This window comes from Salvia hispanica, chromosome 1 (genome assembly GCF_029641045.1).
Source record: "Salvia hispanica isolate PSC_SH4W2 chromosome 1, Shi_PSC_v1, whole genome shotgun sequence".
In the NCBI taxonomy this organism is placed as follows: domain Eukaryota; kingdom Viridiplantae; phylum Streptophyta; class Magnoliopsida; order Lamiales; family Lamiaceae; genus Salvia; species Salvia hispanica.
The window spans coordinates 16,102,600-16,173,662 of NC_142692.1; the positions used below are offsets into that span (position 1 = coordinate 16,102,600).

The window sequence follows — 71,063 nt, forward strand, 5'->3', positions numbered from 1 at the left end:
AACCTTTTGAGTTCTACTTCTTTTGTCCGAATTTCTTCTGTCCTTTACCCGTAACAGATAATCCCGATGGCAGATCTTCTGTGGCTGAACTCGTTGCCTGTTGACGATCCTCTCTGATGTGGAGAGCAGATCGAACATCCTCCAACGAAAGAGTTTCCTTGCCAGTCATAAAAGTCTCAACAAAATTTTCGTAAGATTCAGGCAGAGACACAAGCAAAATTAAAGCAGCATTCTCGTCTTCTACTTTAACTTCAACATTACGCAAATCTAGCAAAATTTTATTCAAATTTTCCAGATGATTCCGAAGGGGCGTACCTTCATGCATGCGTAACCGAAACAAACGTTGCTTCAAGAGCAACTTGTTGGTTAGAGACTTCGTCATGTATAGACTCTCCAACTTCGCCCAAAGAGCAGCAGCCGTCTCCTGATCCGCAACTTCGATGATAACATCGTCAGACAGGCTCAATATGATGGTCGAGTGGGCCTTTTCGTCTAGGGTTGTCCACTCCTTATCATCCTCCGTAGCCTTTTTTTTTTTTAGCGGCTCCCACAAACCCCTTCTGCTTCAGCAGAGATCGCATCTTGATCTGCCATAAACCAAAACTATTTCTCCCGGTGAATTTGTCAACCTTCACATTCAGAGCAGACATCTCGATTTACCAGACAAAACCCTCGCAGCGGAATTCAAAACCCTAGTTCGAAAACCAAGACTTTGATACCAGTTTGTTATGACAAATAGGGCAATTGTGAATCGAGAAACAAAAGAACGTAAATAGACACAGAATTTACGTGGTTCACTAACGTTTTGTTGGCTACGTCCACGGGCAAAAACGGAGAACAAATTGTATTATGACTACAGTTTTCAGATACAGATTATGTGCTCTACTCCCATATATATAGGCACACATTAGACAGAGGGAGATATTCTTAAGAGGATACTAACATGATAAGTGGACTAAGGGAGATATTCTTAAGAGGATGTTCCCGAGACTGTTCTCGATCTCTACGCAACAACATGGCCTCATTGGAGATATGGGCACTTGGGAGAATGGTCAGTGGGTGTGGAAGTTTACTTGGAGAAGAAACTTGTTTGTCTGGGAGGAACTTTTGATCGAAAGTCTCTACTTAGCTGTGGGTCATATGTCCGTGAATGAGAACGAACGCGAAAAAAGAGTTTGGAAGTTTGACAAATCCAAGGTCTTTTATGTTTCTAATTTTTGTTTACAGGTTGCTCGTATGATGGGAAATGACAACAATCAGTGTCTCCATGGAAGGTTGGCGTGGAGAAAAGTCGAACCACGTGCGCAACTCTTGGTGTGGTTTATCTTTCAGGGGCGACTCAATACAAAAGACAGATTTTTCCGTTTTGGGTTCCCTGGAGTTGAAGATAATCTTTGTGCTTTTTGCAAAGAGGAACCACAGACCATCGATCATGTCATTTTTGGATGTAGGTGCTCAAGTAGCCTTTGGTATTTTGGTTGCAGTTGTTGGAATCTTTCCATATGCCTGCCCAAAGACCCAATTTCGTGCTTTCATAGCTGGATGGACGCACCTTTCTTCAAGTTCGACAGAAAGCTTTGGACCTCTCTCTTCTATGTGACAGCATGGTCCATTTGGTGGCTTAGGAACAAAGTTATCTTTGAGAAGGTGGTCCCGAATTTGGAAATGGAAAAAATGTTACTACTTTGGAGACTAGGGTCGTTGATCAAAGGGTGGTGTCCAATTTTTCCCTTCCTACCAGAGCAAATGTACGAGGAGTAGGTCAAGATTAGAAGATGGTCGGGCTACAAGCTTAGGACCAAGAATGCAATAAAATATCATTGGGGAGGTGACCTTCTTCTTTCACTCGACTTGTTGTTTTGTGCTTTGTTGTGCGGTCATGCTTGTGGTTAGCGTTTGTGTACTTCTTTTGAGGTATGTGTGCCTTTGTTTGGTTGGTTGTTAGTTTAGCTTTGGCTTTAGACTTCTGGTACTCTGGACTGTGTTGTTTTTTGTTTGCCTGCCCACTGTTTCTCGGTTGAGCCTTTTGATTATCAAAAAAAAAAAAATCATACTCTTGATTCCCCAAATCTCAATTTCAATATTGAAGAAGACTACTACATTTTGCTTCTTGCTTTTTTTAATTTACCAAGTTTTCTATGATAGGGTAAAAATATCCCAGCTATTGACCGTCAATATCGGGTTACATAGTACTAAAATTCTGTATATATCGGTATAACATACCGCAAAGGAAGTATAGGAGTATCAGTATTTGAATTGAATATATTGAAAATTCGGTAATACCAAATCACCGTATATATTGAAAATTCCAATAAAATAAAGATATGGTTTTTACTTATATTGAATATTCGTATGATATATAGTATGACATTTTCTGTACGATATACCACATTAACACCCTTTAAAAGTCTCATTTCAGTTTTACTATTTATGAAAAGTGAATCTCACATTCTACTAATTTGCCCCACTTACATTTTATTATAAAATCAAGGGAGTTTGGTGCCTAAAATCTTCAACTTTCTAAAAAATATGCTATTTCGCATATACTATAAAAGTGGGACAAGAAACCATAAACTTTGGCGCCGGTTGTTTTTTCCCTTGACAGGTCAGAACACTGATCCATCCTACTGGATTACCTGACATTTTTAATTCTAGTTGTCACTACTTCTCTTTACATGGCGTATGATGTGTAAAACCCTATAGTTAAAATTAAAATATTTAAGAAACAAAATAGTATATGAATCGTTCCCTCAAATATGAAGAATACTATGCAGACCATTTCCATTTTCTCGATTCAAAGTATTATAACCTAGGAAGCTTCAAACTACTATGATTTGTCAGCCAAATTCTTAAACATATCGAAAAATCTAGGAAAGAAAACAATGTCGTGAGGTTTTAAATTTCTGGTGTGCAGACGCAGACTTTACCATGTCCACGTAGATGTAACTTGCCAGAAAATTTTAAAATCGGGTCGGGTGAGAAATAAACGCGCTTCGCCAAAGTTTGTGGTTTTGCGTACCAATTTTATAGTTTATGGAAAATATAGTACTCGCTTTGTCCCATAATAGATGTCACACTTTCTTTTTCAGTTTGTCCCATAATAGATGTCACACTTTCTTTTTCAGTTTGTCCCACAAAAGATGTCACATTTCCGTTTTTAGAAAAAAATCTCTCATATTAATAAAAATATATTATTTCCTCTCTTCACCTAACACACAAAACAATATCATCTAAAATCCCGTGTCAATTCTCAAGTGTGCCTTCTATTATAGGACGGAGGGAGTAGATTTTTGAAAAAGTTAAAGGTTTTTGGGACCAAAATCTCTACAATTAATGTATAATAGTAAGCCTAAGTTTCATTAACCTTTTCTACAATTTCTGTTTATAAAGTAAAAACAATTTTTTAAACTTATATCAGTCAAAAATAAAATTTCTAATATGAACCTAGTGCCTAAAGGTACAATTGTAAACAATAATAAGTCAATGACTGCCCGCAAAATACAAAAACAAAAATTATTGGTGGAGTACAATTAGAGATGCCCAAGGTTTTCGGTTCGGGTGGTTAACCGTGGAACCGAAACCGTGAGATTTAAATCGAATTGAAACCGTCACTTTTAGAACCGTGGTTCGGTTCAGCTTCCAAAATTCCAGAACCGAAACCGTGTCGGAACCACCGATTTTGGGCGATTCCAGACCGGAACCACGAAAAACCGTGAAACCGAGCCGAAACCGCCAAAAACCGCCGGAAACCGCCGGTTTGGAACCGTGAAAAACCCATCTTGAATGAGACGAAAGGAGTATTATTTTATAATCACTCAAATTGTAAATTACTCCGTCCCTTCCGCCATATTAAGGTATTTTTTTGGGTACAAAAAATTTAAGAAAAATATATTTATTAGATTAAATAAAATGATTTAACTACAATGAAATTTTGCATAATAATAAAATGTCTCAATATGGTGGAACGAAGGGAATATCATACTCCCTCCGTCCCAAGGAACATGACCCCTTTTTTGGGCGGCACGGGATTTTATGCAGTTATATTTTGTGTGTTAAGATGAGAGAGTAAAGTAAGAGAGAGGGAATAAAGTAGAGATAAAGGTGTTTTTATTTTAAGTAATGGGTCATCTCAGTTGGGACAAACTAAAAAGGAAAGTGAGTCATCTTCAATGAGACGGAGGGAGTATTATATTTTTTGATACAAATTAAATTTCAGTTGGGCTGCTAATTTTTCTCTCCGTAGTCTTTTGAACCAAAATTAATTAAATTTTGAAGAGAAAATTGAGAAAAAATACCTGAAATTGATTTACATTCTAATGAATAAAAATATATTACTTATTCCAATTTGAGAGTTCAATTTAAGTAGTAAATGTGTTATGGTTGTTGTTTCGAGTTCATTAATAAAATTAGTCTTTATGTTGGGCCAAAGTGATTATGGGCGCTAAATATTTTTCTTGTGTTAGGCCTCTCACACTTTTTGACTTGAGGAGGTACAGTCTTGTTTCCATTTCAATAATGTATTATACGTATATTATGTAAAACTAATGTAACACTTTGTGATGTACAAATTTTTTATTTATTTTAAATTAATATAAATTTATAATTAATATTTATCATGCAAAACAAAAATAAATATATGGAGTCGTATATAACAACAATTTGATATAGAACAAAATGATAATAAATTTAGTAAAAAATTGGCTATAATCCGACAAATTGGCTATCAAATTTCTTATATTTACAATCCAAAATAATGAATTAAAATTCTATTCCAAAACCTTCACTTGCTCCAATTATACTCCTAAGCTTCGCCACTGGGTGCATTGGTGTATTTCTTAAGTTACATATATTATAAATATTGTTGAGAGAATGTAACCCACGAAATATTCTATATTAATCGGCCTTTTGTAAATGCTTTGCCCATTACTAGTTTAACTCGAATGATGCAGCAGTAAATGTCGGTGACGCTGAAAAAGGGCGGTAATCGTTTTGTGTCAAAATGACTTGAAATTCGCACGACGCATGTAATGATGAATGATAAATTTGGTTTCCTAAATTTCCTAACTTTAATTTCCTAAATTTCATTTTATTTCCTTTTAAATTCATATGCTTTCCTAAGCGCTTATAAATAGTGTGTCTCATTGTTTTTACTTCAATTTTTTATTTATAATAATATTTTCGTTTTCAAGAAACTAGGGTTTTTTTTTTACCTCTCAATTCATTCATTTTCATTCACGTTTTTGCATCGTCAAGTTAAACTGAAACACATTAGTATTTAATTTCAAAAAATATGTAATAACAATAAATATAAAATTGTGGTTCTTAATCCACATTTTTAATTTAAAGAAATAAAAATCTGGATCTCGTTAAGTGAAGGAATGATGGATCGTGATTGTGGGGTATTGTTTTTTGAATAAGGAATGAAGTAAAAAGTAACGTAGGTTAACTAGCTAGTAAATAATGTAGTGAAAGAATGAATTGAAGGGAAGAACTGTGATTTACCTAAATGATTACTGAAGAGCCCAAACTCAAGGTTTTTGAATGTGTGAAATTTTTGTTTGAGGGAGAGAGTGTGAAACTTTAAATTCATGCAATCATGTTATACTTTGTGGGACATTATCTACTTATCCTTCAACATAATAATTGATATTTCCCATGATTGATTATTGAAAATTTATACAATTTCATAATTAGAGGATAAATTGGATTAAGATATAAGATAGTAATATGTCATTATAACATTTAAAGATTTTTATTTTAAAAATACAATGAATGTAATAATATGACAGGTTAGCAAACTAAAATATGTAGATAGAGAATCCTCGATAATTATTAAATACATACAATATGCGATATAATATCAACATTGTCGAGAGAACAGAAAAGAGAAACAACACAAATATACTGAAAACACACATGTGCGCGCAAGTGCACACATCCCCACCCCTTTACATGGGGAGAAACACACATCTCACAACAAAAGGGCTTATTAACTTGTGAAGAAGCAAATCACAACTCCATAATGGAGTGGGCAATGGGAGAGAGTAGTTCAAGCGTTGGTACTGAAGTGATGAGACTCGATGTCTTTGGTGAGTTCGATGAAGTAGGCAAGCAATGAAATGGGATGCTCCACATCTTCATTAAGCATCTCATACTCCAAAGTCCATGTCACCAAATCAATGTCATTCATTGTCTCAACATGGTTTGTAATAACAAATTCTTTGTATAGCTCCATAATGTCTCCTTCAAGCATCTTGAACTGAATCAATTTTTTCTCTTCATCGATCGATTGGATCACTTGTTTTGCTCTCTTCCGCTTCCCATCTATACATAACAAATTAAATTTGTAACATAACATTGTAAAGAGTTCTATTTAGACTGCACATGTAATAAAAATCACTACAATGAAAAATATGAAGCTTAAACAAATTACATACTCTAATCATGAAATAGTAAACCCTAACTATCATTTATTAACTTGAAATTGAAGGAGAACTAGGTAGACACCAGAAAAGGAGGACTCACATTCTTCTAACTTTTTTTTACTTATTTTCTATAACATTTCTTAAAATTTGTGCTGAGTCAATACATGACAAATTTTAAAGGACGGGAGAGCAGTATAACTTATTACTATGTGGTACGTAGTGTGACATGAGTACTTACCATGGGTGTACGTCCAGCATATAATGGAACCAGCATGCCCAAATTGACCCTCATGAAGATCACAACCATGGACTTTTTCAGGGGTAGCTTTGGAAAAATGCTCTGGATTGTGCCTCATAATTTCATGGAACACATCTCCACCAGCTTTGAATTCTATTGCTGCAATCAACTTCCCATGTAAACCCATTTTCAATATTTAATCAACTAATTTAACAAAGAGAAAGAGAGAAGGGTGCAGAGACCTCTTTGTAGTCTTCATGTTTATATAGGCGAAGCCCATCCTCCTATTTCATGATTCACGACACTATAGTTTTATTTTCTTTGTTTCTTTTCTATAATTATTATCATTCTTAGGATCATGAATGTCCATATTCTGTCTGGGTGAATTATTGAATTGCACAGTGCGGATCATTATATTTTTTAATTTAATTCAGTAATACATTTCATAACGGCCCTACACAATATCATGTCTAATATTTAATTTGATATGGTAGATTAGAAAATAGATATATGGAAAACTCGAGATAAGCTTGGGTAGATGGTAGGTATATGTCAACTCTTTATGTTACTATTTTTAGTACATATTGATTGAATTTGATCAATAATGTAGTGTAATAGTTTATAATATCTTAGTAGTTAATATGTCAATATAGTTTACTTATTAAGAGATGTAATTGAAAAAGAGCGTGTAGAGAAGATTAGAACTATTTCTTATTGTTAGTATTCTTAGCACACTGACAAATCTTGGTAGTAAAGATCTAGAGAGATTTACCATTTGAGGAATGAATGCGTGCACCTGAATCCCGCAGCGGGATTCAGGTGGGCGGGCAGGTCCCAATTTGTAGAATTTTCTAGGAAGAGGTCACACACGCTAAAACAATCTCTTCTTATAAGGATATAAAATTGAAGATACAAGTACTTGCGTTGATTATTCGTGAAAAACGATCAAAATTTAGGGCCCGGGGAAAGCATTGAAGATATATTTGTTGTAGGACAGATTATTTTGTGTACCTTAATTTTACTTAGGATACTGACAATGATCATTGTTTTTGAAGTATATGTAGTGCAATTAGAAACATAAATTAACTTATTAATTAAATAAAACAATGTTAACAGTTGTTTTTTTTGGAATTAGTGTAAATTATTAGCTTAGGGTTATAAGTGATTGACTATTTTACTCTTTCGTTGATAAAAGAAACTGTAAAAATTATTATATTATAAGAGATTGACTATTTTACCCTTTTATTGATATTTTATTTATTATTGAAATACGTGTGTTTTAATCTCATTCATCCATTTTAAGATTTAATGGCATGTGATTGATCTTAGTCGTAGATTGGATAATGTATGCATTTTAATATGATTCTACTAGCTTAATATAAAATATTAAATCATCTCTGCACGTAAGTACTTAATGACTACTTCTTCCATCATCACATGCGTATGCACCAACATGAGTGATTATATCTCATCTTTAATTGCTGAATTATTGTTATAAACTAACACAAAACACTAAACTTAGTCTTCTCAAGAAATAAAAAGTACAAATTACTTAATACTTTCTCCTCCTACATCAGTCATTAACATATCAAATATATGTGCAAAACGTTCGAAACCCACAAATATATACCTTTATAGATGCCAAATATTCTCACTTCTAAGTCCCATAAGTTCTCATAGAGTCAAATAATAATACATGCATAGATACATGTACCAATTAAAATTCATTGCATCTTCGTTGCAAATATTTAGAAATTAGACTAAGATCAAGTTATACAGAACTCGAGGGCAAATCTAAAACACAGGCTGTATACAAAATTGCAATAAATACTTGTTGATGATTTGTGCAGGTTGACAATTAAAGCAGCAAATGTGTAATAATTTTTCTAATTTTGTATTGGATATTGAGATCATGAAATTTACAAATACGTTAATGATCTTAATTTCCAATCACGTGTCCTGTCGCGGATTGATGTTTTATATTTATCGGTATAAAGGAAGAAGCAGCGTCACCGCCGTGCCTTTTGGTCAGCACAACTATGCTTCAAAACCAAAATTATGTCCACATCGATCTTCTAATTTTATGTTCACATTCGAAAAACCTTCTTAACTAGTTTTAGTTTAGTGTTTTGTGATAACATGAGACTTATATAGTGATTTCGGTTGTTTATGAGCACCAATATGGAATAGTTATACTTATATACTTTATCCGTCCACGAAAAATAGATAAAATTGTGAACGGCACGGGTTATAATGTATAATTGATAAAGTAAAAGAGATGGAGAGAAAAAACAGTGGAATGAGTGTTAGTGGATTGTGGGTCCACATTTAGAATGATGTGTAAGGTTAGTATTGGTTGAAAACTTTCTTTTTTGAACTTTGTCTATTTTTTGTGAACGGACTAAAATGGCAAAACTTGTCTATTTTTTGTCGACGGTGGGAGTATTTCGTTTCAACTTTCAATTACTAACATCCTTTCTCAAACCCTTCAAGGTGAATCTTAGAGGGGTTGGACTTTTTTCCTTTTCTTATATGCTGGACCAGTGGCCCAATGTGTTTTTTGTTGGTTGGACTACTGGCCCAATTTCTTTTCCGATACCACTGGCCCAAATTTTAAGCCAGATATATTGCTGGGTCAGTCTTCTTTTTTGGATTTTAGCCTAGATAAGTTGTTAGGTCAGTTAAATTTGGTCCATAATTAACTATTGCTCTGATACCATAATAGAAATTCATGGTTCCATTTAAAAATTAATTGATGATGGTTAGAGAGACCCATGAAACTTATATAGTCGGAGTCCCAGATCTCGCGATTTGTCTAGGTAATGTAAATACTAGGGCTTAATGTTATTGGGCCCCTTTGCGTGCCGCACAAATCACGAGGCAAATTGATTGAAACTATAGTCGGTGTTGTTCTTATCTAATTGATAAAAACATCTTTTACTTTTTGAGTGGCAAGGGAGGATCTGCAGAGATATGAGAAGGTTAAAACAAAATACATTCATCGTGTAATAGATTTGTCAAGCAAGAGTGACTACGAATTTTTATGAGCATGGCCAATCCAATAAATTATGTTGTCGGCATCCATGTATTGCTTTAACTTTTAAACCAAACCGAAGTCTACTTTTACCCTATTTTCTTGATTTGGTTTAAGCCTTGATCCAAATTAGGGTTTGGATGAATGTTGACTTGCATCATGCAAGTGAAGCGCTCCTTGAATGATTATACACTAAAAATGCTAGCTTTTTGCACAACTGATTTGGTTTCACTAATATATAGTGGTGAGATTTCTGTAGACAACCTTTGTTAGTGTTGTGATATAATGTGGCCCATCTCTTTTATTTGTGAGGCCAGTCACTGAGCACAATTCCTTTAATACCCTTACCTATTTATCTGCTCCAACCCGTCCCGCCCTGAGTGTCCATCTTCTTAACACTCTCTTTGCCGGTCTCCTCCAATCATCTTTGATCGGAATTTTCGTGTGTTTTCCATTGCCTCCAATTTCCTTCATCTGTATATATCGACTATGGTTTAAACTCCTTCAGATTCTGACCTTGAAAAGTCGAAGGATTTGGTGTTATTTGAGAGATACTCCTTCCATCCCATAAAAATAGGGAATTTGGAAATGACACGTATTATAATGCAAAATTGGTAAAGTATGATAGAGGGAGAAAGAAAAAGGGATTAAGTATAGTTTAGTGGAGAATATATTCCATCTCATCAGAGAGAGAAAACATATCAAATATAGAAGTGTACTAATTTTAAGGGACGAGCCAAAATGACAAAAATAGATTATTTTTTGGGATAGAGGGAGTATAAGAATCTCTCATTGTTTTGTTTAATGTTCATTCGTAGTGTTGTTCTTGGCCAGATCTAGGGTTTTGGGATCTCATTGAGATCTTCAATAAGAGTGTGCATCATGAATTATTGTTTGTAGATCTTGCATGTTGTGGTATAGATCTATTTAGATTTGTAAATTTCAGTTGTACTATTTCATAAGTGGTATTAGTGTGTAATTGGTTTGTTAATTGTGAGACTGAATATTTCACGTCTAGTTGACTAAAGAGGTATCGGTAAACAAGTAAAGCTTATAAATAATTGAAAGAATAAATTTTTATTATAAAATTAATTAATACATAAAAATAGAACTTATATTTCATTATTTTTTTAAATTTATTCTTTATTATATTTCTTTAAACTCGTCAGGTTGAAGTGTGATAATATTTGTGATATGGAGGTATTAGGGAGTGTTATATTGCTAACTCATAACTTTTTTTTTTGTTGTTAACACCTTCACGGTGGAGGGTTGAGTAGGTCCCTCATCCCATATATATCATGTAAACAAAGTTTTAACAAAGACCATTCCCAAAAGTGGAAGGCCCAAAGAGGAAACGTATTACACAAAACTACAGTTTCCTCAACCAACCAGATAAGAGTTATTCTAGTAAAAAAACCAAAAACTCAAAATCTAAAGCTGGGCATGCCGAGTTGATCCAATCTGGCCAGAGCTCTTGCCCGAGCTGGGATATTGTTTCCTTCAAATCTTTCCAATGCTTGGCTGTCTCTCCCTAATAACGCTAGACAATCTACAACCTTGTTTCCTTCCCGTCGAATGTATGATATCCTCCACTGTGTCCCTCTTAGCTCCAAGATGATTTTGGCCATGGTATGTCTTGTTTCTGCCGGACCCAGCTGCCTCTTTTCCAGAAGCAAGCTCATAACTTCTGCATCTGTTTCCAGCCACAAATTGGTGTTGTGACGCTTTGCAACCTTCACTCCTTCTAACAAGGCCTTTAATTCAGCTTCAAACCCAGAGGCTGCAGCCAACGGGGTGCAGAAAGCCTCCAAAGTTTCTCCAAGGTGATTACGCACAATGCCTCCCCCCCTGCTCTACCTGTTCGACCCTCAAACGATCCATCAGTATTAATTTTTATTCTAGGCCAATCAGGTGGCCTCCACAGGACCTTCTCCACTCTCTTCTCCTTGCTCTTCTCGGTCTGCGCTACCATGAAGTCTACTTTTGGTTCACATTCACTCCATTGCTCCGGTCCTAGATGACCCGCCAAAACTAGATTCCTCAAGTAGATGACAATTCTTCTACAAATGTTTTCCACTTTGAAACTTTTCTCTAAATGGACGCACCCATTTCTTTCTGTCCAAAGAAACCAGTAAATCAAGCAAGGGATCAAAATACAGAGGTGATGTTTATTATTGCATCTCTTGTGTCTTTGCCACCACCTTAACCGATCCTCCAGATTACACCCTCCCCTATCAAAATTCGGAGCCTGCGGGAACCATTTTGCAAAGTGATTCCACACACCAGTTGCTGCCTCGCTATTCACAAAAAGATGTAGTCTTGTCTCCATGTCTGGTTCCGAGCAACAATGGCATTTAGAGGCTAGAGAAACTCCCCTCCATTGCAGCTTTGCATCCACAGGGATTCGGTTGGCTAAGAGTCTCCAAAGAAACACAGATATTGTAGGACTAATGCCTTTGCCCCAGATGAACTCATACACCTCCATTTTTTCTCCTCTGTTCCTTATCAGCTCCCATGCCGAGGCCACAGTAAAATTTCCATGTGGGGTCAAGGTCCATCTGCCAATGTCCTTAGCCCCTGTATTAATTGGTATATCCATGATCTCTTCACACACCTCTCTCGGCACACCCCACTCATCCAGCACGTCAAGGGTAACCTCCTCATTCCAGCCAGTATCTGTCCAAAAGTCCTCCACTCTTGCAAACGATGGAGTTCCCGTCATGGAGCAGAATTCAGAAATCGGCTGATCTTTTAGCCAAGTATCATCCCAAAAGCTTATCTTCCCTTCTCCCAGCATCCATCTAATGAACCTTTGACATTTGATCCCAGCCTTGAACATTCGTCTCCATATAGGGCTGAATCTACTGGATCTATAGATGTTTGATAAGTCATATTCTAAGCCTTGGTTACTGGTCAGTATGTCGTGAAATACATGTATTATCTGCAAAACAGTTGCTTAAGTGTGCAGGATTGAAGGATCCAAGTCAGTAGGTGACGATTCGTGTGACGAAAGTGAAAAGGGCACTAGAAGGGTGCGATACTGACCAGAATGCATGCCAGAGAAAAGGCTCGAGATGGAGAAGGAGGATAGCTGGGATGATTATTTTACAAGTGCAAAAAGGTCAAAATGCGGGAGAAGTCTACCCTAAAAGCAAGGGCAAGCCTCCCTATAAAAGAAGCCATTTGGAGAGAGAGAAGGAGTTCGGTTCGGAATTTGACAATCACACTTAGTGGAATTCTCTCTAGAAGATCCATCCTTCAGCATTATCTTACCTCTCGTTCCTCGCCACAGCCATGGTCACTTGACGTCCAGAGTTTGCCGGAGAAGTCATCTGTCCGTCGTTCCAGCCAGTTGTCGTAGCAGTGTAGTAGTATCATCGCCCGGAGTGGCACAAACAATCTTAATCGCTTTCTTAGTTAAAGTTTACTTGTTTTCATCAACTAGTTATTCTGCAAACACTCATCGTTGTTGCTCTTTTGAAGTACTTTGTTATTTTCCAACATTTACGTTATGAAGTTTCTATTTCGCATGTCACTTTGGTTTGAGTTTGCTTCATTCTGCCTAGGGAAGTTAGATTTAGTTATTGCTTTCAATTTCTAAGTGTTTTCTATTCGGGAGTTGTTGATTTGAAGTTGTAGCTAAGTTAGTCAAATTTTCGTGCATGAGTTTCTTTTCTGCGCCGTGATTATCACCTTGCATGTCAGCCAGTAGAAGTAAAGTTGCAGTTACCGTTTAATTTAAGTTTAAGCATTTTAATCGATGGATCTTGAGTTTGAATGCATGAATCTGAAGTTTAGTTATGGTGTCTGTGTTCATATGATTTTTGTCAATACTTGGTGAAGAAGAAAACGTCAATATCAACTTTAGTTTGAACCACTTTTACTTTTAAGTTACTTTTTACTTTTGTTCCCCACTTTTCAGAGGTACCAGAAAGCCCCAGCCATCAGATACACTTTGTTCTCTAACTTTCCTCTTTTAGTAACTGTCTACTTTCCACATGTCTCTGATACACCTTGTCCCCTACTTTCACGAACACTCCCACATGTCTGTTATTTTCCCGCCTACTAGTCAGTAGAGTACTACCTTATTTCCTGTCTAGGTAAATCTCAACCCAAGCGTGGTAGCTAACCAAACACCCAGGAAAGTCACCACAGTTATCTAAACGTGTCCATCCTCGTGGGATTCGACCCTTACCTCCGCTATACTAATTAGTAAAAGTGGGTTGAGGAAACTTGTTTGAAGTCCGGTCTCGGTCGTCGTATCAACGACTCAGCTGGGTAGGGAATCTCTTCCTGATCAGTTGGATACACTCCAATTCCACATGCGAAACCATCGAGGACATACGACCTAGACCTCGTCCCCTTCAATATTTAAAGAGGACGAGATCGACCAGTATTTCTTATACATATATTGGGCCAATAGAGAATTTTTCTCCCTGAATCTCCACCACAACTTGTAGCTATAGGCTTCCACTGTGTCTGCCATACATCGAAGGCCAAGGCCACCTTCTGAGGTAGGTCTACAAACATCCTTCCATTTGATCCAATGTGTTTTATTTGTTGTGTTACAAGAACCCCAGAAGTACCTGGCCAAGACTTGTTCCAGCATTCTAAGAGCTCCCTTTGTTGGCTCAAGGACTTGGTAGATATGTACCGGGATAGCTTCAAGAATGCTTTTAATTAGAGTGAGCCTACCCCCAAAGGAGAGGTGTCTGTGACACCAACACAACATCTTCTGTGAGATCTTATCTCGAATAAACATGAACAGATTTGTCTTCTTTCTTCCACGAAAAATGGGGACACCAAGATAGGTACATGGGAGACTACCTTGCTGAAATCCTCCCACTGATGTGACTCCCGCTGCCCACCCCTCATGCTTTTTATCAATGTAGAAACAACTCTTCCCCTCATTAATCTTTTGCCCTGAAACTTCCATGTAATGCTTGAGGCAATTCTTGAGCTTCCGGAGGGAAGCCCTCCTAGCTTGGGTGAAGATAATAATATCGTCTGCATAAGCCAGATGAGACACTCCCATTGAGTATCTAGCCGTGCAGTACCTCATCTTCTTGTTCCCCAAAATAAGACGGTCCAAAGATCTAGAAAGATAGTCTGCCGCAGAATAAACAAGGATGGGGATAGGGGATCCCCTTGTCGCAGCCCCGTGAGGATTTGAAAAATCCCGCTGGGATCCATTAATAAGTATAGAAAACCAGCACGGATTTACACATCTCTCAATCATCCCCAGCCACATCTCCGAGAATCCCATCTTTCTTAACACTTTTATTAAGAACGGCCATTGAACACGGTCATACGCCTTAGCCATATCTAGCTTAAGAGCCAAATTTGGTGAAGGATTACATTTCCAGAGCTCATGAAACATTTCCTGGGCAAGCAAGACATTGTCACTCAAGAGACGACCTTTAATAAAACCGCTTTGGTTTGGAACAGTGAGGTTAGGGAGTAAGGGTGCCATCCTTGTTGCTAATAGCTTTGAGATAATTTTATTTGAAACATTGCACAAGCTAATCAGCCTGAATTCCGACCACATAGTAGGATTATTCTTTTAGGTATCAAAATGATCATGGTTGCCGCCAAGCCTCTTGGCATCTGAGTTCCTTGAAAGAAGTCAATCACCGCATTAGTAACATCCATACCAACAATATCCCAGCAAGTTTGGAAGAAGATGGAAGAAAATCCATCCGGCCCCGATGCGTTACCTGCATTTATTCCAAACACTGCTCTTTTAACTTTCTGTTCCGTAGGTAGACTTTCTAGCACACTCATGTTGACATCTGGAGGCAGGGAAGCCAAGAGCTCCAATTCTGGCTCCTGTAATTGTTCAATGTCAGAGGTTAATAAATTCTGGAAGTAGTTAACAGCCGAGGTACGCAGCTCTCCATCATCTGTTATGATTCGACCTTCCTCCTCAATAGAGTGGATTCTAGATTTTGCTCTTTTTTGTTTGACCCACCCTTGAAAGAATTTAGTGTTTCTTTCCCCTTCTACTGTCCATTGAATGGCTGCTTTTTGTTGCCAATAATCTTCCTCCATTCTTAATCTTAGCACTAGTTCTGCCGCTGTTCTATTCATCTCCATCCTAGAGAGAGGAGATTGATCATGTTCAAACTTTTTGAGCGCCTCCTGAGCTTCAAGATCAGCCTGCTTCACCCTTTCAAAAACATTTCCAAACTCATTTTTATTCCACCATTTTAGGCATTTTTTTGTACGTCCCAACTTCAACTGCAAGTTCAGCATACCATGTTCACCCGTGGGCTCCATCCAGCTCTTCTCAACCTCATTCAAGAATGTGTGATGTCTTACCCACATATTTTGAAATCTGAAAGATGGCCGAATAGGAGGGCCTGGCATCTGACATTGGATCAACAACGGTCCATGATCTGACATCACTCTAGGCAGATTAGTGACTCTTGTTGTTGCAAAGAGATTCAGCCACCCCTCCCCAATCAACGCTCTATCCAATCTTTCAAGAATGTTTCCTCTGGCCCAGGTGAATTTTGCTCCATCTGCATCAAGATCTAGGAGCTGGCAGTCACTTATGGCATTTGCATAGTCCACCATCTCCCTTGCTCTATTCTTGTTAGAGCCTTGTCTCTCTTCTTCTGAGAGGAAGATATTAAAATCCCCTCCTACCAGCCACGGGAGGCCCTCCATCTTAGCCGCAAGGTCCCTGAGTTTGTCCCACAAAGGAAGTCTCCCTTCCCTCCAGCATTTCCCATATACTACTGAAAGGTGAAAAGGAACAAGAAAAAGATTAGAGGATATGCGAGCATGAAGTACCTGCTCCGAGATATCCCATTTATCAGTCTCCAAACCATTCTCTGCAAAAATCCAAATTTGTCCATTGTCATTAACTCCTTTGAATTGAAGGCCAAACATCCTGCTGAAGAGATCTGGCTTTGGCGCTGTTAGTGGCTCAATGATAGCCATGATCGAAATCCTGTGCGATTTTATCAAGAATTTAATGGTGCTCTGTGTATTTTTGTTAGCTACACCACGAGCATTCCATATTAACATGTTGAAAGTCATCAGTACAGTTGTATTTCCCCCGAGGTCTCAAACCTCCCCTTCTTATGCATACTATCATCGATCTGGGCTCGAGTGTCATCTGCTCCAGCCTCCCTTTTTTCTAACAGGTTTCCAAACTCCAATCTCTCCATCTCATCTTGATCCTCATCAGGCTCCCAATCCTTCTCATCTTCATATACCTCGTTCTCAAAATCACCATTAGGCAGCATTTTAAGAAACATGGGATTATGGAAGGAGCTCTGCGCTAAAATCCCAGATTCCTCCCCCAGCTCATTTTCCTGCTGTGAGGCCAGAATATCAAACATCCCCTTATAGGAGTCGTCCGAGCTCTCACCCGTCACACCTCGGAAACCACCTTTTACTCCTCTAACCTCCAGGCTCCCGCTAAGCCCACCCCGAAGATCACCTCTCCCTCCCCTGCCCCGGTCAAACGAATATGACTTCCCCAAGCCCCTACCCTGACCCGTTCCCCTGAACCCTCCAGATCTTCCCCTCTTGCTCCAAAAGGTCTTAAAGCCTTCCTCATCTATATTAGACCCCGGGGAACCCCCTTTTATCACCTGTGAAGACCTCTGGTTTTTCATTTTTCCTGCCATCACTCCTTCTCCTAAACTAATGTCAGCCACAGGGTTAGGCATTGTTGTCTGAGGGTCGGCCAGCTCGACCTCCATCTCTTTCTGTCTTCCACTATCCTCTCTTGCTTTCTCATCAGTTTGTTGCCGTTTAGCATAAGGGGCGTTGTAATCTCTTCTTACCGGCTTCTCTTTATTACCGTTTGCATAACAGACCTCCCTCGAATGCCCCACATGTCTACAATCCTGGCAATAATGAGGAATTCTATCCCATATGACTTTTTGATGTATTTCCCTCCCTTGAATATCTATCACAATTTCCTCTGGAGGTGATTTAGAAATGTCAATTTCAATACATATCCTAGCAAAAGACAAACGTTTTTGAGTAAAGGTGGCGTAATCAACCTGTATTGGTGTTCCTAGTAATCCCCCAATGGCAAACAAAGCCGATTTTTCAAAGAGATGTATGGGGAGTCCCACTAAATTACACCAGATGGCTGCTATAGGCGACTCAAAGAACGGGTCGAACTCCGGAGTCCATTTGAAAACTCTCATAGGATGTCTGTCTATGAACCAAACCGGCATACCATTCGGTCCATTAAGGAGTTTGGCATAATCTGCAATCAACTTAAATTGTACCAGAATATGTTTTGCATTGATATAACTCCAAGAATACTCACCCACAAGTTTCATCCCTTGGAAGGCTTTCTGGATTTGTTGAGCCGTAGGTATGGAGTGTGAGAACTTTCCAACAATCGCATGACCCAGTTTCTCCGCGAGAAAGGACGTGTCTGAGCTAGAGAAATAGATGGAGGGTAATCCTGAGGATTCTCCTATTATACCAATCTTCTTGATCTTTTCCGGCTCAAAGAATATAGGATCCTTATCTCCATTCTTAATCATATTCGCAAAAGACTGCCTCTGCTCATTCCCATTTTTATTTTTAACTGCCCCTACCTTGGTGTTCTGTTGTAGCATTGAGGAGCTGCTGCCACGCTGCATAAAAGAAGGGGGTCTGCTTCCACCAGGTACCCCAGACTGGGGCTCCCCTGTCCCTTGTTTGCCCTTTCCCTTTTGTTCAGCTGAGGATGAGACCTCCTTGTTCTTAATCGGCTGTGAAGTATTTTTGTTCAGAGGTGGGAAATCCTCATTTGAAAACATCCCACCCATCAGATGATCCTGCAAATTTACCTCCTGCAACTTCACCCCTTTATCACCATCTTCTCCAGATTCCAGCATCTCTGTGTTTTTACTTACCTCCATGCTCTCTTTTGGTAGTAGGAAATCCATGTTTTGCAGTGGCTGTGCCTCACAAAGATCCAGTGCATTATCCATTTCTGCCATAGACACCATGGATTCAGTTACCAGGTTTGTAATCTCTTCATCACACTCTCTAACCACCTTAGCCTCCTTCACTAGTAACATATTTCCATCATCCCCACCAACCCCTTGGGGAAAATCATCAAACACCTCATCAGCAAGTCTACTCTCAACATTCACAAGCCTACCTTCCACCTCCCCTGCCAAGGCAACTACAGCTCCATCATGAGCACCCTCAATACCACTCTCACTTCCCTCTAAACCCAAACCCTCCATAGGACCACCATCAGCATCACCACATTCCGGAATTATCATTAGCATATTTAGTCCCCTTCCTGCACGTCCTTTCTTTCCCTTGCTAGATTTCAGATCGGACCCGTCCATCTCCTTCAGCCCCAAATGGCGCAGAGCTCTGCCGCGTAAGCCCCCCTTTCTCATCTCCGCCATTCTCATCATCGGCGATTTTGGCCCTGATTTTTTTGGACGACCGCGCGCCGCGCCAGAACGCGGAGCTTTCTTCCTTTCCGATCGCCTAACTGAGGGCAAATCTAAATCATCACCCTCAGCCAGAATTGGATCCTCCTGCTCCTCAATTCCACTCTCCTGAACTTCTGAGTCGCCCTCGTCAGCCATTCCCCCAAACCCCAAGCAACAACGTCCAAAATCGATAGTCGCAACCCCACCACCGACGGGAGTGGCTCAGCAACGGGAGAAATTGGCGAGGAACACAACAAAAAATGAAAATCGCAGCAAAACAGTTGGCCACCAGATCTAACTCATAACTTAATTGCTAACTACAACTAAATAATAGTCATTAGATATTCAAATTAAGGGCTTAGATCATGAATCCCTAAATGTCAATATGATCAATGAAAAACGTTAATAATGCCATAGGATTAATTCCAAAAAATATCAATAGGGGTATTAATGTCAATTAACTACTTGTTTAGTTATAACTAACATTTAAAAGAAATCCCAAAACTTTAAATTTATATAACATATATCAAATTAAAGATAATTTCATAAGGATTCCAACGATATCATACATGCATATGTTCCGACGTGAAAATTTGAAAAAAATTTCGAAAATTTTTAATTTTTTCGTACAAGCAGAAATGTCAAAATACTATATAAAATATGTCAATATAAGCAATGGGTTAACATTCTTAAAGCATTGTGTTGACATTCTTAAAGAATTGAGTTGATATTTTCGGAACACTATATTGACATTTTCATCCAAAACTCTAATTTGGAGTTTTTTTTTATCTTTTTCGATTTAATTAATAAATACGAAGTTACACGTGGCAAATTGTAGACCACACATTTTCTAAAATCCTATGGCCTTAAATTAGTTGTAGTTAGCAATTAAATGATGAGTTAACAATTGATCACTTCCCATTATTGTGTTTACAAATTTTGAAAGGAAAATTATTGCTTGTCACTTCTATCTTTGGGTCGATTTTCAAAAGTAGCTCGACCTTAGCAATATTCGGGAAACACATTCAAACCTTCTATGTAGTAAATGTATAAAATATTGGTATGGACATCACTTGTCACACTTCTGGATTTTCGCTAATATTTTATATGAAGTTATGTGAATTTTTTTTCCCCACCTAAGCGGAGAACATTTAATTATTTTTCTTTTTAAAGGAGCTACTATACTTTTCTTCCGCTTCTTTATCTTCCTTCCTCCGTCCGTCATTAAATATTTTATTTTTTCTTTGTCATACATCCCCAATAAATATTCTATTTTACTTTTACTATAAATTTGTATGGTGGAAAATGTCGAAGAGGTGTAGGTTATATACAAATTTTAAAATCATAAATTCAAACTAATGAAGAAAAAAAAATGAAACAAAGGGGAGAAGGGCATAGGAAAGAAGAAAGGAGTAATACTCAATTATGATTATCTTTTATCACACACTTTCCTTTACATTTCTTAAAATTCGTGTTGAACTCAAATGAGACATCTAAATTAGGACGAAAGGAGTAATACTCAATTATGATTAAACCTTGATTAGGGTTTAGGAGGTGTCGGCAAGGTAGCTAAAGATTAGGTTATGTCCATCGAGCAACCTTAACGGGTTCAAAAGTTTATTAGTACTTTCTAATTACTATGAGCTACATTATGTTACGTGATACTGATTTGTATATCGATGGAATTGACACTAAAAAGAACTAGGAAATATATTTTTTAATAGGCAAACTTTGTCAAGTTATCATTTTTAGTCCGTAATATTTAAAAAATATCATTGGAGGTGCGTCAACTTCAACTTAATATTATTTGAGATATTTTTTTATTTTTTAGACAGAAATAGCCTTATGGCCATGAAGAGTAATTTACTCTATTTACTCTCTCTTCTTCATTAAAATATTTAATTCCCCTCTTATTCTTCTTCCCGTTCATCCTTCTCTCTCTACTTCCTCATCTCAATCGTCCCAGTTCAAGTCAATTCCTACACCAATTTGAAGAATTCAAAGCATCAAATACAAGAACCCAAATTCACTTTCAAATGTGTGTAGAAATCGACTTACATTAGGACAATTGAGATGAGGAAGAAGAGAGAGAATAATGAAAGGAGGAAGAAAGAGAGGGAAATTAAATATTTTAATGAATAAAAGAGAGTGAACAGACTAAATTGCCATTCATGATCATAAGGGTATTTCTGTCCAAAACAAAAATAGCTCAAATGATATTAAGTCAAAGTTGACGGATCTAAAATGATATTTTCAAATGTTACGGACCAAAAATGATAGTTTAACAATGTTCGTGATCTAAAAAAATATTGACTCTAAAAAAAACCGTTAAGAATGTTTTTTTAATGCAATTAAAGACGCTAATTTTTGTTTCTAAATATACCATCAACGCTTCAAAAAATGTCCTTATTGTTGGTGGCCCAACTAAAATTAGAGGACGCAAATGGAAACGTTCTAAAAGATCAAAAGATTAAGTTAACTTGTCCTTAATTTAGGATTTTTTTCTTTTGCGTCCTAAGTAGCTCGATTTTTTTCTCATCAATTTTTTGATGATCTAACTTACGAATCGTGACTTATATGAATTGTGATATACTCTCTCCGTCCATCATTTAAAGAACTATTTTGTCATATTGGATTGTCCACAATTTCAAAAAATAAAAAAAAAAATTATGCGAATCTCATATTTAACTAACTTTTTATTCTCAAATAAATTTTTTAAAACTCATGTCGAATCAAAATGACTCTTTAATTGGTGGACATAGTAGTATATTAGTGAATTGATCAGCTAGGCGTCAGAAAGAGTGCCCAACGTGAGCGCCTCTTAGAGTACTTTTTCTTTCTAATTATTTGTTCTGCAATTCTCCCTTTTCTTCTCAAGCTCTCTCATTTATGATTTTCTTATCAATATATTACAATAACTTCCACCATTCTTTAATTGAGAATTTCATATTTTTTTTTTCCATTATTAAGGATCTTATCAATTCATAAATTACAATCACCTCATTTATTGTCTCAATAATAAAGCATAGGTCCAAGACACATTTATTTGAATAATAACATCACGCCACATTATAGAACATAGACACAAACATAAAATCATAGCAACAAAGTCTTGAACTATTACACATGAGAAGCAACCAGTACATGATAGTGACACCTTCTTCAAGAGTTTGGACGGTTCAAGATTTGGCAACGAGGTGAGACTCCATGTCTTTAGTGATGTCGATGAAGTAGGAGAGCAACGTAAGGGGATGCTCCACATCTTCATTAAGCATCTCATACTCCAAAGTCCACGTCACCAAATCAATATTATCACCCTTTTTCTCTACATGGGATGTAATGACGAAGTTCTTGTAAAGCTCCAACAAGTCACCTTCGAGCACTTTCAACACAATCAATTTCTTTTCCTCATCAACGGTCTCTACTAGTTCTTTTGCTTTCCTCTGTTTCCCATCTGCGTTTCAATAGTTGGGTAATTTATAGGCGGATTTAAAGTTGGTATGCAAAACCAGAATTTGACAAAAGTTTAGTACTTGTATACAAATACCCCAAATATATATGGGTGTTTATTTATCACGATTGTGTTGGGTTGCAAACTCATACCACGTCGGATAATGAAGGGAAGTCGAAAGCAGTATATAAGTGCAGTCCAACCCCAATTAGTTTGAGGCTTTTCGGGAATGACCTAAAAATAAATTTGTGCGGACTTGACCCAAAGCGGACAGTATCAAACAACGTACTCGACAATCCTAGCTTTCAGGAGTGACCTAAAAACAAATTATAACGTACTCGACAATCCTAACTTTCAGGAGTGACCTAAAAACAAATTATATGAATTTGACTCAAAGCGGACAATATCTAAAGCGGACAATATCAAACTACTAATGTGCTCTCAACAATCCTAATAGAGTGAATGCTACAACTATTTGAGTAAATCCAATAACAATGTAAACAGTACTAAAAGTGTGAAGTAATGAATGTGAGGAAGTCGATGGTGAAAACGTACCATGGGTATAAGTCCAGGTAATGATTGAACCAGCATGGCCAAATTCACCCTCAATCAAATCACAGGCATGCACATATTGGGTGGCTGTAGGAACATCATGTGGTGTGTGTCTGAAGAAGTCATGGAACACATCACCACCAGCTTTGAATTCTATTGCTGCAACCAATTTCCCATGTAAACCCATCTCCAAATCTATTTAATTAAAATTGTCTTTTCCAATGTATATGTAAAGAGTAGCCACAAATCTTTACTTTATATAGGCGAACATGATGAAGTCATTATACACATCACATGTAATATTTAATTCTAAATTTCCCATTCAAATAGTATTAAATTTTTGTTTGATAATTATTTTTGGGCAGTGGCCTAGTAGTGGGTTCCATGAAATTTATTTTGCTGATTTTGGAAAGGGATTTGGCCCTACAAAATCTTACTGCTATTTTAGCACGCTAGAGAGTTTTGCGTTGAATCAAATAAATTGCATACAAATGGAGGAGAGATACGACTATTTCTAATTATTTGAGTTAAGGATATTTTAAAATATGTTGGATTAGTTAAGCAAATCTGATCATTTACGATGGCTGGATATATCTTGATTGATTTCACAATTAAAGTATATATGTCCACGCGATAGACGTCATACTAATGAATTCAACAAAATACTATAACTAAGTATTGGATAATTCTACAGGCCTAAACATAGAGGGTGTGTTGAAGGCTTGAATCCCTATTTTTCTTGCATCCAATTGGTTAAATCCTACTACTATTTCACATTAACTTATATTGTCATCAGTATATATAGGAAGATTGACTTGTTAAAGATATTGTAATCAATATATACAAATTGAATATTACTACTTCCTCCGTCCGCGTTACTTATCATACTTTGATTAAGTACGGATTTTAATAAAAGTAACGGAAAGTGAGTTGAAAAGGTTAGTGAAATATGGAATGTGAGCATACTTATATATACTTTCTCCGTCCCATAATAGATGACACACTTGGATATGACATGGAATTTTAGGAGATGTTGTTTTGTGTGTTAAATTGAGAGAGAAAATAGTATATTTATATTGACGTGGGAAAACTTTTTCTAAAAAAGGAAATATGATATTTTTGTGGGACAAACTAAAATAAAAGTGTGACATCTATTATGAGATGGAGGTAGTACTAGTTTTAATAAATTGTGAATAAAAATGAGCTTAGTGGAATGTGAGATCGATTACCAAAAGTATGTTTCATTAGTATTGACGAATGGACCAAAAAGTAACTAATGACAAAAAATAAAGTAATGACATGTAATGCAGAGAGATGGAGTAACTACTCCCTTCTTTTCCTCCGTCCTATAAGAATATGCATTTTGGGTTGACCACAAGTTTTAATGCATAATTGAAAAAGTAAGAGAGAGTTAGAAAGAAAAAGTAATTAAGGTATTGTTAGTGGAGAATGTGTTCCATCTCAATAGAGAGAAAAAAGTTCTCAAAATTAAAAAGCGAATGTATTTTTGTGGGATAGATTAAAAAGGAAAGAGTGAATATTTTAATGGAATGGAAGGAGAATTATTTTTCCACATGAATTAGGTAAAGTTGTGTTATCACTATATATCTGCTGAAAAAGATGTTACTATTAGTTTATATTTTTTATTAGGTAAGTTGTGTTGTCATATACATATACTACTATATTTCTGCTGAAAAAGATGTTGCTATTAATTGATATATATATTATTGAAATAAATTAATATACTACTATAACATAATCATATCCTTCTTTTACATTATTTCTTCTTATCAACAAGAAATAATATTTAATATAACCATCTTCTATATTTTATATACTCCCTCCATATCATAGTAGCGGAGACATTTCTTTTTGACATACGATTTTAGAAAAATTATTTTAAGTGGGTTAAATAAAGAAAAAATAAAGTAGGAAATGAAAAAGATGAAAAGATGAAAAGAAAATAAAGTAAGAGATAATAAAATAAGTGAGAATAAAGTAAGTGAGAAGAAATGAGAGTATTGACTTTTACATATAAAAAAATGACTCTGCTACTATGAAACGTATTAAAATAACAAAATGACTTTACTATTATGGAACGGAGGGAGTACCTTGGCAAGTGGCAACATGACCTAGCTTCCAAAACCGGAAAAAGGGCAAGAAAAACTAATTTTCTGCAATAATTGCTTTCACCTAAACAATTCATTCCTTCCCAAAACACAAAATAATTACTTGGGGAATTATGTGCTATAAATAAATTAAACCTAAGAAATCTCTCCTTCCAAAAATAAAATAAAAATAAATTATCCTACACCACCAAGAATGAACAGCACGGAGCAATTTGCATGTGGTCATTAATGCCTGTTTCAAATCTCAAGGCAAACTGATAGACACATGCTGTGTAAATGCCGGTAGATATGTTGCGGAAATGACAAAATTATTTCTCTGAGTCCCTCTTAATCATTACTCCTTTGTCCGGTAAAAGTAAGTCTCTTTATTAGGTCGGTTCTGGTTTTAATCGGATCTGGTTTTAATCGGATCGGTTGATCGATTTTAATTTTTTATAAATCCTAATATTGGAATCTGAACCGAAACTTATCGGTTTCGGTTCCAAACCAGTCGATTAAGAACCAGTCGATTTGTGATTTTAATGTGTATTTATTTGTAATTTTAAATAATTCAATACCACAAAAATTATAATTCAATACCTAGAAATATAATAATTAATGAATAAAGACAATGGATTGCATTTAATTATCATAATTAAATCACGCTTACAAAAGGAGTCTTACAAAAGGAGTCTTACAAAAGGAGTCTTCTTGTTATCAACCACCATCTATACAATTTGGACCATGTTAACATAGTTTCTATGTTTAAAAATCAGCTCCGGCAACGTGAATTGGGTATGGGATAAATAGGGTTGAAAATTTGGATTTGAAATTTTGAACAATAATATTTTATTATTAGTATATTAAATTATAAAATAAAATTAAAATTGAAATGTAATAAGATTCCCGGTTAAGAACCGTGCGATTCCGGTTAGAACCGGAAATCGAAATTTATTTTTAAAAAAGAAATGGAATCGGTACCGAAATTGAAACCAATTTTCCGGTTCCTGGTTCCTCAATTAACCGGCCTGTTCCGATTCTTATTGTAACCGAAAATCGGAGAACCGGTTAAGCTCCTACTTAAAAGTGGACTGCATTTGGTATTTTGGAATATTCCTTAAAAATGGACAAAAGTAAGGGATGGAAAGTAAGGGATGAAGAATCCTTGAGGATTAAGCACAAAAATCGAGAGAGAGGGGTGGCGGTTTTTGGGAGTGAGGGAGTGAAGAATTAGGTTTGATCTATGTCATAGTAATTTACTCTCTATTTTCACATAAAATAGACTAATTTTGCAATTTTTATTCGTTTCTTAAAATTATATTAGTTCTAAATACTAAAACTTTTGAACTAAACACTGCTAATAATCATTAATTTTACTTCCACTATATTTTTTCTTTCTCTCTATTACTATACTTATTGTGTATTAAAACATGTGTCATTTCAAGTTGCGCTAATTTTATGAACGAAGAGAGTATACAATATTACAATTGAGGGTGGTGATGAATTCCTAAGTAAGTAGTGATCCAAAATTAAGACCAATTCCTAACCATTAGATAAGGAAATCTAATGGTTCAAATAATGTCAAGTAGATTATATTATCAATTTAAATAAAAATTATATAAATTCAAAGTGTATTAATGTCAATTCATAGTTAAAACTAACCACTTTCTCTCTCTTTAACATAATCTCAAAATTTTAAATTTACGTAACTCTATCAATTAAAATTATTTTCCGCAAAAAATATATCAAATTAAAGATAATTTTATAAGGATTCTGACGGGATCTCAATTACAAATGTTCCGACGACGTTTGGATGATGAAATTTGATAATTTTTATTTCAGTTTTCGTATATGTTGATAAACAGATTTTTATCAACAAATGCATCAAAAAGTTTCAATATAATGCATGTAAAATCTCAATAAAACTGTGTTGATATTTTCGTGTACTTGTGTTGAAATACTCATGTCATTGTGTTGATATTTGTGATAAACTATGTTGATATAAAAATTATAATATGATAACTTAACGACGATCTTACCCCTTTGTTGATATTTTGTCTACTATTTATTTTAATTCGTGAGATTTAATCTCATCTATTCATTTTAAAATCTATGGGTGTAGATTTGGTCTTGATTTTGAGTTATGATACTATAAACAATATAAGAGGACCCTTACAATTTTGATTCAATAGCTCAATGATAAATTTGATAAAACAAAAAAGTAAAAATATATATAAATTAACCTTCAATTTATTTATTTCCATTATAATTTTTATACTAATATAAGATCGGAGATTGTTTGGACATCCAATAGTCGATAAAACCGAGAATATCTATTCTCCGACGAAAAAGAAGAAAGAGAGAAAAAGATGTTGAGAGAGAGAGAGAGCTGCGGTTTGATTGAAAACAACCATCCTCCTCTTTTATCTCATCCTTTTTCCTTAACTTTGAACAAGGTATTTTTACACATTAAGTTAAGAAAAAGACTTTATTTTTATTAGACTTGTATATTTAGCTTCTTTGTACAGTGATTATATGTTAATTGGACTAATATTTAACTTTTCTTCAGGAACCCTAAACAAAATTTAGCAAATATGATGGTGGTCTATCAATTATTTTCTATATTTCAATAATTATCCATAGATGGGTCAATAAATTAGCCTCATGTCATAATTTCAACTTGCTAAAATTTATCCATATTTTTTCACGTAATCGAAAAATCGTACCTTATACCTCCCTACTTATATAATAAGACCTACGTTCGTGCGCCTCCGTCCTAAAGAAAATGATTCATTTCTTGTTGGCACAAGATTTTATACAACTTTATTTTGTGTGTTTTAAGTGGAGTGAATAAGGTAAGACAGAATTAAGTAGATATAAAAGTGTTTCTATATTGTGTACTTTATCTTAGTTGAAACGAACCAAAAAGGAAAGTGGATCGTATTAGTAGTACAGAGGGAGTAATATAATATCAATATTATCAATGAAACACAAACCAAGTCCACTCAATTTCAAATAAGAAAAACAAGTGCCATAAATACAATAGCTTGGAATCTTTAAACACACACAACAAAGTGGCTCTCTCTCACACACAACAATCAGACCCACTATATAGAGAGTAATTAAACACTCTTATTGTCTCAACTAATGCAGAGCAAACCATTATTAAGTTGGAATGACTTCGTTAATTCAAGGTTGGGCAAGGTGGTGAGTCTCAATAGATTTGGTGAGGTCAATGAACAATGAGAGAATAGAAATGGGATGTTCCACATCTTCATTAAGCATCTCGTATTCCATGGTGCATGTCACCAAATCAATCCCACCATTTGTCTCTACGTGGATAGTAATAATCAAATCTTTATAAAGCTCCATCAAGTCACCTTCAATCACCTTAAATTGAATCAATTTTTTCTCTTCATCAATCAATTGGATCACTTCTTTTGCTTTTTTCACCTTTCCATCTGCACGTCAAACACAATGATTTAATACTAGTAGTACTATTTTATAGGTGTGAAATGATACATAATTCTTACTAAGTTGACGTAGGGTTAAACATGATTTAAAAATTCGGTTACGTTATCGTAACTTTAGATACTTCTTCCATCTCATAAAAATATGGGCAATTGATATGACACGAGAACTAAAATTAAATTGGTAAAGTAAGAAAGAAGAGGAGAATGGTAGATAAAGTAGTGCTAGTGGATAGTGAGACTCACATTATTAGTAGTGTTTAATGATGATATAAGTTGTAAATAAGTTGATGTATATAGGTACTAAATTGACACAACTTTCCAAAAATGAAATGCATATGTTTTGTACGACGGATGAAAATAGAAAGCGCATATATTTTCATGGGACGGAGGAAGTATATTGTGAATAAATAAAGATGCACATGGAATTCTAATAGCTTATTATATAAATACATACCATGGACGTATTCCCAGCATATGATAGAACCAACATGACCAAATTCACCCTCGTGAAGATCACATCCTTTTACTATTTCAGGGCTAATTGTGGAAATATCCTGCGGTTTGTGCCTGAAAAGTTCATGGAATACATCTCCACTAGCTTTGTACTCTATTGCTGCAACTAATTTCCCATGTAATCCCATCCCAATTAATTTGATTATCAATGTATTATAAATTTAATTGAAGTGGAGAGAAGGGTACAGAGATATTCTTTGCAATCTTCCCTTTTTATAGGCGATGCTCATGGATCGTTATTATCCCAATTGTAATATTTTAGTCTAAATTTCTCCATCTTATTCCTTTTATAATTTATATAAACATATTAATTTCTATATTTGGACTGGGCACATGGCTAATGGGGTCCTTGTAAAGTTTATTTTATTATTTTATAGCTATTCATAATTTTATCATTATTTTAATAATTATTGATCATTTAGCTTAGACACGCCAGATCTATATGATGGTATGGATGAGATACGCTGACATTTTTAAATCTTTAAATCTATATTAATTCCTTGATAAAAAATTAATCATCATTCTCCACATATCTCTGTCATTTTTAAATCTTTAAATCTATATTTATTCATCGATTTATTATAAAAAAAATTAATCAATCATTCTCCACACATCTCTCGATTTGATACAGAATGATTATATAGTGTTTTTAGAACTAAATTGATAGAAAATAGAATGTAGAATGACATTTATCTAGTCTTTTGAAAATTGAATTGATGGAAAATCGAATGTTGAATGCAAAAAACATGTAAAATTAAAAGACTGAGAGAATAATAAAAATTATATGTATTGGATTATGTTCGGTAATTGTTGGGTTCTGGTGGCGCACATCCGAACTCCACATTAGTATGATATTGTCCGCTTTGGGCAAAGCCCTCACGGTTTTGTTCTTGGGGTACTCCCTAAAAGGCCTCATACTAATGGAGTAGGGGTAGCCCATTTATACACTTGCAAGTCTTGTTCATTCTCCGATGTTGGATATGGTTTGCTCCCTTTCAATCCTCCCCTCATACCAAGACCACCGGACCACAGACCACATGCCTACCCCATGTTACAGGTCACCAGGTCACCACAGGTCTTGGTCGAGCTCATCACATCGGAGAACTTGCAAGCGCAATCACCGAACCCCGAGCCACACAGGCCCAGCCCTGAACCAGGGCTCTGATACCATTAAACCTAGATCCAGAAAGGGTGTTTTTCTAGGGTATCCTGAGGGTGTTAAAGGATATAGGATCTAGTTAAGAGATCAACCCGGTTTTAAAGTAGTAATTAGCATGGATGTTGTGTTTAATGAGCTTGAGTTCCCTTGCTTGAAATTACCTGATAACCCAACTCCAGCTGCTGTGGACAATGAGCCTCTTATGGAGGTGGAGTCCACAGAATCTCTCACTGGTGTGGAGCATCCTAGTGATACTCCAAGTGAGGTGGAGCAACCTTTCTGGAACACTTACCCTGTCTACACTCCTGATGACACACCCATGAGGGAAACCTAAATGTGATTGATGAGTTGACTCCCCCAAAATGTGAATGTTACTGGTGTTAATGAGCATGCTACTCCTATTAGAAATGTTTCCCCTGCTCCTGTTCAGAATGTGATTAATAGCCCTGCTGGTATTCAGAATGCCATTGATGTGCCTGACTTGCAGAATTATGTGCTTGCTAGAGATAGAACTAGGAGAACTAATGTGAATAAACCTGTTAGGTATGATGGCTATGTGGGCCTGGTTGCCCTTGTTAATCTGGCTTTCAATGTGTATGAATCTGATGGGGAAGAACCCCAATCTGTTAAGCAAGCTGTTAAATCTAAATTCTAAGAACAATGGCATAAAGCCATGAAGGAGGAAATGCATTCTCTGCTTGTTAATCATACTTGGATTCTTGTACCTTTGCCTCCTGGTGCTTTTGTGGTAGATTGCAGGTGGCATTATAAATTGAAAAATGAAGTGGAGGGCCTTAGGTACAAGGCTAGATTAGTGGCAAAAGGTTTTACCCAACAAGAGGGGGTAGATTACACATAGATTTTTGCCCCTGTTGTTAAATTTACCACTGTGAGATTAATGCTTGCCTTATGTGCTCATTTTAATTGGAAATTAAAACAGATGGATGTTAAGACTGCCTTCTTGCATGGTGACTTAGATAAATCTATTTACATGAAACAGCCTGAAGGTTTTGTTGATCCCAAGTTTCCTAATCATGTTTGTTTGTTGAAAAAGGCCCTGTATGGTCTGAAGCAATCTCCCAGGCAATGGAACATCAAGTTCAGTAATTGTATGCATAAGTTAGGTTTTGTGAGAAGTACCTTTGATGCATGCTTGTATATGAAAGATCTTGATTCTGTTCCTGTGTTTCTTTTACTATATGTGGATGATATGCTGATCATGGGACCTTGTTTGAAAACCATTAAGGTTGTGCAATCTTCTTTAAGTGATAATTTTGACATGAAAGATCTAGGGGATGCTCAAAAAATTCTTGGCATATGCATTGAGAGAGATAGGAAAACTTGTTCTCTTGTTCTGCATCAGGAACCTTATGTGTATAAAGTGTTGAAGAAACTTAACATGTTTGATGCTAAACCTGCCTTTGTTCCCCTTGCTGCTCATTTTATATTGAGTAAAGATTTGTGCCCTAAGTCTCAGCTTGATATTGATGCCATGAAGAAAGTCCCTTATGCTAATGCTATTGGATCAGTGATGTACTTGATGGTTAGCACTAGGCCTGATATTGCCTATGCTGTGTCTTGCCTTAGTAGATATATGGCAAATCCTGGTTCTGTTCATTGGGAGGCTTTGAAGTGTCTTCTGAGATATCTTAAGCACACTGCCAAGTATGGGCTGTGTTACTCTAAATGTGATGGTGGTGTTTTACTAACTGGTTTTGTGGGTTCCAACTATGCTAATGAAAGGGATAAGAGGAAGTCAACTACCTCCTATGTGTTTACTGTGTGCAGGTCATGTGTTAGTTGGAAGTCACAGCTGCAGCATATAGTGGCTTTGTCTACTACTGAGTCAGAATATATTGCTATCACTGAGGCAATGAAAGAAGTTGTTTGGTTAAAGGGAGTTCTCTCTGAACTTAAGACAAAACATATTGATGTGAGATTTCATTACATTAGAGACATTTTGTTGAAAAAGGTGAAATTTTTCTTCAAAAGGTGCACACTGACAAAAACCCTGCTGATATGGGAACTAAATGCTTACCTGTTGATAAACTGCTCACTTGCATTAGGATTTTGCATTTTGATTGTGGTTAGCATGTGCATGTCCCGGGGGTAATTCCTAGTTGACTCTGTGAGCCTTGGCTCTATGAGATCACTGGGCCTGAAAGACCTACAAGACCAGTTGATTAGCCATTTGGTGATCTTCTTGTGATCTTGTTAGGCAATGCTTTGGTTATTTCCTTGACTAATCAGTTTTATGCTCTCTGTGTCAGGAACTAACCTTGTGGGTAATGATGAGAAATGCCTTAGCCTTTAGCCCATGATTGGTTTCCTAGAATAAGAGTCCAAGGTGGAGTATGTTGAATATATGTGGACTATTATTGCTTGGGCCTGATTTAATTTGTGTCTGGGCCTTTTATCCATTCTTTGGACTTGGCCCAGAAGCCCAGTTGCTTCCCCTTCTCACCAGATGCTGCCACGTGCCTCTTCACTTGGATCCTGCTTCCTGACCGTTGGATTAAGGGTTTGTGGGATGTGTTTGTTTATGTGAGATGTGAGCCGGTTGTGTGTTCTCTCATTCGATAAACTCTCTCTCTCTCTCTCTCTACTCTCTGACTCTCTGTCTTCTCTCTACATCTCCGATTGCTTCTCCGGTTGATTCCTTGAGATTATTCGCCATTCTTGTGTGAATATTCGAGTGCTGAGTTGTTTGGAAGGCAACTGCTTCGGTTGCTTGTGGTGTGAGAACTAGGGTTTCTGTTCTGAGGTGGTTTAAGTGAGCTAATCCGGTGCGAAGGGGCTGTGTGGTGAAGGTATTGACGGTGCGTGGGTAGACTCCAGTCGATTCATCGGTGCTCCCTTGGATTTGGTTCTAGTTGAATAGATCTGGGCTATGTGGTGGGCTCTGAGCCATATTCTGTGATCTATTTTGTTTCACTTTGCTTTCTCTTGTTAGTTGTTGTTTGAGATCCGCAAGGATCTTGTGTTGTTATACTAACAATCTTCTTGAGTGTGTAGGTGTATCAAGAAGTCAAGATTACTCAAGAACCCTAGCTAGAACTAGTTACTGTAATTGTAATAGTTGTGAGGGATTCTCCTTTGTAATCTGTTGTACATATCAGTCGCGTGGTTGGAGTTTGACTGAGCTCCCTTAATGAAGAACAAAGAGGTATTGATAATTAGTGAATCCGCACCTAATCTGATCCCTACAGTAATCAACTCCATTACATTCAACTCTTTATTTGGAATTCAATTCTACGTTAATAACAAAAGTAAATAATATATACTGTATTAAATTATATTTGACTAATCTAAATTGATTTCTTCCTTTCTAGAATATTATAGTTTTGATTATCTCTTTCAATCACGCGTATTCTCTTCATTCCACCACTCTCCTCAAGTTTAGTATCTATTTTTTCAATACAGGACTAGCCATGATATTCACTTTGATAAATAGTTTATGCTCATATTCAGAAGTTTTTCAATTTTCGTTAATACTTACGCTTGTATCATGTATTCTTCATTTTTTTTAGGATCAGTTCAAGGAACTTCTACAATGTCATTGATAGGAATGTTAGTTTAGCCCGACCACAATATGTTGGCCCAAACACGATATGTCGGCCCGATTAACCCCCTAAATGTTTAGGGTTAGAGCCAAAAATTCATAGCCCGGTTAGGAATCGGGCTAATTGGGTTAGCTCAAATGGGCTAGGCGGGCTAGGTCTCAAATACTCTCTTCTATTTTTTTTTATTGATGACTGTCCTTGCGTATCTTAGATATATTTTATAGTTCTCCAACCGGTCATTGCTTGGTATGCATTGGATTTTAGCCGAGGGATCTCTTTTGTTTAATTGAGATCACGCATGGGTGCTGATACATCAAATTTTGTGCAGCAATGTGTGCAAAGTCTTAGAAGATACAAACATTGAAAAAGCCAACCAGCAATAGACAGTCTATATGATGTGTACCTCGTATGCTCGCCACGATCTCGTGACACTTCTCTGAACAAATTATCCTTTCGTCGTCGGCAGGATTTGATATACTTATAGTAGATTGAAGATAATGAATCTGCCATGACATTAGCTCCAATTTGAGACATATATTTAGAAGATAATTCTTCAATTAGATGGATATGAATTCGACGTGAAATAATATGGATGATGGAATCAAAGTGAATAACGCCACATTCGAATATAAAAGTTCGATTAATAAGTCGATAATCTATTCGAAGAAGAGCACAATTCTACAAGAACTCCGAATATGAGAAACCAAGAGAAAAGCTCAAGAACACGTTAAATTTATTTTCAATAATCCGCCTGCCTTTTTCTCATGTAACGACACGCCTTTAGTAGGCAAAAATATGGTATACCAAATCTAACAAATCCTCCTACTTAAATACTTCATCCGTCCCACAATAACAATCTTATTTTTCTATTTTCGTTCGTCCCATAATAAAAGTCTTCATTCACTTTTACCATAAATGGTAAGTAGACATCATATTCCACCAACTTATTTCACTCATATTTTATTATAAAACTATTATATATAAGTGGGACTCACATTTCACCAACTTATGCATATGACTCATATTATTAAACAGAGAGAGTAACTACTACTAATAAATACTATATACTTCCTAATTATAGTATGCAAAGCAACAGTAAGTTAAAACTCACCTCTACCGAATACAAGAATAAAAGTAATATACAACTAAATCTTTGATAACAGTCATATTTTCCATGTCCCAATATTAGACCATATATCCAATTTATATGGCAAGATTCATGAACACATCTCCAACCTCTTTTCAGGAGTACATAAAATAGCCGATAGTTACGGACAATTTTCCCTCCACTTCTTCACGCTTCCGCCAAATCAAGACCTCAGCCCATTCCATTCTAGCTATTTTCGAACGTTTCTTCGGGCTTGAAGTGAGGATCACATCAGACTATCTTCCAAATAGCAGGTAGATGAAAACTCAGTCCCTCCATTCTCGATTTGTGAACGTTGTTTTAAAGCAGTAATATATTTATTGCTGCGGTCGAGGAGTCTTTCACTTAATCAAATTTTTATCTGTGACTATTTTCTTTAAGTATTGATCAATAAATTTATATAAATTATTATTTGAGGATTAAAAAATATGGATTAATATTACAGACGGAATTTTTCGGCATTATATAATGACAGAATAATAAATGTCCCATAACATTTTTAAGACAATGATATAGTGACGTTATTTGCCGATGGTAATCCGACAGTAAAATTTTTTGTGACAGACAAAATCAGATATACTACTTATTAGTAATCTTTAGTAAAGCTTTAATGCACTCAGGTTTGTCTTACAAGTTGATGCAACTTCATCTCACGTGAATACAAATGGTTCGCATTTCATATTGAAATAAATAAAAGCAAAAGATTGTAGAACATGGATTATAAACAAATATTTCCACCCCACATTGAAAAATGATGGCATTATGTTGTAAAATGATTCTATAAAACAGTCACCACGTTAATATTTTTTTGTAAGTGTATGTTTACCAATTTATGGACCCAAGATCAACTCTCGGTGTGGGGCCATTGTGAAATTTTGGTATAACACAGTCATTTGTCTAATTAAAAATAAAATATTTTCTTTTATGGATTGTTTCATTCTAAATCCAATTTTCCTAAAATGAAAATAATATCATTTTCATTTTTACTTTTTCTTTTTATTTTTTTTTTCTTCATTAACTCACAAAACAACACTACATAAAAACTTATGTCGAAAATCAAATATTTTATATTTATTGAACGGCGGGAGTATATTTTTAATCAAAAATACGAAAATTGTTCCGACCATTGGCCATTTCACGGCCAAACCGACTGTTTATTTGGTCCACACCAGTGGGATAGTTCGGTGGTTTGTATGTGCAATGCGTTAATTCGCAGCCCTATAAGTCAAATATTGCATTAATTGATATATAATAATATTGTAGGGATCAGATCGACAGGATTCACTAATTACCGGGGCCTTTTTTGCTATTATACGGTTACTGAAATGACTAATCTCGGAAGATACAAGCCGAAATACAAAAGAAGAGTACAATACTACAGATTACTAAGAAGTACAAGGTATTGAAAGAAAATCATATCTGCATCGGACTTCTAGTTATACCTCAGCGCCACCTGCACATTAAGTAACCGAGTCAATAAAACAAGAACAAGATCCTTTCATATCTAAATGAATACAAAGTACATAAGACAAGCTAGAAGATTAGGATATGGCTCAGGTTGCACACGCAACGTCACAGGGCCAAAGACCTCCACTATCTTTACCAACAAGTCACAAGAGAGCACCGTGAGACCAATCGAACCCAAACCCTAGGTATCCACCGAAACCAACGAATCACCTCACAAACACACAGCCTGAGACTCAAGAAGTACAAGGTACTGAAAGAAAATCCTATCTGCATCAGACTTCTAGCTATACCTCAGCGTCACCTGCACATTGAGTAACCGAGTCAATAAAACAAGAACAAGATCCTTTCGGATCTAAATGAATACTAAGTACAAAAGACAAGCTAGAATATTAGGATATGACTCAGGTTGCACACGCAAACTTCACAGGGGCAAAGACCTCCACTATCTTCACCAACAAGTCACAAGGGAGCACCGTGAAACCAATAGAACCCAAACTCTAGGAATCCACCGAAAATACCAACGAATCACCTCACAAACACATAGCTTGAGACTCAAGAAGTCATGGATCTCGCAGATCTCAATGAATCACCCGAAGACATTCTCCTTGGAACTAATCTGAACTGAACCGTTCAATCTTTGACCAAAGCAACTGATCAACACAGGAGTTGACAGATCCTCACTCAGAACTCACAAAGAGAAGAGAAGAGAAGGAGAGACCGGAGAACATCATCGGTGAAGATCAAAGCAGAGAGAGAGATAGAGAGAAGCGGAGAGAAAACCACTGAAGAAAGAGAAAGAGTATCGAATAATCTGGAAGAGAGAGTGAGTCACAAGACTTATCTCAGTGAAGAAACACACTCACATAGTTAGAGGTGCCCACGGTTCCGGAACCATCGGTCCGATTTTGGAAATTGCCAAACTGAAATCGAACCGCGAGGGTGTTTCGCGGTTATGGTTCTGGTTCTAAAACCGACGGTTTCTGTTTTGGTTCCGAACCGATGGTTTTCTGGTGGTTTTTCAGGGTTCTGAACCGCCGGTTTTCTGCACTTCCGGCTTGGTTTCACGATTTTCAAGCGGTTTTTCACCTGGAATCGCCCGAAACCGGCGGTTCCGGCACTATTTATGTTCAAAAAATTTTAAACTTGAACCAAACCACGGTTCAAAAATTGACGGTTTCAGTTAGGATAAATTCTCATGGTTTCGGTTTTAACTGCCGGTTCGGTAAACCTTGGGCAGGTCTACACGCATCCAACAGCTACAGGTCACGATCTTTATTTTGATCAAAGATCTTCGTTTTTTGCTATAGAAAGTAACATATAATTTTGGTTGTATAAGATATTTTAGTCAAGTGAAAATTTTAAAATAAATAATGAAAACAATTTAAATAAGGATCGGTTGCTAGAAAACCATCAAAGTTTTAGAGTTTGTATACTAGAAATCACATTTCAAGTGATTGAATACCGTAAAACTCTTATTTTATTTTCCAAGGAATAAAACAGATTGTTTTTGTCATAATTTTGTTATGTTTTACATTTAATGAATATTGATTGCATGTTTAAATGTATAAGTAAACTTAACAAAGTCTAAGTCTTTGTTTTAGTAGACCGGTTGTGGGCGTCGTCTACTTTAAGGTAACACGGTCAGTCCTAAACAAAGAAAAAGAAGAATTTCACGACCTAGATGGAATTAGACTATCTATCGTGAAAGGTTGTAATGTCAGTCCGCATTTTCTAAGTCTTACTAAAATAAGATGACATTGGTGTGGTAAAGCACTGAACGGATCTAACAGCAAGACGAGTCTTTACGCTATCTACTGAAAGGCGAGGTCTTGATAAATATTTGTTTCTTAATCAATATAGGTTAGCATTGAGCATACGGTATTGATTATGCATTACTTTGACTTATCAAATGGTGCGGGTTTTTCGTAACCAAATAATCCCGATATATTGGGTTGTGGTGATTAATATCTAGCGGTGCTAGGATTGCTATTATGTTGAATAATGCACGAGGTGAGTCTCGTTTGATAATGTCCTCAAGGGGAGCGTGAAACAAGGTTTTATTATTCAGAACCTAGCTAGTTGGAGTTTGATTACTCTATGAATAATAAATAAGTGTTTCATGTTAAGTTCATTCTTGAAATTTATAAGAAGTTAATTAATTAAGTCCATAGTAGGAATTAATTAATTAATGGACATTTTTATCTTAAGCTCAGGAAATGAAAGTTAAAACGGAAACCTGGATTACTTATAATTTCGGATTTGGATGGGGAGAGTTCAATATTACTTCTGTAGTGGGTGCTCGTAATATTCCAATTAAAGCTTGTATTAAATTGTGGGTTCAATATAATTAGTAAAAAATAAATTGGGTGAGTCCTTATCCAAAATCTTCCATAGATCCCTGTCTGGGCCCAAAAAGGAACTTAATATAAATAGGAGAATAAAGGAGACAGAAATAAAACAATTTTATTTCTTAAAATTTTTGTCCCCCCCCCCCCCCCCTATAGTGGTGGTTGAAATTTTCTCCTCCTCCGTGGAGTGGATTCTTTTTCTGTCTCTTTTATTTAAGTCCTAGTATTCCGGTAAGATCAGCCCACACTGATATTGGAGTACAGTTCGAGAACCAGAGAGAAGATCTGTGGTCTAGTATTCAAAGTATCATGCGGGGAAGTCGCTAGCCATCGTCGATTCTTTGGAGAATCAACAAGGTATTATTTCTGCTCCGTACAAAAGCATGTTTTACGTTTCAATTATACCTAAAGCATAATTAATTCAAGTTATGAGCATGATACATGTGATAATTACGCGAATAGAATTTGTCTAAATAATCTGCTAAATAGATCTGATTATTAGTGATTTATTTGTTTGATTTATCGAACGCTTCCGCTGCCAATTCCTTCACAAAGTTGGTCAAATTATTGGTCAATCTCATAACTTTAAAAATGAACGATTATATCATGAATTTAATATTTTTCCAATTGTCTCATAATATCATATTTTAGGGAAACTAAGTATGATGTCACTAGAAAAACAACAATTTAATGGAAGAAATTTTTTATCAATAATTCATATTTGCCCATAGATAGCCGGTGGATTATCGACGGAAAAATTATCGTCGGTAATTTACATGTCAGTTAATTTTTTTATTGACGGACTACAGTTATTCTGTTGGCCTTTCCGTCGACAACATTGTTTATCGTTTGTTATTACCGAGAACTATCCATTGTTGGTAGACGGTAATGATATCGGTAAACCACCTTTTTTTGTAGTGTGTGGCAAAAAGAAAATATTATGTCGATAAAATATTCGGCAACTTAAACAGCTTCGTTTAACAAACTTAATCACTCACGTCTGTAATTTTTACATACTCCTTTTTACACAAAAAAATCTATCTCATTTTGCTATTTTGGATGTCCACAAAAAATAGTCTCATTTCTAAAAATGGAATTTTTTTCTCTCATACTTTACCTATATTTTTAAAACCTCTCTCATACTGTAACTACTTTTTCTTTCTCTCTCTTATTTTACCTATCTTTTCTCATCTTTTTCTCTTATTTTACCGATTTATCATTAAAATTCATATTGTCGATAAATAGGACTAATATTTGAATTATATGTGAAATGGCTAATATTTAACTTGTCTTCAGGAACCCTAAAGAAAATTTAGCAAATACGAGGGTCTATCAATTATATTCTAAATTTTAAAAATTATCCATAGACACATACGGTTTGGGTCAATAATTTTACCTCATGTCATAATTTCAACTTTTTCACATAATCAAAAAATCGGATAATATATCAATGAAACACAAACCAAGTCCACTCAATTTCAAAATAAAAAAACAAGTGCCAAAAATACAACAGCTTGGAAACTTTAAACATACATAACAAGGTGAGTCTCTCACACACACAAATCAAGCACACTAGATAGAGTGTAGTTAAACACTCTTATTGTCATTATTAAATAGTAAAACATATCTATCTCCATTGTAGAGTTGGAAATGACACCATTAATTCAAGGTTGGGCAAGGTGGTGAGTCTCAATAGATTTGGTGAGGTCAATGAACAATGAGAGAATAGAAATGGGATGCTCCACATCTTCATTAAGCTTCTCGTATTCCATGGTGCATGTCACCAAATCAATGCCATTATTTGTCTCTACGTGGATAGTAATAATCAAATCTTTATAAAGCTCCATCAAGTCCCCTTCAATCACCTTAAATTGAATTAGTTTTTTCTCTTCATCAATCAATTGGATCACTTCTTTTGCTTTCTTCACCTTTCCATCTGCACGTCACACACAATGTTTTAATCTTTATTGTTAGGATTCCTTATACTTACTCCGTTTCAGTCCCACAAAAGAAGTCCTATTTGGTTTGAGAATTGATTTAAAAAATGTAACGAAAAGTAGATTTAATAAGTTAGTAAAATGTGGGTCTCACTCACTAATATATTATTAGTTTTATAATAAAATGCAAGAGGAATAAGTTGGTAGAGTGTGGGCCTACTTACCATTTATAGTAAAAATGAAATACGATTATTATCGAATGGACAGAAATGGCAAATATAAGACTTTTATTATGGAACGAAGAGAGTAGGTGTGAAATGGTACATAGTTCATTACTAAGTTGACGTGGGGTTAAAAAAGCTATAAAAATTTGGTCATTTTATCTGAAATTTATAGTATGTATATTGTGAATAAATAAAGATGCACATGGAATTTTAATACTAGCTTATTATATATGATGTTGTAGCAGAGACACATAAATACATACCATGTATGTATTCCCAGCATATGATAGAACCAATATGACCAAATTCACCCTCGTGAAGATCACATCCTTTTACTATTTCAGGGCTAATTTTGGAAATATCATGCGGTTTGTGCCTGAAAAGTTCATGGAATACATCTCCACCAGCTTTGAACTCTATTGCTGCAACCAATTTCCCATGTAATCCCATCCCAACTAATTTGATTATCAATATATTATAAATTTAATTGAAGTATAGAGAATGGTACAAAGATATTCTTTGCAATCTTCCCTTTATATAGGCAATGCTCCCGGATGGTTATTATCCCAATTGTAATATTTTAGTCTAAGTTTCACAATTTTATTCCTTTTATAATTTATAAAAACATATTAATTTTTATATTTGGACTGGGCACATGGCTAAAGGGGTCCTTGTAAAGTTTATTTTATTATTTTATACTTGCTATTCATAATTTTATAATTATTTTATTAATTACTGATCATTAGCTTCAACACGCCAGATCTATATTAATGCATGGATGAGATACGCATACATTTTTAAATCTTTAAATCTATATTTATTCCTCGATTTTATTTATAAAAAATTAATCATCATTCTGCACATATCTCTGTAATTTTTTAAATATTTAAATCTATATTTATTAATCAATTTATTTATAAAAAATTAATCAATCATTCTCCCCATATGTCTCGATTTGATACAGAATGATTATTTAGTCTTTTAGAACTAAATTGATAGAAAATAGAATGTAGAATGACATTTATCTGTCTTTTTAAAAATTGAATTGATGGACAATAGAATGCTGAATACAAAAGACTAATGGAAACAATAAAAGACAGAAAGAAATAATAAAAATTATATTATGTATCGTATTATGTTCGGTAATCAACTCCATTACATCCAACTCTTTATTTGGAATTCAATTCTACATTAATAAGGAAAGTAAAAAATACATACTGAATTATATTTGATTAATCTAAATTGATTTCTTCCTTTTTAGAATGGACGTTAATTATAATTTTGATTATTTCCTTCAATCACTATTGTTCTCTTCGTTCCAACACCCTCCTCAAGTTGAGTAACGATTTTTTTTCATTACTTAACTAGCCATGATATTCAGTCTGATAAATAGTTTATACTCATATTCAAGAATTATTCAATTTTCATTGATACCTTATGCTATTATCATGGAGTTCATTCTTTACTGAAAGTTTAGCATCAGTTCAAGGAACTTCTACAATGTCATTGATAGGGAATAGGGATGTTAGTTTAGCCCGAACTCGATGTTGGCCCAATGAACCCCCTAAATGTTTAGGGTTAGAGCCAAAAAAACATAACCCGGTAAGGAATCGGACTAATTGGGTCAGCCCAAACGGGCTAGGCGGGCTAGGTCTCAAATACTCTCTTCTAAGTATTTTTTTGTTGATGACTGTGTTTGCGTGTCTTAAATATATTTTATAGTACTCCAACCGGTGATTGCTTATTATGTAATGGATTTTAGCCGCGGGATCTCTTTTGTTTAATTGAGATAACACATGGGTGTTGATACATCAAATTTTGTGCAGGAATGGATAGTTGTTGCACGTGTCCACAATAAGAAGGAAGAAATAGTATCATTTGATGTGTGCAAAGTCTTAGAAGATACAAACATTGATAAAGCCAACCAGCAATAGACAGTCTATATGATGCGTGCCTTGTAAGCTCGCCACGATCTCGTGACACTTCTATGAACAAATTATCCTCTGTCGTCGACAGGGTTTGAGATACTTGTTGTAAATTGAAGATAATGACATTCCTCCAATTTGAGAATTATATTTAGGAAGATGATTTTGCAATATGATGGATATGAATTCGACAGGGAATATGGGGATGATGGGATCAAAGTGAATGACGCCACAATCGAATGTGAAAGTTCGATCGATAAGTCGATAATCTATTCGAAGACGAGAACGATGCTACAAGAATTAGGAATAGGAGAAACCAAGAGCAAAGCTCAAGAACACGTTAAACTATAATTTCAATAATCTGCCTCCATTTCTAATATGCAAAGAAACCTAAGTTAAACTCTCTTTTAATTTATACTCCCTCCGTCCTTAGTAGAGGTATTTCTTTTCGGCACGGAATTTAAGAAAAAATATTTTAAATAAGTTAAGTAAAAGGAAAATAAGGTAGAAAGGAAAAAGGTACAAAGATGAGGAGAGAGTAAAGTAAGAGAAAGTAAAGTATTTTTTGCCAAAAAATGAAATGACTCAGCTATAGCGGGACAATCCGAAAAGGAATACAACTCAGCTACAGAGGGACGGTGGGAGTACATGAATAAAATAATACTCCCTCCGTCCCCAAAGAATATACACTTTGGGTTCGACATTGGTTTTAATGCAAATTTGGTAAAGTAAGAGAGGGGTAGGGGGAAAAAGTAACTAAAGTATTGTTAGTGGAGAATGAATGTCATCTTTTTTGAAAGAAAAAAAAAATTCTATAATTAGAAAGTTCATATTCTTGTAGAACGGACTAAAAAGTAAAGAATGAATATTCTTATAGGACGGAGTGAGTATAACTAAATCTTTGATAATAGTCACATATATATTTTCAATGCTAATCCCAATACCATATCTACAATTTATATGGCAAGATTCATGAACACATCTCTAACCTCTTTTTTATTTATTTAAACACATCTCTAACCTCTTTTCTATATATAATTGACGATAGTTATGGACAATTTTCCCTCCACTTCTCCAGGCTTCGGCCGCCAACTTGCATACTACCATCCCACGTGAATACAGCAGATTTGCATTTCATATTGAAAAAAATAAAAGCAAAAGATTTTAGAATATGGGATTATAAACAAATATTTCCACCCTACGGCCTACACTGAAAAACGATGGCATAATATTGTAAAATGATTCCAAAAAAAAGTCACCACGTAAATTGTTTTAGTGTATGTTTTACCAATTTATTTATGGGCGGCCCAAGATCAACTCCAGTGTGGGGCCATTGTAAATTTTGGTTGTAAATTTTGGTATCATGTATTTCCTAAGCGTTATTTTTAGATTGTCTTATTAAAAATAAATAAAAATTCAAAATAAAAGAACATTTCTACTTTTAACTTTTTTATTTATTCTCACTTTGTTAACTCACAAAATAACAATATATAAAATCTTATTTTAAAAACCAAATATTTTATATCGATTGGGATGGTGGGAATATTTTATTAAATCAAAAATACAAAAACTATTCCGACCATTGGCCATTTCACAGCCAAACCGGCTGTTTTTTTGGTCCATCACCAATGGGATACTTCGGTGCAACGCACTGATTCGCAGCCTAAGTCAAATATTGCATCAATCTATATATAATAATAATAATATAATATTGGTTCAAATTTCTAATCATCTTTTGCATCTACACCGTAGCAAGCCCCGCCTCCGTCAATTCCTTTGATCATACTTCCAAATGAAATATTTAACGCGTTAGCTACACCCTTATTTTCGAGTTGTATTTGGAGAAGAGATACTCTTTGGACCACACTATTTAATAACTAATGTCAATTTTTTATAAATGATCATTAAAAGTTTTTTATAACTATAAAGTTTTTATATAACAAATTTCCAAGTTTAACCATTATTAAGTTAATTATACAATAAAGTTTTATATTATTACTATTTTCTACATGTATTAAGTTACATATTGAGTCACTTTGTTTACCATTTAAAGAGTCATTTTGTCATTTTTGGTTGTCCACGATTTATAAAATCATTTGTTTATTCAACTTTTAATATGTGAACCTCACATTTCACTGATTTTTTTACATTCACAATCTATTATAAAACTAATACTAATAATGGGTCTCACATTCCACCCACTTTCTCCCTTTCATTTTCTTCACAAAGTCAAACAATTTCTTAAAATCCGTGCCGAGTCAAAATGACTTTTAATATGATGCACAGAGGGAGTATTAAATTTTATTTTGATGATAAATATTATTAAAATAATTACTTTAGGAGTGAAATATTTAAAAGATTAACAAATTTTGCAACTCGATTCGAGATCAAAATGCATATTAATTCACTAAATATAGTTTCTTGTCTAGCCAATTCTTCTTCTAAAAGTTTGTACTCTTATAACAGTAACAGATGAAGATTTTATGAGCCATATGGTACATAAAGATAAGTTATAGTATCATACAAATAATAGAACAACCACACCTTATATTACACAAGAGCATAAAGAGCATTAACCTTAAAAAAACACACACAATCAAATGGAAGGGCATACATCTTCCATCTATAGTACCTTGTGAAGACAAAGCACCACCACATTTCCCTCTCTTTCCTCACTCTTTAATTCTCCCCTCTTGGTGGAATAAACACCCATCTTAACACAATGGCTTATTCATTATTATAAATCACACATTATTCAACACTAGAAAATACAATTAACAAGCTAGAGTGAAAGGATCACTCATGGCTTGCCAAAGTGATGATCTTCGATGTCTTTGGTGATGTCGATGAAGTACGAGAGCATCGACATCGGATGCTCCACATCATCATTGCGCATCTCGTACTCCAACGTCCACGTCACCAAGTCGATGTCGCCCTTGGTCTCGACGTGGATGGTTATGTCGAATGTTTTGTAGAGTTCCAACAAGTCGGATCCCTCCAACATCTCATATTCAATCAGCTTCTTCTCTTCATCCATCACCCGAATTACTTGCTTCGCCTTCTTCTCTTTCCCTTCTGTTTGATCAAATTCACAAAGCCATGTTGATTAGATATTAAAGTGTATTAATTAGTGAAAATAATGAAATAGTACTAATAAGAGGATGTCACGCGGCTACAGGGGACTTACCGTGGGTGTACCTCCAGCAGATGATGGCACCAACTTGACCAAATTGCCCCTGGATGAGATCACAGCCTTGGACCCTAATAGGGCTAGCTTTGGAAAGATGCTCTGGTTTGTGCTTGAAAAGTTCATGGAAGACATCTCCACCAGCTTTGAATTCTATTGCTGCAACCAATTTTCCATGCAACCCCATTTTCACTATAATATTTAATGTATATAAGCAAAAGAGTGGAGAGAATGGTAGATAGAGCTACCCTCAATCTTCACTTAATTATATAGGCGAGGCTCACGTCTCATGATTAATTTACTCGAACCTAATTTTATTTTATAGTGTTTTTTATTTATTTTAGTATACTGTTCAACAATTAAATTCAAAATTCTCTCCGTTTTAATGAAATGAGACATTTATTGGCAGACGGACGAAAAAGGAAAAATGAGACATTTAATGGTGAATGGAGGGAGTACTTCACCTCCCATAAAAATAAATATTTTAAATAAACATATATTTTAATATACAAATGGTAAGGTAGATGAGAGATATAGAGAAAATATGATAAATATTGAGTCCTACCTTATTCGAAAGAAAAAAAATCACTAGTAGTAAAAATAAATATGAGCTATTTTTAATGCACTGATATTAATAAAAATAATATCTATTTTTGTGAGACGTGGTATATAAATATATTGCACTAGATAGGATTTCCTCCTTCTCACTCTAAGTATATATTTTCTTTTTTGGGATGTCTCACTTTAAATCACACATTTTTAATTATAGAAACATCACTCTTATCTACTTTTTCCTTCTCTCTTACTTTATTTTCTCTCTCTACTCTCAAAACAACGCTACATAAAATTATATACTGAATTAGAAATGCTCCACCTAGAATAGGATGGAAGGGGTATTAACATTTGTTATTAATACATTTATGATGTCAACTTGAACTATCATATTTCAATTTTATATTATATATATTATTAATATATGTATTTGCATTTGATAAGCATTATTTATTGTGATACTATATAATATATTTTGAACGTCAATTATATCCCTAAATAAACAAACAACTAACTATGTTTCACCCATATGATATTATGTCTAGGGATGTCAATCGGCTAATCCGTTCGGGTTCGGGCCAATCCACTTGGGTTGCCGGGCTATTTGGGCTCGGGCTATTCGGTTTATGGATTTTTTCGGTTATAAATTTTCAACCCTAACCCTAAACCGCCGGGTTTTGGGCTAACCCTTTGGGCTATTCGGGCCTAAAAGCTTTCGAAAATAATTTCTTGTATCGAAATTTTCTTCTATAAAATGATTTTAAATTTTAGATACGTTTTTTTCTTTTTAGTTAGAATCATATAAAATTTTCATATTTTCATAGTATTCTACAATAATACTTGGAAAGAAGCATTTCATCTCGATTAACTATAAGACTAATGATTATGTAGAAAGATTGAGGATTCAAAAATATAAAAAACCTAAAACTTAATAATTTTAATTAAAAGTTGCAACCTATCGGGCCGACCCGCAACCCGTTCGGGCCAACCCGTTTAACCCGCCAACCCATTCGGGCCAACCCATTTAGCCCGTTTTGTATTCGGGTAATAAAATTACAACCCTAACCCGCTCATTTTACCGGATTGTTCGGGCCAATCCACGAGTTTCGGGTTGAATTGACATCCCTAATTATAGCATAAAAAAGATTGTAATTACTCTCCTACTTCACTCTCTTTCTATTTTGCTATAAAAAGTAGTAGTAACTTATAATTTTGGTTACAATAGACAATTTAATCAAAATAAAAGTTAAATGAAACAATCTAAATAAGGGCATTTTGCTAGAAAACCATCAGGTTTGGTCAGGTTATGTTCAATCCTGTAACTTTAAAAATAAAAAATTACTATCATAACTTGATATTTTTCTAAATTATCTCATAGTGTCGTACTCCTTACGTCCCTTTGTAGTATGGGCATTTCTTTTCGGTATGGAATTCAAGAAAAATTGTGTTAAGTATGAGTTAAGAAAATGAATAATAAAGTAGAAAAGAAAAAAAAGATAGAAAGATGAACAGAGAGTAAAGTAAGACAAAGAAAGTTATTGCTTTTTGCCAAAGAGGGAAATGACCCATCTACAATAGGACAACCCAAAAAAGAATACGAGTAAGCTACAGACGGACGGATGGAGTACTATTTTAGGAAAATTATGTATGATGTCACTAGAAAAACAACAACTTTACCAACTCCTATTTTTTCATCGGCAACCGGCGGATTACCAACGGAAAAATTTCCGTACATGTTGGTTATTTTTTGTATACCATTCCATCGGTAACACTGTTTACCGTCTATAATTCCTGATGGATTGACCATTGTCGGTAATGTCATCGGCAAACCACCCTTTTTGGTAGTGGGGCAAATAGAAAATACAATGTTAACAAAATGTTCGACTACATAAATAGTGTTGTTTAATAAATTTAATCATTCATGTTTTTAATTTTTACATATTGTACGTGTCATGTCAATATGCCGTCAATTTTCATCAAGGGACAATTAATAAAGTATCAAAATTATTATATTACTTAAATAAATAAAAATGAGTAATAATATAAATTATAAATTAATTTATTATTAATTTCATTTTTTAATTTATTATTATATATTGTTTCTAGGTAATTGAAACTCTTTCTGTATAGGGATATGAAATGATATGGACAACGCATAGTGGTCCCTTGTAATAAATTAGGCTATACGAAATCTCATGGCCACTTTGATACGCTTGAGTTTAATAATGGAAAGATTAATTATTGTGATTAGCTGAAGTAGTTTAACTGTATATTTTAATATCTATTATTGATCAAGTGAATATTGAAGTATTTTGATCGATAAGTGTTTTGTTATTTATATATATCTCTTGATTTGAAATCAATTCGACACCAACTTATATTCATTAATTTACTAGACGTGCTACTGTGATATTCAAATTGACGTTGACTTATTCAATATTTGATGAGTAAAAGTGCTTCGTTTGTCAATTACATTAGGGTTATATCTCTATTTCGTTATAAACGTTATATTAGTAGGCGTTGGATTTTGTTAAATAGTAGTAGTATAAAATAAAATATATACAGTTAATTTTTTAAAAATTTACAAAGTTTATAAAATAAAATACTACTATAGCAGTTATCTTTCTCTTCGAAATATCTACTTTATTTTTAATTTGTCTATATCAAAATATTAATCATTCTGATTCTTCTTTCTCTTAAATAAAATATTCAATTATTTTTTCCTATTTATTTTATACATTCAAGAACTCCATCTAAATCTCGTTTCATTGAAGAAAGAATATTTTAAATGGAACATAGTTTATGAAAAGCAAGTATTTTTATTCTTTTTCTTCCTCTCCTTTTCTTTAAAAAAATAATGAATAATGAAAATATCAACCTCCAAAATGACTTAAACCCCCAACTTTCTAGAATTCTAGTACTCCCATGTCCCATTACAAATAACGGTTTCTTAAAAATAAAATATTTTCTAAAATGAAATTAAATCATCTCTACTTTTTCTTCTTTATATTTTATTTTCTCTTCGTTAACTAATACAAGATTAAATCAGTGACTGCTAGAGTTAAGAAAAAAGGGTACGACTATAACCCTAAAATATTGAATTGCCTTGAGCTAAAATGCTCCTATGTTATAGTGTTGATCCAGGTTCCAATCTCCTAGGCGTACTTTTTTGTAGCTATTTAGTCTTTTATTTTTGCTTTCATTTGCTAACCGTTTTATTTTTGTTACTATTAGTCTTGTATTTTTATTTGCATTTATTAACTGTTTAACTTTTATTACGTATTATTTAATTTAAGCATTTACTATTATTAGTGATATCTATCTAATGTACGATTAAATATAGAGTATCATTTATTAGTTTTAGTTTTCATTTGTTTTTTACACAATAAAAGCATGTATAATTAAATCTATTAATCTTGATTATTTATAGTTTTCAATTATGCTCATATTTAAAATTATATAAAATATATGATGCATTTTCTTTTATTTTAAATATCAAAAACTATTTTAAAACTGAAATAAGTTCTCAATTAGAAAAGAACCTCAATTTAAATAGTAGTAAAAATCTTTCAAGTAATAACACTTAAAATCATCTATTTTTATATACAACGAAGTGACTTGCTAAAAAAAATTGAGATAACGACAAAAAAAAATTGATTAAATTTTATATCTCCATGCCGATTTAATTATATATTGCACCCTCAATCTCAAATTTATAGATCCGCCACTATATCAAATCCCTTGTTAAAAAGTAAATGTTTCATATTTAATGGGACTCATGGAGTATAAGTCAGTAGCTTTAAAGAGTTATAAATATTTTACAATCAACACTACATCAAAAAAATCATTAAGAACATTTTCAATGCAATTAAGGACACTAAATTGTGTTTCTAAATATGCCGCATACACTTCATAAAGTGTTTTTATTGTTGGTGACCCGATTAAAATTAGAGGACGCAAATGAAAGCGTCCTAAAATAGCTAAAAATTAAGTTAATTGTCCTTAATTTATGAACGCTTTCTTTTGCGTCTTAAATTGTTGTTATTTTTTTAAAAAAAAAATCAATGTATGTAATTGCGTATTAATTTTTGTGTCCTAAAAAGATAAGTTTTTTGTATTGCTTTACAAAATATCCAGATAACCTTTGCAAATATTTCATCTGTCTCATTAAAAATGAAATTTATTTTGGATTGTCCCATTAAAATGAAATATTTCTTAAAATATAAATATCATCATCTCTATTTTTTTCTCTCTCTTATTTTAATCTCTCTTTATTAACTCATAAAATAACACTATATAAAATATTATGTTGAAAAACAAATGTTTCATATTTTATGGGACGGAGGAAGTATATATTAGAAGTAATCTCCCAACTAAAACAAAAATACAAAATATAAGTAATGTTCATAACAAAATTTATATTTTTATATTCTTCAAGAATTAGTACTCCGTATATTCCAAAGAGCTATATGCCCTTTAATAAGTTACACAAATGGTCAAGTATTGAAGCATATATCTTTAACAATGAAATTTACTTAATAAACAACCTTACGACCATACTATACAGATTTATAGCTAAAAACTAAAAAAATTCAACATAAAATGCAGCAAGTTGCCAGTGTTGACATATAAGGAATTAGGAGTATATATAAGTCTTGATTTCGTTGTAATATTAATATATATCATATTTCGGCTTAGTTTAACACGTAATATCATTTTGGTAGGCAGGTAAGGACCACGTATGTTCTTATCATAAAAAAGGAAAGAAGTAAATTCACAAATTAAGAAAGGACCACGTATGTTCTTATCAATAAAAAGGAAAGAAGTAAATTCACAAATTAAGATATGACACATCTCGAGGAAAATTTAATAATATAGGGCATAGGCCATTCAGTTTACACATGCTGGAGAATAAATTTAATCGAATAGTGTCGTACGTCAGTAGTTGGGAGTTAGTGACTGACCGGAAATTACTTCAATCAATTTTTAATCATATACTCACTCCATTTTTTAAAAATAAAAATATTGAAATGGCACAAATTTTAATGCACAATTTAGTAAATTAAGAGAGGTCGGATAGAAAAATTAGTAAAGTAAAAGAGAATAAGAGAAAAATTAGTAAAGTAAGAGAGAGGGAGAAAAAAAAGTAATGGAATTAATATTAGTGAACATCAATTTTAGGGAGAAAAAATAACAATTTTCAAACTTTCTATTTTAAGAAATCTTTACACCTCTATACATCAATTTATTTACCACTTATACCACTAATAGGGTCCACTTTATTAGTGGTATAAGTGGTAAATAAATTGATGTATAGAGGTGTAAAGATTTCTTAAAATAGAAAGTTTGAAAGTTGTTATTTTTAAGGAACGGACTAAAATGGAAAGAGTTGCTATTTTTAAAAAACGGAGGGAATAGACATAATACGAATTTTTACGAGAATCTTTTTTATTTCTTGAGTTATACTCCCTTTGTTCCTTTTTAAGTTGAGCACTTTTAATTCGACCTTAGATTTTATGTATTACTCCCTCCGTCCCGCTTAAGATGACACGTTTTCCTTTTTAGTTTATCCCAACTAAGATGACACATATCCTTTTTTGGTAACTTTCTCTCTCCAATTAATACACTCAACCACTTTTTCTCACTCCTATTTAAATATCCATCTTTCTTTATCTCTCTACTTTAATACTTACATCCACATTCTCTCTCTCAAATTAAACACTTTAACCAATAACTCCTAAAACCCCGTGCCGGTTAAGCAATGTGTCATTTTAGGCGGGACGGAGGAAGTATTATTTTGTGAGTTAAGTGAAAAAAATAAATAAAAAGAGAGAAAAAGTAGAAAATATGATATTTCTAGATTTAAAAATATAAAGAGTAAGACATCTAAAAAAATGAAAATGTACAACTTGAAATGGGACAGGAAAGTAAAACTTCACTATGGATACATTTCTTTTCTGAATTATTGTCGTTTCTAATTTTAAATTCTATAGTAACCGAAATTAATTTACATAGTATATTTAAATTAAAAACGAATATACTACTAGTTAGTAAGATTATCCGTGACACTCATCCAACCCAACTCCAATCAACTTTTTAATAAAATACTCTCTCCGTCCCGGCTAAGATGACACATTGCTTAGCCAGCACGGGATTTTAGGAGTTATTGGTTAAAGTGTTTAATTGGAGAGAGAGAAGGTGGGTGTAGGTATTAAAGTAGAGAGATGAAGATAGATGAATATTTTAATAGGAGTGAGAAAAAGTGGTTGAGTGTATTAATTGGAGAGAGAAAAGTTACCAAAAAAGGAAATGTATCATCTTAATTGGGACAAACTAAAAAGGAAAACGTGTCATCTTAAACGGGACGGAGGGAGTATTCATTTCTCTATCCTCTACATACATAACCCTCACTCAATTCAACCCCCATCAACTTTTTTTACTTCCATCAGGGAGCACAACCCAACCCCACCCAATATTTTCTTTTTCATATATTTTATATTAATATTTTGATTTATAATTAATTTAAATATATTAAATAATGTCTAAAAATTATAATAAAAAAGTATATGATTCAAATTTAAAACAAAAAATATTAGATATTCAAATAATTAAAGCACAATATAATAATAAATTACATACACTAAAAAATACAATACGATAATAGAAATAAATAAACCAAAATACAAATGAAGAGTGGAAAAAAAGCTAGCTTAAACAAGATAAACATTAGTACATATTTAATTGTTTGTGCCAAATTTAATCCAAATGTGCTCAATCAAATCTTCTCGAAGAGCAATATGAGCTTCTCTATTGCGGAGTTGAGCTCGATTAGTCATATATGATGACAAGCTCCCGATCCGTTGAGTGGAATAGGAAAAGGCTTCAACATTTTCTTCATGTACTCTTGTATGCGTATCTTCAATAAACTCAGTGGCATCATAATAATTTTGATATGTATCACGTTCATCTTCTACTATCATATTATGCATGATGTTACAAGCCATCATAATTTTTCCCATCAAAATCTTATCCCATACAAGACACGGCCTTCGCAAAAATGCGAAACGTGCTTGTAGGACTCCAAATGCTCGCTCAACATCTTTTCTAATGGACTCTTGGTGTTGATAATTTTGAGAATTTTGATGGTTTGGGAAACAAGGACGATAGTCTGGATAATTTGGATCCATGAAACCAAATTTATCAAAATAAGAATGAAAAGAAAGTTATTTGTTTGTGAAGAGTTTTGCATGCTTAGTGGGATATATATAGAAAAAATGAAGTACAATAAAAAAATAGTAAATAATAAATAAATAATAATAAATAACAATTAATCATAAATAATGAACTAGTTCACGTGAATTTTTCAGAAGGGCTGAAAGAGGCAATGTATCGCAACTTCGGTGATTTTTCGGGCAAGCATGAGGCATTTGCCCATATGGTGGTCCAATACAAAACCTCGCGGCATCCTTATGCCTAACGTAACCATTAAGCCGTCTTCGCGGCCTTTTTCGCATCCTAGTCTGCGGGACTCACATGAATGTTTGGAAGAATAATTCACATGAGTTTTGAATGATATATAAAGACAAAAGTAATAGTAATTAAATAAATTAAAATTAATAACTTGAAGTAATAAAAATTTCATAAATTCACAATGTTCAAAATATTCTAAAGGTGATTATCTAAAATATTTAGTAATCATATTTATAGAATACAATTCTAAAACATGTACATAATTAAATAAAGTAGTGATAATCAATAATTAATAGTAAATAAAAAAAATAAAAATAATAATACATGGAGCCAATGAAAAATCGACACGTGTCCTTTGGCCTTCACTTTTGGTTGGGCCGGCTGACAAGCCTTGAAAATAGGGGTTGGGTTGGGTAATTTCATTTTTGCTTTATTTTTATTGCTTAGATATGCTTCACCCCCATCTCAAAGTCACCGATGGAGGTGGTCTAATTAATATCATTATGTGTTCACGAGTGAACTATCCTTATATACGTGTAATAGAATATGGTTCAACCAATACACCCTCGGTCTACTAATAAACATCAAATTTTGTCATTTTCGTTCATTCATCAATAAATGTCTCATTTATTTTGTTTTTTTTTTTAAAGATCCTACATTTCATTAACTTTATCTCACTCACATTTCATTATAAAACTAATATTTCCTCTATTCCATAGTAATAAAGTCATTTTTCAATTTTGTGTGTTCCATAGTATTAGAGTCATTTTCTTTTTTTCAGTAAAAAGTTATTACATTTTTCCTATCTTACTGCTTCCTCTCTGTAACATTATTATCTCTACTTTTTCTTCTCACCTACTTTATTATAGTATCTTTTTATTTAATACACTGCACACTTTTTTCTTAATTTCCGTACTAGAAAGAAATTTCTCCACTATAATATAAAAGTATGACTCATCTTCCACTAACCTTTTTCCACTCACTTTCTACTACATTTCTTAAAACCCGACCATATCAAATGTGCACTTATAATCGTGGACGAAGGGAGCATTATTTCAATTTTGGTTCTAAACATATGACCAAAATACGAATTTGGTCCAAAACATTCACTTTTTGAAAACACAGGTCCATAAAAATGAAATCCATGTCGGAGTGGTCCTTTTTTACGGTTCCGTCAAAAAACTAACGATCATGCCACCATGCAATTAGCGTTGACCGTTAGTGTTTTTACGGAATCGTCAAAAAATTGACTACTTCGATGAAATTTTCATTTGTTATGGACCTGTTTCTCAAAAAATGAATGTTTTGAACCAAATTCTTATTTTGGTCATATATTTATGACCAAAATTGACATTTACTCTATTTATAATATGAGACCTTTGGGTTCACTGATTTGTAGTACTCCCTTTGTTCACTAAACTATAGTTATATCAGTAGTGAATTATAGTACTTCCTTCGTCCTAAAGTAGTTAAAGCATTTCTTTTGGGCACGAGAATTAAGAAATTGAAGTGTTAAAGGTTAAAGATGAGAGAATAAAGTATAAGAGAAAATAAAGTAAGAGAGAAAAAAAAAGAGTAAAGTACGAGAGAAGAGATAGCTTTTGCCAAAAATTGAAGAAAATAATTTACATGTATAGTTCATATCCCTAAAAATGTCATCACTTTTTTTACTTTTATTAATAACTTACGTGTATACATATATATATATCATTACAAAAATACTCTCAAGCAAACACACACTTTATTACACATACATATAATGACTCAACTGCCTTGAGACAAACAAAATAGGAATACGATCCAAGTACCTTGTGACGAAAGGAATACCAATTTTAATGTGAAATTGATATAAAGGAAATCTAATAAATAATTACTCCATCCGTTTCAGAAAGTTATTTATATTTTCTCATTTCCGTCTGTCTTACAAAATTTGTCATATTTCACTTTTTACTCTTTTTTGGTAATGGACCATATATATTCTACTAACGTTCTCACTCCAATTTTATTACTCCTATGAAACTAATATACTAGTATTAAAGTATGACCCATATTTCACTAATTTTTTCAAATCACTTTTCATTATATTTTTTAAAATTCGTAGCCGGTCAAAATGTGATCAAACTTATGGAAAAAAAAAAGAGTATAATATTATTAATTGAAATAAATACGAGAGATATATGAACAAAAAAGTACATATCATATTACCAAAAATAAAATAAAAAATAAACTAACTTGAACATGAACTAAAATATAAAATAAAATATACTCATGACTTTTGATTATAGAGTGCATGAGTAACTTTTTAGCAAACTTTTCCCATTATCCATCAGCAATGATTTAATGCTAAGTAAGATTTTTTTTGTTTTCATTTGTGGAGTAGATCATGATAGTTGCGAGGGTGGGCGCCGAGTAGACGGAGAGCTTTTTATTTATTGATAAATGAAAAAGAATTTTAAAGGTCCCATCACAATATAGTCGATTTCGAAATTTATGGTCTCACCACTAGTACAATACACGCTCATCTAATGGAACTTATATATTTGGGAGGCATAAGGCTAGAGGAGAAGAACAATGCTAGAGAGATTACACATACATAAAGTTTTTTACTATAGTATATCTTCTATTAAGTCTTAATAGAGGTGTTTCATCATTTAAACTCAGCTTTGAAAAAATAATAGTATTAATAAATAGTTAAAGTGAAAAATAAATAAAGTAAGAGAGAGAATAACGTAGAGAAAAATCTTCTTTTTTTCATTTTAACTATTTATTATCTCCTCCATTCTATAATAGATGTCACACTTTTCTTTTTAATTTATTCTACAAAAGATGTCACATTTCTTTTTTTTGGAAAATGTTCTCATGCATATTAATATAAATATCAAATTTTCTCTCTCCACTTAACGCATAAAACATCTTTTAAAATCTTGTGTCATTACCTAAGTGTGCCATCTATTATGGGATGGAGGGAGTATTGTTTTTTTCAAAACGAGTGCAGAAAATGAAACGTCTCTATTTGATAAAAATCTGTGCGTTCCATCATAAAACCAATTGGTGATAGTAGGCGTGGCACATGAGATTTATATACTAGTTTCAGTTTTCTCTTGACACCGATATCGGACAGTTATATGTTATTTTTTTAGTTTCAATTGCCAACATCCTCTCTCAAACCCTTCAAGGTGAACCTTGGAGGGATTGGACCTTTTTCTTATCGGTTGGACGATTGGCCCAGTTATTTTCCCGGTTAATTGGACCATTAGACCAAATTTTAAGCCCAGATATACTGTTGGGTCAGTCTTTTTTTCAGTTTCAGCCCAGATACTGCTGGGTCAGTTAATTTTAGCCCACAATCGGTGACCCGCTCTGATACCATTATAGAAATCCATGGGTTCCATCCTACAACCAATTGGTGATAGGAGAAGTGGTTCATGAGATTTATATACTAGTTTCAGTTTTTTCTTGATACCAATGTAGGTAGTTATATGTTTCAATTGCCAACACTATTAACATGGAATGGATGGAGTATTATTTTCTAAAACGAGCGTAGAAAATGAAACACTTATATTAACATGGAACGAGTAGCAATTTTTATCTTCGTTTACATCTATGTCATCTGCATAATGTATATGGAGTAACTAAGACAAGTAAGAATCACATTTCGCCGGAATCTACAATCGTGGAAAATTCTAAATTACAACCAGGATTTAAGTTAATGGGAAAATTCAAAATTTGGTCAAAATGTGTGATACGAGCGACTAAATTTTCTTATCTGTAATAAAAAGTTAGTGAATTTACGACGATATAATAACAGGTCTAGTGATGAAACCACAACAGGCAAAGTAGTCGCTCCAGCGAGGAATTGGACGGTGCCGAACCCAGAGATTACATGGGCGACGCATTGCATCCCAACCTGACATTGGCTTCTTATGAAAAATAGATAGATAGATAGATAGATAGATAGATAAATAGATATTACAAAATCCGTGGGGACAACTGAGACGACTTTGTTTTATTATCTCTTTGGGCCCTTTCTTTTATAAGCTATTTGGGCCCAGTACAATATTTTCTACTAAGTACTCTATTTATTTGGTTTTAAATTTTTTATCATTTTTGTGGAATTAATTTCAATGTCACGCATTTAGGTTGAGTCAGTAATGTACTATTACTTTATTTTCTCTCACTTTTATGATTATAGTAGTACTTAATTAATTAGATCCGAACTTGGAAAATATTATGCCGTGGATTTGGTGATGCTTTAGAGTCCAATCCTTCACGCGTGATAATTTGTACTAGTAATTTACTATTCATATAAGTTGCAAAATTGTGCAGAAAAAAAATAATACGAGAGGAATTTATATTATGGGCATCATTTCTTTACTTTTGATAGTTTTCTTTAAAATTATATACTATACTAGATTTTTTATTTATTTTTTTGACAAAGTTGATTTCTTCAATATCAAATGGAGTACTAGTTTTTGATAAATTTAGCAAAGATTTTGATTGCTAATTAATTAATATAATTGTAAATGTGATAGGAAAATTTTAAAAAATTACAATGAATTTATTCTTTAATTGTGACCAGAAAACTGTTATCATCTAGCGTCTTTAAAAATTCTAAAAACATTATAATAATAAAATTGAATATCTTAATATCAACTTGTTTATATTTTTATTCCATCCATGAACACAGGTAATAATCAAAATCTGATATTATAGAATCGTCAACCATAACAACACATCGTTGTTGCATAATTTTGTATGAAACTAGAATATATAAGAAATACATAGAAATAGTGTAATTAGGTTGAGAATTGAGACGGCTGCTTAGCAACAGCCGCGAAGATTGGGGGGTGGGCAGGGCCGGCATACATGGCAGGTGGGTGGCAAGCAAGGTTTTAGAGCTATTGGAGGCTTTTTTGATCTCGGATCCACCCCATTTCCCTCCGTAGCTATTGAGTTTAACCAACAAAAGAAACAACATTAAACGTCAAACTACTATAAATTCTAATTTGGTATACACTCAACTAGAATTGCCTAATTAAAAAATTAATTCAATGCCATGAAAATAGTGAAATGGAAAAAGTAAACAAAAGTAATGGCTGGACAGGAATAAACCCCAAAAATATAAATTCACAAAAGTAATGGCTGGACAGGAATAAACCCCAAAAATATAAATTCATGTGAATTGACTAGCGATATACAATATTAATGCAAGAGGCTAAAAATCTCGGGATCGAGATATTTTATTTTAAAATGATTTACAGTAGTAACGAATTCAAGGCAAGAAATATTCATACATGTTTCTACAGTAGTTTGTGCAAGCTCCCTTCCGGCAACGGCTTGTGGAGATGATAGAAGAAACATGGCTACGAGAATCAAAGCAAAACCACTCAACATTTTGGAACCCATTTTTTTTTTCTTTCTAAGTTATGTAAGTATTTTTCTTTTATGTATATGCCTGTTCGTTTAGGTTTCTCTATTTATAAAGAAAATCACACTAGATTTTTTGAGTTGATACAAGTGTGGAAAATATTGTACAAATCCGTATGACTTTTCCAATTCTGTCACGTACGCAACTCTTATCATTTTGTGTTTACATAAGTCGAGAATAATTGACCATGTAGCACAATTTAGTCGGTAAAACGTTTCTTCTAATCTATTTGAGATATCAAATGCATAAATATCTGCATTTGTGTGTGAATTGTATTTAAGAAACAATGAGTTTGTTTTTAATTAAGAATTTAAGCTTATGAAGTCCGAATCAATTTCACAATATATGTACAAAGATGTTTGTGTCAACCTATTAAATCTGGTAAAATTGAAACAAATAACTCAATTACGATACGTCAGTGACATCATAAAATACAAAAATAGATACTTATTAAACCATTTGTTAACATTGTCTTATCGAATTATAAGAAAATAAATGTGTGGCATGTGAGTAGTTTTTGAAATTTCTCTTATCTCATTCGTCTTCTCTGCAAATTAATTGTGGTTAGCAAACATTGGATAGTGATATAATATAGATAAGTTGTAAAAGATTTTTTTTCGCAATGTATTAGGTTAGAGATGAGTCATTCTCAAAAGTGATTTATTTTGTTTTTCTTTTGGTTATTAGACCAATGCTAATTTGGCGTTATGTTTGAATAATTGAATGTGAGTTTAGGGTGTCAAACCTATACAAGACTTATACTTTTTTCATATATTGTTATTAAAGGTTGCATAATAGCTAATTGACACTCTTCTATAAATACCTGTTTTTTGCAAAATACTGTATAAATGAACCCTGCCCAACTCACTACTTTACTTTCAAACCCATGCATTATTCTGTGCCCAAAACAAAGTGTCCATACTATCTAAGCCCACTTTTTGTTTTTCTCTTTTGGGTATTGCAATTGATACTAGTGGGAATATAGAGAAAAAAGGAAATTTTAAAATTAATTAGAGAATGATATATGAAGAAAGCCACCATCGCCACTGAATCATATGTTTATATAAACAAAACAGATGTGATGATCTTACTCAGACGCCGCCCGCTTTTGCAGCCAGATTTTCCCTAAACCTAATACTCTCTCCATCCTTGGTAAATATGAACATTTGATTCGTTACGGATTTTAATGTATAATTGGTAAAGTAGAGAGAAATAAAGAGTATTGTAAGTAGTCTTAGTGGTGAACACTCATCATCTTAATAGTGTAGTGTTGATATAAGTTATAAATAAAATTATGGGTATGAGTAATGTATTGCTTATTTAGCTATTCTATACTTTACAGAGATAGACTGATAAGAAAATAGTTTATCTTCAAGTTAAATTTCCGACAACATACAGTCAAAGGACCATCATTCCACTGTAGCCGACAATTCTGCAATTTTGAGAGGTCTCCTCTTATTTTATTTACTGTATGTTTTTGTTATAGTGAACCACAACTACTGTGCAATGTGTGGATACTTCCTGCAGTGTGACGATCTTCAATGTTTGTTTAATATAGTTTGATCTCGTTTGAGGTTTGTATTAATCCGATGTCATGTTGAGATGATTTTTGTTTTAATTGTTCAAGCTATGAATAAAATTATCTAAAAACAGGCTTTTCTTTTGTTTGATTTTCTCTTTGCTTTTAAGAGAAAAAAGATGAAGAAATTTGGAGTAGTATGATTATGAGTTACAAGCACAATTTTTTATTCAGCTTTAATAGAACATGAATAATGTGAACCAAAAAAAATCCACTTTAATTAAATTTATTAAAATCTAAACAAGATATTACTGAACAAAATATTTTTTGTAAAAAAAAGATGGCCTGAAAGTCGAATAAAAGTAACAAATAGTTGCTCAAACAATACTAGTTCCTTTAATCTCGTGCACAAGTAGTCTGAAGATAGAAGGATCGGAGAGAGTACGATAAAAGCCAAGTGAAGTGAAATATTGAATTAAAATCGTATAACTGTACAAAGTAATTAACTTAAAATTCTTAGGTACAAAACTTTGCAGCAACTGAGTTTAGTTCACCTGATCTATCTCCTTAAGAAAGTGTACCTGTCAACGATACGGTATGTTATAGTATGACAATGGAATTCACATAACATGGCACTGAAAAAAATAATCCTCCCTCGTCCTCAAAAGATAGACTAATTTTATGTCGTCCCCTAAAATTATACCAACTCTAAATATAGAAAGTTTTTAACTAATTACACACCACTAATAATGTGGACCTCCCAATCTACTAACACTACTTCCATTGTCTTTTTCCTCTCTTACTTTACCAATTGCACATTAAAACCTGAAGGAGAGAGTACTACTGAACTTAATGCCCTACCAAATATACGGAGTAACATGATTCATGATACAATATTTTGTAAAGTTAAGACAATACTAAGTGCGGATGCATCCACAATGCAAGAACATTAAAAAACACTTCATCTCATGTAGCAAAAGTTCAAGAAAGTGAAGATGAAGCAAACTGCAGTTCAAATTTGGATTCTCAAACAACCAAACAAACATAAAAGGTAAAAGGGGGGAGCAAAGAAAAAGAAATTAGGACTTCTCATGTTTACCAAAGATGACAAAAGAGTAAATAAAACCAAGAACGCAAGGTGATACCTGTACAATTTCGAGCTGACCTAGCTCCAGATAGACGGGTTTCTAAATTGAGTAGCCATTGCCTCTGATAGAAATTTTACAAGGTTTTCCCTCTCAATTTCTTTCTCTCTCTTGAGCTCTAGATGCCGAACCTAAGTAATGAGCTAGAAATATTAGAGATACCATTGCAAAGAAGACATGCCAGTACATATAGACCAGAGTCCAACCTGAACAGAGCCTTTTTGGGATACACCAGAGTCAGTGATGACAACAAGACATTTAATATCATGGTCGCTTGCATATTCGTACTGTTCAGTAAGGCTTGGATCACGCAAGGGGACAAACTCTGCCTGTAAAACTTGCTTTCAGTAACTATTATATGTGCAGCAGAAATACCAAACAATCTTGCATAAGATCAGATTACCGACCCTGATATTCTCCTCCCACAACTCGGCCACCAGTTCCATGCGCTCGAACAATAAACCACCCCCACCTCTCGAACAGACAAGAACATTAATGCCTATTTCATTTCTGTTCATGTCATTGAGATAATCCCACATTCAGTAGATGCATTAAATAGGAACAGTCAGCAACAACAGTGGATCCATACAAGAAAAGATCATCACCTATGAGATTTATTATCAACAGAAGAGTGTAGCAAAATAGTTTCTAGTGCAATACTAGTTCCAACTGCACCGGGTGGACTTGATTTCTGGCAAAAAGAAACAATCATGAGCAGATTCCTGATTTCTGCTAGGAACAAGTACAGTGTCCAATGGGAACAAAGAAATTGGGGAGAGATACTACATATTGCAAAAATAAAATAAAAAAAGACAATATGATAATTCTTCCTAAAACACTTTAGTGTGAAAACATAACCAACCATACATGAGCCAGAACATATATTTAGGACAGAGTCAAAACTGTTACTCCCTCCGTCTGCCATTAGGAGTCCCATTTATGAGCGGCACGGGTTTTAAGAAATGTTAAGAAAAGTGTGGAAAAAAGTTAGTGGAATAGGGGTCCACTTGTATATATTAGTTTTAAATTAAATGTGAGTGGAATGAGTTAGTGGAAGGTGGGACCCTATTGCCATTTATAGTAAAAGTGAACCGGGACTCCTATTCGCGGACGGACTAAAATGAAACAACGGGACTCCTATTCGCGGACGGACTAAAATGAAAAAACGGGACTCCTATTCGCGGACGGAGGGAGTACTTTGGTAGGGCGAGCAGCCCTAAAACCAAAAAGTAAGTCGAACCTTTCCCCTATTTATTTTATGCATTTAATTCTCTATTTTGGGCCACTTAAAAAAAATGTCTTTCTGCTGAGCAAACAAGTGTCACCTTTGACTGCCTACCCTAAAATGGACACAGGAGTACTCAGTATAATATGAGTGGTCAAGTTTATACTTTTTCAGTAAATTGCCAAAGCAAATGAAAGGGCAAAGATTGTTAGTGGCTTAATGCCTGAGTGGAAAAGAATTATACTTTACGAGTTCCTTCTTCAAAGCTCTTCTTCGAATTGTCAAAAAATGAAAACAAAAAAAAAAGAGCATGATCTCTGCCAAATCATATATCTATTCTCACCATAATCAAACCAAAGATGCAAGCATGGGAATATATACTTCAGAAAACCTACATATTCAGAATCAGTCGTCTGCTGAAGCAGGTAATCATAACGGCCACCAACAGCAAGCAGCGTTCCTTCTGTTAGTGCAACAGGATTGTTATCCTTTCTGAGATATATCTGCATAAAGAAATTGAGTATCAAAGAAATGTTCCACTCATGTTTTAACAGCACGAGCTAAAGTGCTTCTGATCACCACCTCTAAGCTAGTAACAATTACTACAGAACCTCAACAAGTTTAGCTACAAATCCCGGTTCACGGAAAGCACATTTCTGTCTCTTTTTATTTGACTCTTCCAGTTACAAAGAAAAAAATTGTGGACAGTTGAGGTTTAAGTTTTATCAGAGCAAACTAAGGCAGGACAGCCAATATACAGAAATAAAAAACCCAGATTTTTTGCAGAGGAAACTTTGAGATCTTAGCCTTAAATGACAGAGAATGCATATCTGACAGAAATATTTTGCATAAGAACTTGTTCTAGTACCTGGAAATACAAGTTCCTATGATAATATTCAGTTGGTGGCATTAGTGCATCAACAAAGACATGCCTTTCAATCTTCCAAACCCTCAAATAGTTGAAAAGTTCGGAAACCTCATCAAGTGCCTTGCGTGTTGACTTATCTGCAATCATGATCTATCACAACTTCTGCTATTGGCAGATTTCCAAAGATATAAATATTTGTATACAAAAGTTTCAAACTGATGAAAAGATACCTGCAGGCAGGGCACCTCGTAGTCTTGGTAGTGCCTGTTCAGCAGTCCCACAGAACCTCAATCCCACAGTTTGTAATCTGTTTAAAGCATCATCAGAAAGATCAAGTTCCTGAAATAACAAAGAAAGAAAACATTCAAATCATCACTATCGTCATTCTCGAAAGATTAAACAGTTCTTCAGATAAACTATTAGACTACAGAGTGATTAATCTGATGAATGAATTTTTTATTTGTTTTTCAAGGTAGAATCATTTCATACCAATGCTTCCATTTATATAACACAGCTTAATTTCAACCAAGGGAAACATGATCTTCAGATGATAATCCTCCAAAGATTCCTGAACACTTATGTCGCTGAGCATTCTTTTTTATATTTAATTGAAAACGAATGTTATGAATACTCACTCTTTATAGTTGATTACATGCCGTGACAAATTAAACATAGCAAAAGGCCATAGCCAAAATCTCTTACTTACCACTAGTAAATCCAACAGAATAATTGTGCAAAAATTCATATAGAAAGAGCTTGCAGACCTGTCGAAGTTGCTGCCTGATAACTACCCATTTTGACTTCCTTTCAGAAGACTGAGGACGCAAGGAACCCAAAAGTGAGAGAAGCTGCAACCATATAAAACTATTAATTAATACGTTGTCAACATGGCTTAATCATTATTATCAATCTAACCTCAGCTACTTTCTGTCTATTTTGAGGTTTGATTCCTGTCCAAGACCATATTGCCTCCAATATGTCGGCATGGTTTAGATGAATGTCACACGATTCTGAATTGAAAAATTGAGAAACAATGTCGACGGAAGCCTGTAACACAACAACAACAACAACAAAAAAAAAAACATTAAGCTTTATATCTCATTGATCTCTAACATGCTCAGGGTTATTATCATTATGTTAATTTCATATTTTGTATATATTTATATGCCAAGTGTAGGACCTTTATGATCTCTGCCTCTGTCAATGCAGTTGCTCCTCCAACAATATCAAAATCTCCCTGTAAAATTATGGTTTTTAGCTAATAAGGACATTGTTTCCTTTACCAAGTGCTACTGTGGAAATTTATATGCAAAATAAAATTGACCTGCAAGTACCGATTTGGAGGTGAATGGCCAATTGCTCTTCGGTATACATATGATATTTCGTACCTCCTGAAAAATGATTTCTGCAAGAGACAGAATAATTGATTTCTCGAGGAAAGATCTCAACTAGTATATCACCAGTGGAAGCAAATGATGAAAATACAATGGAAAACATTGAGTTAAAATAAAAAGGAAACTATGGGCACCTATTGCAAATGATTGAGATGAAAACATGTGAAATACATCTAAAGCGTGCATATAGTGTTTTTTTAAAAGGGTCAACTGGAATGTAGAAATTAGTAAAGATTACAATACACAACGTTCTGCAAAAGATGAATGTAATGGAACAGAAGAAAATAAAGCAGAAAATCCTGCTATGATAATGCTACACTCAATTTATGGAAGTTGTGAGAACAAAAAATAGAAATTAATAAAATGGGCCTTGTGGTCATTTAAATGCACATCTCAGTAGTAAGTACTCGGCAGGAGTTGGTCAGATTCTGGAAGAGAGCAAGTGACGACCCCTATAGAAACTAACCTGCTTTGCAATGACCCAATTCACAAAGGGATAGCGTAGCTCATGGCAAAACTCAATCATGTCTCCTCCATGGGATAGCATTTTGACAGCACTCCTTTAGTAGTTCAACAGAGTTCCAGAAAAAGAAACAGAAAAAGTAGTCATTATAAGCTTCTGGAGATGAAATTCACATGTATATGAAAATGAAGGGAATATTTTTTTTTTTCTAAAGAATGATGCAGACAAAAAGTCAGGTACCTATTTACTTGATGGCCATCTCCCAATATTCTCATTGGAAAGATCTCCAAATGCTTTGCACCATGCTGCCTGTAAACTTCTCTAACAGTATCAACAACCAGATCACGGTTAGCAGTATCTACATCTGTGAAACAAGTTGTCGAGATATCATCTCGAATAGATTTCAGTCGTTCAACATTCTCATGCCTGTCCTTTGTCCTTAACTTATCCTCGTCAAAAATCGCAGACACAACTTTTTCGTATATACTTGTGTCTTCTGAAGTATGAATTGTCCTCAACATATCTGCAAGTCCAGGTAGAAAAAGGACTTAACTGAATAGTGAACAAGTGACATTATCATTTATTTCCACAACCTGATTGTGAATAGTATATGCTCAGGTATGTATTTAGCTTGAAGAAGTTAGAAAATGGATATTCAAAGAAACAACTTCACTAGTAATAAAATTAAGGGTGTCTTTATGAAATTTAGGAACTAGGGCAGACACCTTGATAGCACCATGTTAAGCAGTGAAGTATAGAGACATGTAAAGACAAGAAGAATAGTATTTCTCATTCAGTTATTATACAAGAGACCTTACACACACACACACACACACACATATATATATAGGAAAAACTAGGGTTACAGATATATGAGGAAACCTAAATACATTAGTGCTCTACAAAAGCCCCCATTGGTACATACTATGAAAATAGCAAGTAAATCTGACCTTCGAAAACTAAATTTCACACTTATTAAAATCTATGCCTACTGAAATCTAGCTAGAAATATAAATAACATTTCTATTACAAATACGATGGTGAAATATTTAACAGTTAAGTTTCTCGTTTCTAATGAGATCAATTGCTTTTTTCATTAATTTCTTGTATAGGAACCAAAAGGATCCTGTAAACATTTCAGGTATATAAGACTATATATAACTAGCCAAGTATAACCAACCAAGTAGTAAAGGGGATGCAAATTATGTTAGAAGATATAAAGACGATAGTCATCTTTAATGCACACAAAAGCTTGGTCAATCTACAATTCTATGTGTACTTCTATAATTCTCACATCGAAAATTGTATTAGCATCAGTTTAGAATCTTATATTAAAATTCAGTAAGCGGATATCAATCACTTACTATCTAACATTTCATACTCCATGTGAGGTGGAAAGGCATGCTTAAGAAGTTCCGTGGCTGAAGGCCGATCCGATGGACTTGGAGACATCAAGCGTCGAAGCAAGGTTGCCTGTTCTGGGAATTCTGTGACCCAGATAGAAGGAAGCTGTCCTTTTAGTTTCAGATCAGATAGCAAAACATGTCTCTCCATTGCTGTCTCGAAAGGATGCCATAGTTCAAAGAACATAACTCCTAAACTGTACATATCAGCCTATGATAGTGAAACAAGATGAGCACGGGTAGACAATTTCTCAACAAAACACTAAAGTATATGATACAGATGAAATTAAAATTGACCTTCTCATCAATCTTCGGCCAGCCTTGCTCTATTTCAGGGGCAGTGTAGAAATATGTGCCAACTTGACCTGTACCATCAATTGATACTCCAACGGTTTCAGTTGCATCCACATCTTGGTCCAGTTGCTCGAACTTCAGAAATTTGGCTGAAATATAATACAAAAACTCATGTAAAGAGACCCTGAAGGAAATCTAGACAGGCCTGGAATTCTCAAAGTGAACAGGGAGTTACATGGTAATAACATGTTTTAGCAGTCAGGGGACAATTATACCCCCTCCGCCCCACAAGAGTATGCACTTTTTCCTTTTTAGTCCGTCCCACAAGAGTATGCACTTTCTACTTTTGGAAACTCTTTTATCTCTATTGAGGTAGAACCCATTCTCCACAAACAATACTTAAATTACATTTTCTTTCTATCTCTCTCCTACTTTACCAATTGTGCATTAAAACTCGTGTCCAACCAAAAATACATACTCTTATGGGCCAGAGGGAGTACCATATATTCACCTAATGTCACTTCATATTAATTGTTCTCCTAGGAAAGGGATATGCAATGACAACAAATGGGACAAGTAAATCCATGTAGGAGCAGGAAGTAAAAATTCCAAACAAACATCGCCAGGCTCCACATATGAAAAACATGCATGTACATCACCCTAATGCAAGCAAATAATCATCCACGAAATAGAGATAATTGCACTTAAATACACTAACTTGCACCCAATTCTGCTTTTCCACATGAACTAAAATTTGGCTTTCAAATACATAAACTTTCAGTTGTTCTTAATTTTCACAAAGTTATCAATTTCTGGAAATTTAAAGTCATTGTGGCTAGCTGAACTGGCAAATCAATTAACAATTATGTGAAAACTAAAAACAATTGAAAGTTCGTGTATTTGGAGATAGAATCATTATCTCAATACCAAACCATAATTTGGAGAAAATTCGTGTAGGCACAGCAAAGTTCTATAGTCATACATGATCGGCCATGTACGCAAAATAGAATTTAGGCAAATACACATAGGAGCTCCAAAACCAAAAGAAAAGTGTTTCACCAAGGCAATGTTAAGTTTGATCTTATTAGGCATTACAAGTTTTTGAATGATTAATTCATATTTATTTTAAATTCCAAAATGAGCAAGAATCGACTCTTACCAAGGCCAAAGTCTCCAATTTTGATGTCATTTCGAGCATCAAAAAATATGTTATTAGGAGTCAAGTCGCGATGGATAATTCCTTGTCCATGGATATGTGCCAGGCCTTCCACAATTTGCCGAAACAAATGCCAAGCAAGTTCCTTATCAAAGTGATTATAGGATTCAAACTTTTGCCGCAGAGTCCTGAATCATATATGGAAAGTATAAGTTAGGCATAATTGATTAGTGACTTAAAGAACCAAGAACTAACTTGCTCAAATCTCTTGAGGTATGGGTAGTAAACTCCTTATTTCATGTTATTTTTGCACTAAAAGCATTTATGATCTTGATATCATGAACTTTTATCTTTAGACAAGTGCAATCTGGATATCTGTAATTTCAAAACATAGTCAATTTTTCACTCCATCACCTTAGAAAATGCTTCCGTTACACTTCCACCGTAGAGAGTAGAGACGACAACAACTTGAGAAATATATATCTAAATTTTATGAAATGTATATTAATTGGTGAATCAAGGGTTCCACGAGGAATTTTAGCAATGCTGAAGTTAAAAAAATTGTATTTCTTGTTGATCTCAGTGGGAGCAGGAATGGATATAACAACATAGCTACCTAGGGCAGTATTCCATCTGAATATAGAGGTAGGTTGACTCAAGCTTATTTTCATGTGCAAACTGTTCTGAAGAATCAGTTTCCTTGAAGCTGACACTGGAACTCACGCCCGTTGTAGAACCCCATGCAGGGCCTCCAAGGTTTCCAATTTCACCTGCTTCATACCAAGCCTGATAGAAAAAAAAAGTAAAGGACATGAACAAGTATGTGTTTCATGAATTATACTAACTCAGCAAGCAATCCAGCTTCAACATCCTATGCAAAATAAATACTCCCTCGGTCCACCATTTAAAGAGCATTTTGACTCGACACGTGTTTTAAGAAATTGTTTTGACTTTGTGAACAAAAAGTAAGGGGAGAAAGTGAGTGGAATGAGGGACCCATTTTAGTATTAGTTTTATAATGTATTGAGTGTAAAAAGTTAGTGGAATATGGGGCCCGCATACTAAAAGTGGAATAAAGTAAATGGTTCTATAAATCTTGGACAACCAAAAATGGCAAAATGGCTCTTTGAATGGTGGACAGAGGGAGTATAAAAATGACTTCTCATACATTAATACCTGATAGTATCGTACAACATGCTGATGCTGCAATCTAGAAAGAGTAGCTACTTCCCTGCAAACCATTTCACATAAGTGCAAAGAAATTAAAGTCAACAGTAAACATTAAAAATGACAAAAAAAAATTAGAATTTAAATACGCCTATGAAATGTATAATATGAATACAGACCTTAATATGCGGTCATTTACAGGCAGAATTTTGTCCTTTAATCGGATCTTCTTCACGGCATAATGCCTACCATCTAGCTTATTCTTGCATAACACCACGTGACCGAACCCACCATGTCCTGCCAGTGTACAAAAATAATTGCATAGTTAGTTGCACGGGGTATGAAAGTAGTATCAAGAAATCAACTCAGTGAATCCAAAACTGAAGCTTTCACATGCAGTTATCATGTTAAAAGAAATGTTAATCATGCTTTGTATCTCCAACTTTCAGCGTTTCCAATTAATGTCCCCTACTAAGTTTTCCCTTCAAACACCATTGACGTTTAGATAGTTTGATTTATGTCCCGCTTGACATAATCTGGCGGGATAATGACTAGTCAGACCTACAGATTGGGTGGACTATAATTTAATTGTAGATTATTTCCACCTCAACACTAAATGATGTCATGTTAAGAAAAAGGATAAAAAATTCAACTCAATTACACTCTAATTTTCAGAACAAAGTCCCGTCTCTCCATCTTGTCTGCCCCTTCTTCTTCCCACTCTGTTCGGATCACATCAAACCCTTCTCATCTCAGTCTCTTCAGCTCACAACAAATTACAGAAAATGCAGACAAGGCAGAGGAGAAGAGAG

The 71,063-nt window shown here is 34.3% G+C and overlaps 6 protein-coding genes and 1 long non-coding RNA gene across 11 annotated transcripts in view; all 7 read right to left on the reverse strand.

Moving 5' to 3' along the window:
- Positions 1-5,790: 5,790 nt before the first annotated feature.
- LOC125222694 (kirola-like) lies at positions 5,791-6,908 on the reverse strand. Its single transcript, XM_048125452.2, has 2 exons — positions 6,664-6,908; positions 5,791-6,324 (listed from the first exon to the last, which is right to left on the reverse strand). The coding sequence occupies exons 1-2, from the start codon at positions 6,848-6,850 to the stop codon at positions 6,050-6,052; spliced, it is 462 nt and encodes a 153-aa protein (XP_047981409.1). The 5' UTR covers positions 6,851-6,908; the 3' UTR covers positions 5,791-6,049.
- A 15,231-nt stretch (positions 6,909-22,139) lies between these two features.
- On the reverse strand, positions 22,140-23,348 carry LOC125222695 (kirola-like). The gene is made up of 2 exons (XM_048125453.2): positions 23,120-23,348; positions 22,140-22,567 (listed from the first exon to the last, which is right to left on the reverse strand). The coding sequence occupies exons 1-2, from the start codon at positions 23,301-23,303 to the stop codon at positions 22,293-22,295; spliced, it is 459 nt and encodes a 152-aa protein (XP_047981410.1). The 5' UTR covers positions 23,304-23,348; the 3' UTR covers positions 22,140-22,292.
- Positions 23,349-28,208: 4,860 nt separating this feature from the next.
- Positions 28,209-29,386, reverse strand: LOC125220110 (kirola-like). The gene is made up of 2 exons (XM_048122247.2): positions 29,152-29,386; positions 28,209-28,685 (listed from the first exon to the last, which is right to left on the reverse strand). Exons 1-2 carry the CDS (start codon positions 29,336-29,338, stop codon positions 28,414-28,416), a joined length of 459 nt encoding a protein of 152 aa, XP_047978204.1. The 5' UTR covers positions 29,339-29,386; the 3' UTR covers positions 28,209-28,413.
- Positions 29,387-40,318: 10,932 nt separating this feature from the next.
- On the reverse strand, positions 40,319-41,545 carry LOC125185417 (kirola-like). The gene is made up of 2 exons (XM_048081940.1): positions 41,319-41,545; positions 40,319-40,830 (listed from the first exon to the last, which is right to left on the reverse strand). The coding sequence occupies exons 1-2, from the start codon at positions 41,503-41,505 to the stop codon at positions 40,559-40,561; spliced, it is 459 nt and encodes a 152-aa protein (XP_047937897.1). The 5' UTR covers positions 41,506-41,545; the 3' UTR covers positions 40,319-40,558.
- A 3,931-nt stretch (positions 41,546-45,476) lies between these two features.
- LOC125220097 (kirola-like) lies at positions 45,477-46,412 on the reverse strand. Its single transcript, XM_048122232.2, has 2 exons — positions 46,168-46,412; positions 45,477-46,055 (listed from the first exon to the last, which is right to left on the reverse strand). The coding sequence occupies exons 1-2, from the start codon at positions 46,352-46,354 to the stop codon at positions 45,781-45,783; spliced, it is 462 nt and encodes a 153-aa protein (XP_047978189.1). The 5' UTR covers positions 46,355-46,412; the 3' UTR covers positions 45,477-45,780.
- Positions 46,413-58,880: 12,468 nt separating this feature from the next.
- Positions 58,881-59,901, reverse strand: LOC125185334 (uncharacterized). Its single transcript, XR_007170107.2, has 2 exons — positions 59,484-59,901; positions 58,881-59,135 (listed from the first exon to the last, which is right to left on the reverse strand). It is a non-coding gene; the product is annotated as an uncharacterized LOC125185334 (long non-coding RNA).
- A 1,682-nt stretch (positions 59,902-61,583) lies between these two features.
- The window catches only part of GCN2 (protein kinase family protein), a 13,764-nt gene continuing 4,284 nt past the window's right edge, over positions 61,584-71,063 (reverse strand). For 2 of the 5 annotated variants that reach the window (XM_048124504.2, XM_048124505.2), the window contains 20 exons: positions 70,431-70,548; positions 70,261-70,315; positions 69,701-69,870; positions 69,088-69,272; positions 67,932-68,077; positions 67,596-67,845; positions 66,472-66,754; positions 66,235-66,328; positions 65,699-65,779; positions 65,555-65,611; positions 65,290-65,421; positions 65,139-65,222; positions 64,605-64,713; positions 64,375-64,511; positions 63,902-64,009; positions 62,887-62,972; positions 62,689-62,791; positions 62,488-62,610; positions 62,282-62,412; positions 61,584-61,717 (listed from right to left, as the gene is read on the reverse strand). In XM_048124504.2, the coding sequence (XP_047980461.1) occupies positions 62,302-62,412; positions 62,488-62,610; positions 62,689-62,791; positions 62,887-62,972; positions 63,902-64,009; positions 64,375-64,511; positions 64,605-64,713; positions 65,139-65,222; positions 65,290-65,421; positions 65,555-65,611; positions 65,699-65,779; positions 66,235-66,328; positions 66,472-66,754; positions 67,596-67,845; positions 67,932-68,077; positions 69,088-69,272; positions 69,701-69,870; positions 70,261-70,315; positions 70,431-70,548 (2,432 nt within the window). In that variant the 3' untranslated portion in view covers positions 61,584-61,717; positions 62,282-62,301. Of the gene's footprint in view, positions 61,718-62,281; positions 62,413-62,487; positions 62,611-62,688; positions 62,792-62,886; positions 62,973-63,901; positions 64,010-64,374; positions 64,525-64,604; positions 64,714-65,138; positions 65,223-65,289; positions 65,422-65,554; positions 65,612-65,698; positions 65,780-66,234; positions 66,329-66,471; positions 66,755-67,595; positions 67,846-67,931; positions 68,078-69,087; positions 69,273-69,700; positions 69,871-70,260; positions 70,316-70,430; positions 70,549-71,063 lie in introns of those variants that run through there. The other 3 variants (XM_048124509.2, XM_048124510.2, XM_048124508.2) reach the window with 3 other exon arrangements.

What these genes read in the sequence shown, in the direction of transcription:
- LOC125220110 (XM_048122247.2), bottom strand. Translation starts at nt 29,338, where the DNA reads ATGGGATTACATGGGAAATTAGTTGCAGCAATAGAGTACAAAGCTAGT. An exon ending in ATGCTGGGAATACGTCCATG is followed by an intron (nt 28,686 to 29,151) that starts GTATGTATTTAT and finishes TTTGACGTGCAG; the next exon opens with ATGGAAAGGTGAAAAAAGCA.
- LOC125220097 (XM_048122232.2), bottom strand. Translation starts at nt 46,354, where the DNA reads ATGGGGTTGCATGGAAAATTGGTTGCAGCAATAGAATTCAAAGCTGGT. An exon ending in CTGCTGGAGGTACACCCACG is followed by an intron (nt 46,056 to 46,167) that starts GTAAGTCCCCTG and finishes TTGATCAAACAG; the next exon opens with AAGGGAAAGAGAAGAAGGCG.
- LOC125185417 (XM_048081940.1), bottom strand. Translation starts at nt 41,505, where the DNA reads ATGGGATTACATGGGAAATTGGTTGCAGCAATAGAGTTCAAAGCTGGT. An exon ending in ATGCTGGGAATACATACATG is followed by an intron (nt 40,831 to 41,318) that starts GTATGTATTTAT and finishes TGTGACGTGCAG; the next exon opens with ATGGAAAGGTGAAGAAAGCA.
- LOC125222694 (XM_048125452.2), bottom strand. Translation starts at nt 6,850, where the DNA reads ATGGGTTTACATGGGAAGTTGATTGCAGCAATAGAATTCAAAGCTGGT. An exon ending in ATGCTGGACGTACACCCATG is followed by an intron (nt 6,325 to 6,663) that starts GTAAGTACTCAT and finishes TGTTATGTATAG; the next exon opens with ATGGGAAGCGGAAGAGAGCA.
- LOC125222695 (XM_048125453.2), bottom strand. Translation starts at nt 23,303, where the DNA reads ATGGGTTTACATGGGAAATTGGTTGCAGCAATAGAATTCAAAGCTGGT. An exon ending in TACCTGGACTTATACCCATG is followed by an intron (nt 22,568 to 23,119) that starts GTACGTTTTCAC and finishes ATTGAAACGCAG; the next exon opens with ATGGGAAACAGAGGAAAGCA.